The following is a 71,685-nucleotide window of genomic DNA, read 5'->3' on the forward strand; positions in this document are numbered from 1 at the left end:
ACAGAATGTATAACGGAAATCGTATATCCACCTCGTATTATACACTACAGACTACCATACGTATGTAAACCGTATGGCTTCCAGTAGTGTATAAAAATATATACAATATGAGGTGGGTATACGTTTTCCTTTCTACGTTTTGTGGAGCGGGGTCTACCGAAGCAAATGTGTCTCAGGTCCCACTCCATCCGAACTGAAATTTTTGTTTTAAAAATAACGAAAAGAGTCAACAAATTCTGGAACTTTCTTTAACAAAGATAACTTAGCATAATTCTCTGTGAAAACTTTCACGAAGGAACGACTACAATGGTATCCTAGACAGAAAAAAAATTGATACCATATTAATATTACTATCCATATTTTTAGACTTCGATTTTATTTAAGAATACCATCAGAGTCATTTCTCCCGGAAACTTTCCACAAGAGTATTACCCTAGACCGTGTTAGTTACAAACAAATTTTACATAAAATTTACTCATTTAGTTCTTTAATTGTTTTTTTCAAGTCAGGTGCATTGGCACCATGTTTCAAAGATCTGCGTCCTATATATAATGATTATCATTGTTATGGTGTTTACATTAAATGGCTCATGTTTTAGTTCCGCCCCGGTCCTCCTAAATCTCAGGACGAACCCTGGGCGGAGTGTCCCTCATCATGTATCATATCCATTTCATGCTATATTTTAGGTTAATAAAAGCATCATTTGTAATAATAAAAACAAGATAATTATCACATTCGACTAAGTCATGATAGAGATATTCTGATGTCGATGCATGCAACTAGAAAACCATATTTGTCCTTCAGATATTGCTCGTTGCCGTCACAATGCAATAGAACAGTGCCCCTAAATATAACTACAATTTACTATCTATATATAGGTCTCCAAGTGAAGATACACAGATATTTCATCAGTCCATCACCTGTCATTTCTGCAATTGATGGAGCCAGAGAATTCCTGCAAGTAAACCACTTCATATTGTCGATCGATCATGCTAGTTGCATATCTGCCCTTGCTAGTGGCGAAGATCTATACACAAGAGCAGTATACTACTGTATGCCAAGTTGCCAACCTGCTATAAATATCACAACTCTGTCGCATTGAAAAAATCATCCAACTTAGATCAAGATTAAACACAATTAAGCAAGGCACTTCAGGTTCGATCCAAGAACATACCAAGGAATTCACCCTTCAAATCCCCTTTGATTCGATAAGCCCATTTCCTCAATTTTTGTTTCTTTCGCACACAGATCTATACCACGGCTGGTGAAGCATGAAGGCGGCAACAGTCCTTGTGTTCGTCCTACTGGTGATTACATCCTCTGCTGCTGCAGCTCCGGCGAGGAAGTTGGCGGGAGATGATAGGCTGCAGACAGGCGAAATGCCGTCGGCGGTGAACGTACTCAATGGGAGGCCAGGTTCAGGTGGCTACGGTTACCACTCCTGCCCAATGAACAAAAATCCCTGCAACTGAGGTTTGTAAAAGCGTATGCTTATAATCTCAGTGGAGAATTATCTGAGCCAATGACGGATCCAGAAGTACTGCAGTGAAGGGTATACATACGAATAAACAGACCATTTGCTCTACAAGCGAAAGGTCGTCTGGCGTCTGTTTTCGTTAAACTACGACATACATGAATTATAATTGGCAGTTATATACATAGTGCCAGAAACATGGATGTGACCAGCAGGTATATGAATTACCCGTGCATCCATAAAAGCATGATCTATTACGTATACCATGGGATTGTATAAGTATTATCAATACCTTTGAACTGTATATGTGTTATTTACAAAAATAGTTGCCAATTCATAGTAGAATGATGACAAAAGGTTTTCCCCGCTTTGTATTACAAAGCAACCAGATAGAACATCCAACGGTAGGTGCTGGGACGGAAACAACACAATCATGCCCAAAAAAATGGAAAAGAAAATACAAAAGAAACAAATGCCGACACCGACAGATCGATAGAAAACACAAAAGACTCGCGACCACTATGCCCACCAAGAGTCTTCCATCAAACTCCAGGACTCCAAAGCGTTGGTACCCATCAAAACTTCCAAAAAGGAATGCGACGATGACGACGCTGCTGCTAAGGGTTTCCCCGGGAACACGATGAGGCGCGAGGAAGGGTAGCCCCGATGCCCTCCAAGAAGGTTTGACGACACCCAAAGGCATCACCGTATCAGTGTCGGCCGGGCCAACAGGGGTTTACCCCGATCCCAACCTGCACCGCGGACGCTCTGGAGCCTGCCACCAAACCGACCTACACCCTGCAACAACACGATCTTCAGGCCCGTGCGTCGTCTCACCATGACACCGTAAGGAGAGACCTACCCAGCGGGAGGGCTCAACCTCCACCGTCAACGACGGTAGCTGACCGGACGCAATAGTATGAGCATACCAGGCCCGTGGGGCCACGGGCCCAGTGGGGAGCCCCCCCCCCCCCCCCCCCCCGCGTAAAACTCCCGCCATGATCCTGCAACAGGCACGCCTTCGGCGACGCCACCCCCGTCCAAGCTGCTCCTCCTCACCACCGCGCAGAAGTCACCGCAGCCACGACAGGAGCCGGACCTCTAGGACCCATACGGGGCCCGTAGAGCCCAGGCCTGGGCCGAGGGCACGCCGCCGGCCACCCCGCACCACCATGCCGCCCTGCCGCTAAGGAGCAGCGCCGCCATCTCACCCGCCGCCAGCCACCACCAGCAGGTCGCCGGACCGCAGCCGGCCGAGCTGCACCGCCGCCGTCCCCTGCCCCGGGAAGGGGTGACGCGCGTGGGGGGAAAGGAGGGCCCGCCACCATCGGTACCACCCGGACCAGCGGTGGGGGGAGACGAAGGAGGAAGACGCCCACGGGAGAGGAGCTCGCGTGCTGCCCCAGCCTCCTCCCGGGAGGGGGCAGGAGGGGGACGGGGCGGGGGAGCCTGACCGACGGCTGGCAGCCGGCGGTGGCGGAAGGGGGAGGGGGAACCCTAGGTCGCCTGAGTTGCATGTCGCGGGAGCGGGGTCGCGTCTCCCAATTCATAGTAGAATGATAGGCCGGCTAATTTGAACTAAAATCACGACAGTTATTGTCGATGAGAGGGAGTACATGTAAGTTTTCATGGTCAATTTGCTGGGCAACTCTCTTCTACTTATACTGAATGTGAGAGCTCCTGCCCCTGATTTAGTAAAAGAAAAAATATTATCATTATAATTGTGGTATTGTGTAACTAATTTAAGTACATTTCCGAAATGTAAAAAATATGACCATTTATGTATGTAGTTATATAACAAAGAGATATTCTGTTGTGGAACAAAAAAATAATCAATATATTTTCCTAGAATTTCTTGCATGTACCTACATTAATATTCGCCAATACTTGTAATCCCGAACCAAAAAAGAAAATCCTAGCCACAAGACAACCTCTAATATAATCCTTGTCCCCGCTGATTCGGTAGTCTCCCTCGCCTCTGACAATAGGTATCGACGCCGGGAGATTGGGGGGGGGGGGGGGGGGGGGGTTGGGGGGACCCTGGATATTTGCACTTGCATAGTGTTTTTGTCTCCTTATGTCATTCGTCCAGGGGGTGGAGAGACAGCATCATACTGGAATAACTAAATATATATCTGATTATTTTGTTATCAAAGAAAAGGAACAACCAAGAGATGTCAAGTCACAAGTGGTAATAATAAGAAAGATATATTCACAATAGCTAGATGGTGGGAGTCATTTTCTCTCATATTTTCATGCACATAAACTCAAGTTCAGTAGTTCTTGATGTAAAGAAATACCCAATGTTAGCTAAAGGACAATGTAATTCCTTATTCCTTCTTTTGAAAGTCACTGTAGATCCTAGTGTCCATATTTTAACATACAGATCAATTTTGAATTTATACTCCATCCCTCTCAAAATTAGTGACTCAACTTTATAGTAAAGTTAGTATAAAGTTAAGTCATTAATTTTGGGACGGAAGGAGTACATTGGAAATGTTCAGGGAAAGTCACTGTAGATTCTTGGCAAATTCTGTCATGCTCCACTTTACCCCCCCCCCCCCCCCCCCCCCCCCCCCCCCCCTCCTCCCCGTGTCCGTCCCTTTTCTTTACATGTGAGGTAAGAAGGTAAGAATTATTCAAACCACTAATTAATGAGATCAACGATTCAGATCAATTATATGCTCTTACCTTTGATGTGAAAAGAGGGGATAACAGGGAACATGTTTAAACAGTTCTAGATTCTTTTGCTCATGGAAAGTCACTGTAGATCTTTTGTTCAGGGAAATGTGGACGGTTGGGTGTTCACCCGAAAACGAGCCAGATTATTGTAAATCTGAGTGCATTGCACGCACAATGAACAGTACGTAAAGTCTGAGTGCGATTTAAGAAATCTCAAACAACATATACATATAAAGGGAACTCCTAATTGTTATTACGACAAAGAAATCAAACTGATCAGCAATAAAAACTGTAATAACTTAAAGAAAAAGGAACAAAAATACACATATAATAGAATGAACACACGCATGCTTGGACCATTACATCTTCTAACATGTTCAAAGAAACAAAATGATATCCTTCATAGTAACTGAAGAAAGAACATCGCGACACCGTGAACCTGAAGTCCATTAGAGGCGTTCATGGCAGACCGATTTGACTCAGACCATGCTGAGAACAGATCCATGGGTATGGGTATGTACGGTCGTTGCCATCCACGTTTGATCACTCTAGTCTCTAACATGGCTTGGTGCACATGCACTTCCTCTTGAAGCCGGAGCACTTGCCGCTGGTGAAGCCCTCGGTGAGGCAAACGTTGGCGCAGTTTGTGCCAACCATGCATATCCCCTTGAACTGAGTGCTGTCCGTCTCACACACCCTCTCCGCCTGCGCCGGCGCCACCTCTGAACACAAAGAAAAGGTCAATTGCACATTATTATTTTGAAACATAAATCATTAGGTAGCATGCATGTCGATTCGCATGAGTATAGATTTTATTGATAGACACCACAAACAAACATATCAACAGATAATAAACCATAAAATGTGCCTATAGTGCTTTGGAAATATATACCACAAGGGATGCATGCATGCTTACCCATGGCTACAACCAGCAACAGGAGGACGAGGACGGCGGGGAAGAACTTCTGCGACGACGCCATTATTGATAGCTGGTAAAAAGGTTGAAGGGGGATGTGAACTACACTTTCTTCGGGTTTGTGAAAATCTGAATGACGAATTAGAAACCCAGTGCGAGCTTGAGGTTATATACGAACGCCAACAGCAGCATGCATGGAATTGCATTATTGAGCACCACAAGTCTTGTATGAGCAGAACCGCACAGCATAAACGTCATGCAAGGGAATGCGCGCATTCAGCACCAGACATATGTAACTACCTTCTATTATTAGGATTTAGGAATAAACCCAGGGCCATACTATTGCCAAATGTTCTCTATCATAAACGTATCACTTTTTGATAGAAATCCATAGTGCTGAAACCTGAAAATGAGGTTGTTTGTTATACTGGCGGAGTTCGGTGGCTACATTAAAAAGGTGCAAAATGCTTATTTTTATTTTCTTTTTTGAGGAATCACCGGTGGCTGCACCACCTATACTACTCAAGTTTTGGAATCCATTGTTTGATGATTACAAAAGGGAATTACATAAGCACATGTAAGCGTGATAAGAGGTAGGAACGCCAGCAGGAGGCGGCCTGCTTTTCTTCCAGCTTCTTCATCAGGCAAGTCTATAGCATTAGATGTTCAATGACGAGCCTGGGAGTGGTAACGCTGTGGTGGTTCTCATGCCTAATGTCATGGCATTTCGAGAAACCAAAATTTCATAGAATGATCATAAGCATTGTGTGCCATGTCCTTGGATCGACATATTCGTATAGGAAGTATATGCATTAATTTGGATTATATGGAACTGCGGAAATGATGTCACATTTAACAGATTATCAAATATAAATTTCTTGCAGGTACTCTACAGGGCATCGGCGCTGATCCGTACATGGTCGTTACTAACTCCTGCGGAGACCAGAGAGCCTTTGGTTACTGCGTCAATCCGATGGGAGATGGTAGCTCGGAATATCTACAACCAGTTTGGATGGAGGTTCTTGTAATAGGATAGATGGCTAGGCATCTAGGCCTATGTTCGCCGGTTGTGGCATATTTTTATACTACTTTTGTTTATTGTACTGCCTATTTGGAGCTTGCTTGGAACCTTTGGGCGATTGTTGGATTTCTTAAATAAATTAATTGCATGCATCGTTTTGATGCAGAGGCCCAAAGGAATCCTTCTTTTTTTTTTAAATGTCCTTGGGTCGACAGTAGTAGGAAGGTAACAGTTCCGGAGACTGTGGGTGAGTAAATTGGGTTGATGCCGATCCGTTGCCAAAAACGTTGAGCGAGCGGGCAAGAGATAAGATGTGTGCATGTCCTCTCCATCAAAACCGCATCTAGACGGCACTGGCTTGTGGCCTTGATGAAGGTGGCGGTGGGGACCCTGCGTCTGGACGGCGGCGGTTCCCGGGGCGGCGGGGATCTTGCGCCTGACGACGGCGGTTCCCGCGGCGGCGGTTCCCGGAGCGGCAGCTTCGTTCCAGGGGCGGCAGCTACCGGTGGCGGCGGGGATCTCAGGCCTGGACGGCGCCCCACGGGACGGCGGTGGCTTCGGCCGGCGGCTCCTGCTGGCGGCGGGGTTCCAGAGCCTGGACGACGACGCCCGGGGTGGCGGCGGCTTCGGCTCCCGGGGCCGGGTCGCCTGGTAATCCAGCCTGATCCACCGCGCCAGCCTGGTTCCTGGTGCCTTCTCCTGGTGCTTGCTGGCCGGATCTAATCCGGTCTTGGCGATGCCGACGGCGATGGCTTACCTGGGACCATGGTGGTGGCGGCGTCCCCTCCGCCGGGGATGACGGGTCTGATGGTGGGGAGACATGGTTGCCGGTGAAAACCGTGTCGACGGCGAACGATGGCGGCTTTCTGAGCCGTTACCTTGATGAAGGCTTCGTTCTGTAACTACTATTGATCCACTCGTCCTGCTCCGGGGGAAACCCTAGGATCTGGTTTTCCAGATCGGACGATGGCGGCATTGCGGTGTCGTTCCTCTCTAGGGAGCATCGTTTGTGGAGCAGTGCTGGAAGACGGTGGCAGGAGGTGGAGCGTCTTCGTCCTGCACGGAGCTTCAGTGGTGATGTCAGGTCATGCCTGGCCGACAGGTGCTACGCTTTGTCATGCCTGGTCGGCAGGTGCTACGCACAACAGATCTTACTCAGCCTTCGCGTTTGGATGGACGAGCGCGGGGAGGTGGTGCCGTTTGTTGGAAGACGGCGCCCACTTCCCCGTCGGGTGCCTTGCCACCCACGTCTCAAGCGTCGCACGCCACTACCGTGTCGCACACCACTCCGCCATGCTAGCTGGCCAGGAGAATAGCTCCTGGCAGTTGGCCAGATCGCATGCACTGCGGTGCCACTCCCTGTATATAAAGGCTATGCCTATCTCTGGAATAGATACAGTGAATCTCATTCATCTTCTTGGAACCAGAGCAAGTCTTTCCTCTCCTGTACCTCATGGTCGGCTCGCACGCCTCCGATGAGGGCTCCGACGCCGGCGAACAACTCCACGCCGACGCGACGCACGCCAGCCCTCCCATCCCCGGCGTCACCGCCCCACCACTCACCACTTCCGCGACACCACCCCCAGCCTCGGCACCTCTCGACCTCACTGTCACCCCTCCCGGCGCCATCACCGACGACGCCGCATCCTCCTCTGCCGCGCATCCTCCTCCCTCCATCCACACTGTCAACATCGGCGCCCACCTCGACTTCAAGTTGGACGCCGTCTGCGGCAATTATTCCAAATGGCGTCGCATCATGTCCTTCATCCTTCGCAAGTCGGGGGTGGAGAGCCATGTCCTCGTCAACGTCGACCCCCTCACCCAAACCGCGCAGTGGCGCCACGATGACCTGCAGATCCTCCTGATGATCTACGGGTCGATCACGGACGAGCTCTACGACATCCTCTCCACCCAGGACTCCACGGCCTACCACGCGTGGTTCCTCCTCAACGCGTTCTTCCGCGACAACCTCGCGGGCCGCGCCATCCACATTGGTGCTGAGTTCCGCGCCATGGTTCACGGCGATATGAAGATCGCCGACTACTGCCGTCGTCTCAAGGCACTCGCCGACTCCCTCGACGACCTCGACGAGCACATCTCCGACAAGACGCTCATCCTCCAACTCATCCGCGGCCTCTCCCCGCGGTTCAGCGTCATGGCGTCGCTCCTTCCCATGTAGGTTCCTTTTCCCACGTTCGTTCAGGCCCGCTCCCGCCTCATGTTGGAGGAGCTCAGCCAGGACGCCCGCGCTCGCATGGCCGGCGCCACCGCCCTCGTCGCCACCCACGGCGGCTCTCCTGGTTTCGGCTCCTCTGGAACCGGCGGTTCCGGCGGCGGAGGCGGCGGCTCTGCCTCCACTGGTGGCATCCTTCAACGTCAGCCTGACCATCCATCTGACCGTGGCGGCCGTGGCCGCGGCCGCGGACGCGGCGGGCACGGGCGTGGCTCCGGTGGCCGCGGCTCTACACCACCGCTCGTGTCTCCCTCCCAGCAACCCTGGATGGGGTACTTCGCCCCATGGGGCACACCCTTCCCGCCGACCGGACGCACCCCGTGGGTTCCCCCGAACGCTGCGGGCGTGCTCGGTCCCCCACCAGGGGCTCCACACCACGCCTACCCCATGGTCTACGGCGCTCCACCACCACCATACGGCGCGCCTCCACCGGCCTACGGCGCCCCACCTGCATCACCGTCTTGGGACAACGCCCACATGCTCAACGCCGTCATGGCCAACATGTCCCTCCACGCCCCGCGCGCCGGTGACTGGTACCTCGACACCGGCGCGTCCAGCCATATCACCAATGACGCAGGTAACCTGAGCTCGTCTTGTTTTTCTTCAAGGTATCCCTCTATCTTGGTTGGTGATGGCTCCCGTATGACCAAGCCCATTCTCTCTCAACCATGTTCTTTTCGCACCCTCTATTATCTGTCCGTCAATTCACCACTGACAATTCAGTTTCTATCGAGTTTGACTCTTTTGGCTTTCTTGTGAAGGATCTGGCGAGAAAGACACCACTCATGAGATCAAATAGCTCGACCGGCATGTACCCGTTCTTCGGCGAGTCGCCTACCGCTCTCACCGTCGACGTCGGCGACCTTTGGCACAGGCGTCTCGGGCACCCTAGCCGTGCCTCCCTTGCTAGGCTTACTCCCTCTCTACCCTCATGTAATAAACCCTACCCCCCCCCCCCCTCAACCACATGTGAGGCATGCCAGTTCGGACGGCAGCCAAGGCTACCCTTCCCCTCCTCTAGCTCCTTCACTACATCTCCTTTTCAACTCATTCATTGTGATTTGTGGACCTCACCAGTCCCTAGTTGTTCTGGCTATGCTTATTACTTAATAATACTCGATGACTTTAGCCACTACTCCTGGAGTTTTCCTCTGCGACATAAGTCTGAGGCCGCTGATATTCTCATACGTTTTTACGCCTATGTACTCACCCAGTTTCACCTCTGTCTCCAATGTATCTAGAGTGACAACGGTGGTGAATTCCTTAACACTCGCCTCCGCTCCTTCCTCTCGGAACACGGTATTACCCTACGCCTCTCCTGCCCTCACACCTCGCCACAGAACGGCAAGGCTGAGCGCGCCATCCACAGCACTAACGATATCATGCGCACCATGCTCCTCCAAGCTCATATGCCGCCCGAATTCTGGGTCGAAAGCCTCAACACCGCTACACATCTCCTCAATCTTCGACCTTCCCGTGCCATTGCCAACAACACCCCCTACTTCATGTTGCACGACATTGCGCCCACCTACGACCACCTTCGCACCTTCGGCTGCTTGTGCTACCCGAACCTCTACGCCACCAGTCCCCACAAACTTGCACCACGATCCCGCCGCTGTGTCCTCCTTGGCCTCCCCCACGAACACAAAGGCTACCGCTGCCTTGATCTCGACAGCCGCACGGTCATCACCTCTCGCCATGTGATTTTTGAGGAGAGCCAGTTCCCCTACACACCGGCCACACCACCTTCACGTGCCACAGAAAATCCCATGCGTATCCCACCTACCTTGTCTGCACCTACCTCGTATCCACCCCCCGGATCGCCCTCGGGAACGCCTCCCAACCACCCGACAAAAACGGTCGCCCCTTCTCCAGCTGTTGCCCACACCCACCCCGCGCCTTCCTTGGCCACTGCATCCCCGGGATCGCCGCTGGCACCCAACCAGCCAACCACCAGCCGGCCCCACTCCACCCCATCGACACCCACCACTCCGCGCTCCTCCCGCCCGAGCCTGTCGGCCACTTCCACTGCCAGCTCTGACGCGTCCCATCCCGCGTCACCCACCGGTAGGCCCCTCCCACCCCGCGACGTGCCCATCACGCCGCGCTGCAACGCCCACGCCATGCAAACCCGCGCAAAGGCTGGGTTTCTTCAACCCAAGAACCTCTTCTCTCCCAACGCTCTCGCCGCTCTACCCGACACCACCACCATCTCCCTCATTCCATCAACTTACAAACAGGCTCTCCAAGATCCCAACTGGCGCCGCGCCATGCAAGATGAGTTCGATGCTTTGTTGCAAAAAAATACGTGGTCTCTCGTGTCTCGTCCTCCAGGTGTCAACACGGTGACTGGCAAGTGGATCTTCCGCCACAAACTACATCCCGACGGCAGCCTCGCCCGGTATAAGGCGCGCTGGGTCCTCCGTGGCTTCACACAGAAGCACGACATCGACTTTGAGGAGACTTTCAGCCCGGTGGTGAAGCCAACGACCATTCGTGTCGTTCTGAGTCTTGCCGCCGCATTGGACTGGCCGATCCATCAGCTGGACGTGAAGAATGCATTTCTTCACGGTCATCTCGACACCGTCGTCTACGGCCAACAACCCGCCGGCTTCGTCGACTCGCGCTTCCCCATGCATGTCTGCCAGCTCCACCGCTCGCTCTACGGCCTGCGACAGGCGCCGCGAGCATGGTTCCAGCGCTTCACCGCCTACCTGCTCCCCTCGGCTTCGTCGCGTCTAAATGCGACACCTCGCTCTTCATTCTTCGTCGCGGATCCTCCACTGCATATCTCCTACTGTACATGGATGACATCCTCCTCACTGCCAGCTCCACCACCCTGCTCCGCTCCACCATCGACGCCCTGCACCGTGAGTTCGCCATGTCCGACCTCGGCGCACTCCACCATTTCCTCGGCATCAACGTCCACCGCACCACCAATGGTCTCTTCCTCTCACAGCATCAGTATGCACTCGAGATCCTCGAGCGCGCTGCCATGAGAAAATGCAGGCCGATCGCCACTCCCGCCGACACCAAATGCAAGCTCTCTGCGCAGGATGGGCCGCACGTCTCCGATCCCGCTCTCTACCGCAGTCTCGCCGGCGCCCTGCAGTACCTCACTCTCACTCGCCCCGACATCGCCTATGCCGTCCAGGAGCTCTGCCTCTTCATGCACGACCCGCGCGAGAGCCACTACACCTATCTCAAGCGGGTCCTGCGCTATGTTCGCGGCACTACACATCTCGGTCTTCGTCTCCGACGCTCCCGCGACACCAATCTGGTCGCCTACTCCGACTCGGACTGGGCCGGTTGCCCCGATACGCGACGCTCCACATCGGGCTTCTGCGTCTACCTCGGCGACAACCTCGTTTCCTGGTCATCCAAGCGCCAGCACACGGTCTCCTGCTCCAGCGCGGAGGCTGAGTACCGCGCCGTCGCCAATGCCGTCGCCGACACCTGCTGGCTTCGTCAGCTGCTGCACGAGCTTCATCGCCCTCCCAGCAGCGCGACGATCATCTACTGCGACAACATCAGCGCCACATACCTCTCCTCCAACCCGGTTCAGCACCAACGCACAAAACATGTGGAGATCGACCTTCACTTTGTTCGGGAACGGGTCTCCTTCGGCGACGTCCGCGTTCTCCACGTCCCTTCGTCCTCCCAGTTCGCTGACGTCTTCACGAAAGGACTGCCGACCGCCATCTTCACGGAGTTCTGATCCAGCCTCAACATCGTCGAAGACCCCGTTGCGGCTGCGGGGGGCTGTTGGAAGACGGCGCCCACTTCCCCGTCGGGTGCCTTGCCACCCACGTCTCCAGCGCCATGCAGCTCCTTGCCGCCCGCGTCTCCAGCGTCGCACGCCACTACCGCGTCGCACGCCACTCCGCCATGCTAGCTCGCCAGGAGAATAGCTCCTGGCAGTTGGCCAGATCGCATGCACTGCGGTGCCACTCCCTGTATATAAAGGCTATGCCTATCTCTGGAATAGATACAGTGAATCTCATTCATCTTCTCCGTTGGGCGCCGTGGTGGCGTCGACGGATGGCTGGACTGACAAGGATTATGCGGATCTCTCTCCTGAAGATGGTTCAACGGTTCGAGGATGATGGCGGCTTCTAAAACGTGTACATGTGATGTACGCTTTAGGTCTGCTGCACCGGCTGTGAGTTCCGATACGTTATGTGGATGGATCGGAGACGACACCGGATTTAGATATGGGAGTGAGAGCACTCCACATTATCACGGTATGTAGGTGTGAGAGGGGGCTTCGGGTGGTTTGATGCATGTATTTGTCAGACCTTTGTTGAATAAGTAATAAAGATGGCTGCATGCATCACTCGATGAAGAGGCGGGGGCTCAGCCTCCTTTTCTAAAAAATCAAAACCGCATCTGGAACAAATGTCATAAACAACAATGTGCTTGTGCAGATAGCCTTGGAGCTCAGTCGTCCTCGAAAGAGCAGCCATGCTAAGATCTTCACCCTGTTGGGCACTCAAGAGGACCATATTATCATTGCATGACGGTCCACATCCTCTTCCCTCTTGTCTAGATCGTAGGCAGCCTTGGTTAAGAAGTAAAGCCACCGAGGAGGAAGCTCATCTGGATCCTGTGACGGCTGGAAGTCCTGCAACAATGATAAAATGGAACCCAACTCGGTAGCAGCAGTAGAGGTTAGACGGTTCTGTAGGATTGATTAATAGACCAAAATTCAAAACGGTGACCACTCTAGCTTGGGGCAGTGTGGTGTGGGAGTGCAGACAGGGGAACAATACTACTAGTGGTTTATGGTGCAGCTAAGTATACACATCTGCAAAAAGGAGCGGTGTCTTGCTACACATGGATATGGATCGATCTTGTGCAGAAATATGTAAGCGAGTTGCTCCAGTACACCCCTTGACCACTAAGACAACAGCTAGATGAGATGCAAGCCAAGAATGATGCGATGCGAGTCCAAATCAAAAAAATTAAGAAGTTTCAATGCGCACTTTCAGCTTTTGTTATGACTAGCAAAATGGCCCGCGCGTTACCACGGAAAAAAACATAATCTTCAATGATGGTGACCATATTATGTTCACATATCATCGTTTGATTTAGAAAATTTATACACAAATGCAAGAAAATGTTTATTCTTTTAAATTTATTCACAAGCTGAAACAATCTTTACATTTTTTATGTTGGAGGATGTTATTTTAAATTCACAAACATTTTTTGAAACGCATGAAGTTTTTCTGAATAAACAAACATTTTTATAAATCAGTAATATATTTATTAAATTCATGGACATTGTTTTGGAATTTGCAAAAAATAAAAAATCCGGCGCTTTTTAGGATCCTATTTTTAATTCAAAATAAAAATTCTTCAGCATTTTAATTCAAAATTCCTATTTTTAAATTTGCAACAGTTTTTGTAATTCTAAATTATTTAAAATATAAATAAACAAAAATGGAACGGAAAATTTGAATAAAAAAAGAAACTATCAAAACAGGCATTAGCTATTTTTAAAATTTCAGGACATTTTTTAAATGCATTAACATATTTTGAATTAGAAAGCATTTTGTTAAATGCCTTTAGTAATTTTTAATACATGGAATTGTATTTGAGATCATGGACTTTTCTTGTTGTACAAACATTTTTCCAAAATTGCAAACATTTTATTGTATATGCGAGCATTTTTTACAAAACTCCGAGCAGTTTTTGAAGTCACAAACTTTTTAGTTTTTTAAATATGTTGATTTATAATTTCCAGTTTATTAAAATTTTAAAGATTATTTGAAGTTCTAAATTATTTAAAATAAAAAAAGAAAACGGAATTGAAAATAAATAAATAAACGGAAATAATAGCAGGCGCCTGTGCATGGGCCGGCCCATACAGTGTGCTGGATATTCTCCCAGCATGCAGAGCGTAATATAGGAGGTTTTTACATGGGCCGGCCCAGTCCAAGATTTTTTCGCTTTGTGAAACGTTTTCTATTATTTACCGGTGGCATGGTGGGTAATTTATGCAAACTTTAGGGATAATTTCTAAGATGGACGACCAGAAACCGAATTTGCTTTATTATTAGGAAGAGATTAGGCTTGTTCCCACAGTTGGATCAGTGGTAGCATTTCTTTCTATGGAAGCGATTGCGCTGATAATAATCTTAGTTTAGGAATTGATTATATTGAGTAACAGTTATATATATTGTTATAAAACAATATGTAACAGTTATATATAATTGTTACTCAATCTAATAATTGATGTTGTTCTCTTATTTATTTTCTTCAACTATTTAATTATGCATGTCTATTACACGAAATAAATATACAATAATATATATATATATAATCTAAAATTTAACTCAAAATAAATATTAAAAAATATGCACATAAAAGATAATTTAAAAACAACTCAAAAACAAAAAAAATAAAAAATAGAGCAACATGTATATAAAAATATTGAAATTAATTCAAATTAAAATGAATATAAATATTAAATAATCTACAAATTGATAAATAATCTAAAAATAAATAAATTTAAAATAAACATAAATATTAAACAGTATGTAAAAAATACTAATTGCATGGGTACCTCACAACCCTATCACCAAAACTTCCCACACGACGTTATCTCCACCTTATCCACACAGACACACACCACACACCGCGCCGCCGCCGTCTTCATAATGTGCCGCCCCGCTATCGCCTCCACCGCGTCGACCCGCACCATCCCAAAGCCTTCGCCCGCGTCATCCAACGCCGCTGACGTCATCGACGTCTCCACCACCTCGCTGCTCCTTTCCCAATTAATTCCCACCCCTCGTGAGCCATCGCCAACGGCCGGCCCTACTTTTTCGTGTGTATATGTAGTATAGATTATAGTTTTAGTTGTAGGGTAGTGTAGTCATAGATTTTAGTATGGTGTATTTGTAATTTTAGTTTAGAACTTTCTAGTTGTAGATTGTATTGTTACTGTACTTGTACATTTTTTATTGTAGAATTTTGTATTTGTACATTTTGGAGTATTACTGTAGTTGTAGAATTGTAGTGTACTGTAGTTGTAATTGTGATTTGGAATTTTATAGTTATAGATTATAGTGTTAGTGTAGCTGTAGAATTTTTTTTATAGAATTTAATAATGATAGATTATTCAGTATTAGTGTAGTTTTCGAATTTTATATTTGTACACTGAACATTATAAGTTTTGCAGGGACTCATGTCGTCAATACATTCAATTTATAGGCAAGATCATGGCGAATTATTTTGGCAACTATATATAGAATTCATGTTTTCATTAACTTGTTTAGTATTGGCACCATCACAAACGGTGTCAAAATTCCGTGGTGTGTGACAAAAGGGTTATAACCGGTATGCGACCATTAGAAAGAACAATCTGGTGCATGAGCTTGGCCACTCGGACATTCCGAAGCTACTTGCGCGCGCCTACGAGGCCGAGGTGGTTGAGTTCTTTAAGGATAAGGCGCGTGTTAATTTTCATGAGGAACGCAAGTACACATAGTTTCTCGTGCCGGAGAACATGAGGATATGCACTAAAACTGAAGAGGATGATCGAGGACCTACAGGCCGAGATGCAGCCCTTCAACCCCATGGTGAGAAATTTGCGACTGATGCTCAACTCATGGAGATCAACAAGATGATGCTCTTTTAGTTTGAATCTAGGAACAAGGCAAAGAGGGATCCCATGGACTGGGATGACCTTTTGAGGGGGGATTAGTAGGGGATCGTTCAAACTGTTAATTATTTTGCATGTTTTATGTTTGAACAATGTGCATGGTTTGTAGAACCACTTAATTCCTAGTATGTGTAAGGTATCTAATGAACCTAAGTACTTATATGTTTTTATGTTGAATTATATCTATGTGTTATGTGTTGGTCCTTTTGTTTAATGGCGTATGTTTATTTTGTCAACATGAATGCAATAAATGGGCCCATGTGTGATTTGTGATGAAGTGAGATATCAGAAGGATATGTAGTTTTTTATAGATCTTTCGGGTGACTTTCTGATTAGGACTGTATGTTTTAGTTCAACATGTTCTGATTGAGTATGCGCAAAATTTTCTAACTACTTAGGTTATCCTTTGCGGGGTAAGACGTGACTTCTTAGTTATTGAAAAAGAATGAAAACGAGTGCGGTAGCAAACAGCTCCATTTTAATCCCTACTATGGACTGATGCCTCCTGCTTCCTCTAGTAACAAAGTCATAGATGTTCAAGTAATTAGAAGAAAGAATCAACTGGTATTTAGAAAGTGAAAAGCACAGTTGTATTTTCCTTGCACCCCTGGGGTGTGTGGTGCATAATTGTTCTTCCCGAAAAGTAAAAAAGCACAACTGTTCTTCCAAAAAAAAGTGAAAAGCACAGTCGTGCTTCCAGTTTCCCCTTTTTTCTGATTTCCAGGTTTTTTGGCTTTTTGGTTTTTTTGCTGATTTCCATGTTTGCCAGTTTTCATGGTTTTTTCCTGTTTTTGCTTTTGTGGTTTTGTCAGGTTTTTCTGTGGAAAACATTTGTTCAAATCTATTAACATGGGATATAGTTTCGAATATCTCAAAGTGAGAAATTCAACAGCGACTGATTCGTGATTTGCACGCATGGTTCGAAAGAAAAAAAATTGAAAAAACAAATCTAAGATAAAAGCCCAAAACTCCCATATTGTGACAAGTTTTTGCAAAACAGTGCTTTTTACTTGCGCGCGGATTCCGAAGCTACTTGCGCGCGCCTACGATGCCGAGGTGGTTGACTTCTTAAGGATAAGGCGCGTGTTAATTTTCATGAGAAACGCAAGTACACATAGTTTCTGGTGCCGGAGAACATGAGGATATGCACCAAAACTGAAGAGGACAATCGAGGACCTACAGGCCGAGATGCAGCTCTTCAACCCCATGGTGAGAAATTTGCGATTGATGCTCAACTCATGGAGATCAACAAGATGATGCTCTTTTAGTTTGAATCTAGGAAGAAGGCAAAGAGGGATCCCATAGACTGGGATGACCTTTTGAGGGGGGATGAGCAGGGGATCGTTCAAACTGTTAAATTATTTTTGCATGTTTTATGTTTGAACAATGTGCATGGTTTGTAGAACCACTTAATTCCTAGTATGTGTAAGGTATCTAATCAACCTAAGTACTTATATGTTTTTATGTTGAATTATATCTATGTGTTATGTGTTGGTCATTTTGTTTAACACCGTATGTTTATTTTGTCAACATGAATGCAGTAAATGGGCCCATGTGTGATTTGTGATGAAGTGAGATGTGAGAAGGATAGGTAGTTTTTTATAGATCTTTCGGGTGACTTTCTGATTAGGATTGTATGTTTTAGTTCAACATGTTCTGATTGAGTATGCCCAAAATTTTCTAACTACTTAGGTTATCCTTTGCGGGGTAAGATGTGACTTCTTAGTTATTGAAAAAAAATGAAAATGAATGTGGTAGCAAACAGCTCCATTTTAATCCCTACTATGGACCGATGCCTCATGCTTCCTCTAGTAACAAATTCATAGATGTTCAAGTAATTAGAAGAAAGAATCAACTGGTTTTTAGAAAGTGAAAAGCACATTTGTGCTTCCGGTGAAAGCACAGTTGTATTTTCCGTGCGCCCGTGGGGCGTGTGGTGCAGAATTGTTCTTCCCAAAAAGTATAAAAGCAAAACTGTTCTTTCAAAAAAAAAAGTGAAAAGCACAGGTGTGCTTCCGGTTTCCCCTTTTTTCTGATTTCCAGGTTTTTTTTGCTGATTTCCATGTTTGCCAGTTTTCATGGTTTTTCCCTGTTTTCGCTTTTGTGGTTTTGTCAGGTTTTTCTGTGGAAAACATTTGTTCAAATCTATTAACATGGTATATAGTTTCGAATATCTCGAAGTGAGAAATTCAACGGTGACTGATTCGTGATTTGTACGCATGGTTCGAAAGAAAAAAAATGAAAAAACAGATCTAAGATAAAAGCCCAAAACTCCCATATTGTGACAAGTTTTTTGCAAAAACAGTGCTATTTATCACCAAGAAGTGGTACCCTCTAACTAAGAATCTCGATGTATCTTTTTATTTAGGCAAAGAATCTCGATGTATCTGACGGACATTACAACCACTAGTAAAATGCCCGTGCGTTGCTACGGGTTATTATGCATATAAATGAATCAAATCAGTGATTGAGGTCATCTTCAATGTCGAAACTCATTTTTCACTCATGCGTTTGTGTGCGTTCATAGATCAAAGGGCGCCCAACGGGCTTCCCAAAATTCAACCGTCTAGATAGTCCACGTTTCCACAAATCAACCATATATGAGGAAGAGAAAAATGCGTTTGTCTCGACTATCCGCCATGTTAACTCTGGCACATGGTCTCTACACAAAAATCCTACCCCATAATGCACCCTTTCCTTTTTTCTACAGGACCCTTCCCTTCCCACCATAGCGAAACATTCGCGATAGAGCCCGTGCTCCTGTAGGACCATCCCCTTTCCATCATAGCAAGACATTTCTCGCTGGAGGCAGCATCGTATACAAAGTGGTATGTTAATATGTAGATCATTAAAATATCAAGAACAAATTCACTTTGTTTGTTTGGGAGGTATAGAAAACAATATAGAAGGAACAACGATTCCACTCTTTTTGTTTGACCTTTACATGTATGATGTGTTAACCAACACATTTATTATTCTTTCAAAATGTGAATGCCCGTGCAATACCACAACCCTCTAGCTTTCTTTGACATTGTGTATATAAACATAAGGCACACCAAATTTCATGCTTATTTAAAAGATAGTCATTACCACTATTTTTGTGCCAAAAGTATTAGTATCATATTTTCTTAAGGAGCCCTACTCTAGCTAGAGAATAAGAGGATTGGGTTTTGGCAGGATGCAAGGTGCCAACTCATTAAGCACGAGAGTTGTAAGATAAATCCACTTCACCTGAAGTATATTTTGACAAAAATAATACTCTCTCCGTCCCAAAATCCTTGTCACCCGCCTAGTTCATTGGCAAGAAAAAAACATCGCAATTTAAAAAGTTTGTCAAACAGACCCCTCGGCCCCATTTCTTTGTGCTCGTGCGTTGCCAGGGAACAACAAAATTAATGTTCCTATCATTGTTGTTGGTTGTCAAATCCGATCCAATCTACCAGATTGTCTTGACGCTACACTTAACACCTTATCTTTTGTTGTCGTTGGTCAATGAGAGGGTCAAGAATCATCCTTTCATCGTCCTAGCTGAATGCTTGTGCGTTGTCACGGGATCAAAAAATATTTTAATTCATAAATCTATTGAACTTGTACAAACATTGTTTCAGTCATACAACGACAAGTATCCATTTCATTCCTGCCTGCTTCTTTCATAATTGCATCAAATATATCCTTATCTAATACTCCCATATGACAAGGAATGAAAAACAAATAGAATGGCACCAAACATGAGGAATACGGATATGCTTTACAGCCCCTAACAGGCCAACAATAAGCTGGAAACGAACAAATTAATAATAATATAAAATTTATATTCCAGGACATCTAGATAATAATTCATCTTGTATTGAAATACGAAAATACAAAAATAGAATTTCGAATCTGTCATGCGCTGCATACAAAGAAGGAAAAATCATGTATTGAAATAAATTTATATTATAATATTTCATATTTATGGACACTTCAAGACAAGGTTTTTAGCTATTGTTGTACTTCCAGCTACATATATATTTTCTTCTAAACTATAATACATACACAGGAGCGTGCACAAACAAATCTCCTGATGCAAAATAAAAACTGAGTAATATGCCCAAAATACACGGCAGTGTCAAATTATACAAGTACAATAATAATTTTAAGGATAGACAGACTAAGACAGACCAAGAAACTGCATGGAAACAACATTAGAATGAATGGTGTTGTGTACATAGCAGGGAAGAAACAACATTTGGGGGCTTCTGACTAAATGTCTCCCTTATTCTCTCGGAAGGTCCAAACAATTCCTTCCCAAATGACTAAACTGCAATAGTATTCGATGGAAGAACATAATCCGCTCACCATTGTGTTTGTGAAGCTCCCAAAAGATTCGCCTTCCTGGTCCCAAGACGACCATTATCAATGTGCACTCCATAGAATAATTTACCATCACCCTGCAATAAAGAATAAAGATAAAAATAATTGAAAAGCCGAATTTCAAGAAATAACCAATTGATATATAAAAATGTTGTGAACGAACAAACATGCAAGAGATATGCCAGGATTTATCAAACGGTCTTATGCAGACTACATCAAGAGAATAAATAAATGTGCAAGCCAAGTCAAAATTGGAAACACCGAGGAAGTAAACTAAATTAAAAATGACGAACAACAGAAATTTTGTATGAAAATATTAGCAACCTTCCCTAAACACAGTAAATAATTTCTTCCAATTTTTTTTTGCCACATCTTGACCAAGATAATTATGATGGAGAAATATACCTGCTCTTGCCACCCAAGGTAGTTGTTGAACTGCCATTCTGGCAATGGACGGAAATCTTCAAATTTCTTTCCATAATATTTTTCAGCTTCAGCCCAGAACTTGTCAATTCCCCAGCTGTCAAGCAGATACTTCAGTCTGCTATACCTGCGGTTATCTCTTCTTTCATTTTCCCTCTGTGTAACAACTATTGCCTTTATAGCATATAATATATCCTCCTTAGGAACATAACCAAGTGGATTAGCCAGCCGAGGGAATGTGGTTTCTATTCTGTGTGTCCTTCCCATGCCACCTCCAACCTGAAAAAATTGGATAAATAAAAAAAGGTAAGCATTGCTAAATGCAGTACAAGATGGAGCAGAATTTTCTTTGGCACTTACATAGAGGTTAAAGCCAACAGGCTCCCCTGCACTATCGGAAACTACAACAACACCGATGTCATTCGTCAGAATATCAACAGAGTTATAACCAGCAACTGTGACCGCAATCTTGAACTTCGTGGGCAGATACTGGGTCCCGTAGATTGGCTCAGGAGAATCAGGAAAGTTTGTTCCATGTGAGTTGTCATCTCGCGCTTTGGTGACCTCAGGAGGTTCTTCCGCTGACATTATCTTCTCTTCATCCACCCACAGGTCATAATAAGCCCCTGACTGTGGCGCGAGAAGTGCTGCAATATTCTCTGCTGTTTCTTGAGCAAAAAGAATATCTTTTATCACATATGGTGCGGTAGGTGCAAGCACATTCCTATTGAGATCTCCACAAGCACCTAAGGTTGATCCCATATTCTTAATCACAGTGCTGATGACATGCTTCAAGTTCTTCTTAAGAACGCCGTGCAGCTGAAATGTTTTCTTGGTTGTCAGACGGAGCGTTCCAATCCCAAACTCATCAGACAGTGTATCCATAGCCAAGTAAAGCTGGTTTAGAACTTTTCCGGAAGGATTCTTTATCCGGAGCATAAATGAGTAATTCTTCCGGCCACTGACTTCTCGGTCGCTCTGCTGATAGCTTCCATGGAACTTAATCAGCTCGACAGCAGTTTCGTTGACGTTGGGAGCCTCTGAGACCAGCTCCTCATTCAAAGGGTAGCGAATAAAATTGCTCTTCTCCTTGATTATCTCGACCTTGGTTCGCTTAACTTGCGATGCATCCTTCTTCAGGGGCTGCAAGAATGGCAAAAGGTTTCAGAATTCAGAGTATCGGATAGCAGCAGTCGTGCATCATTGCATAGTGTTTTTTTCCTATTGAACGACCATCGGTATAATAATACTCTAAAACCAACTTTCCAATAAACATTTCAGGGGTAAGCAACTAAGTAAGATAATTTTGATCGTGTACTACTGTATTTAAAATGGATTCAGTTCCTAGCAGCGACAGAGGCAGTCAGTGAGTGTTGGCCTGGGCGATGGGGATTTCGAAATCAACGATGGACTTATCTGGTTTCACACAAGTGGTACAACCCAGAATTCTGCCATAACCTACCCAAAATTCGTCATGGTACTGCTGGGCATTGCCATGGAGATGCTCCCGGCAGCCGTCGCCAAGTCCTCCTCCGCCAACGCCGCGACCACGGAGATGCTCGAGCTATCCCGGGACTTCTCCGACTACTCCAGCTTCAACTCCGACATCTCCAGGGAGCTCGAGCGACTGGTCGCCGCGGCCGCCACACCCGGATCCGACGCGCCGGACCTCGCCGCCGTGGATCTGAACAATCTCGGGTCCATGGATCTGTTGGCAAACGCGGCGCTGCTCGAGCGCGTGGAGCCGTTCGTGCCGGAGTGCATGCAGGCGTTGGGGCCGACGCGCGGCGCGCGGCGACGGACAGGATAAGGCTGCTGGCCAAGCACCGCTCGGACATCCGCTGGGTGACGGCGCGATCTGCGGGTGCCTTCGCTCCATGTGACGCAGTCCCCGTCATCTCCATGAGCCGATGCCTCCCGAACTCCCCCGCGCGTTTCTCCTCGTCCGCCGGCACCACCAGCCACTCCTGGCTCGCCGCCGCCGCGGCCTTCCGCCGCAACACCGACGGCGACGGCGCGATCTGCGGGTGCCTCCGCTCCATGTGACGCAGTCCAGTCGGTGCTCCGGCCGTTGGTGAGTCACCTAGACCTCCTCGGCCGCCGCCGCCCTCGCCCTTCTCATCCAACCCCGGGGCACGCACGCACGCGCCACGCAGTCCCGGAGCGGCCTCTGCGGGCTCGGCGAGGCGGGGGCGCGAGGGGGCCGGCCGAAGGAGGCGGCGGCGGCCATTTGGGAGCCGGGGGAGAGCAGAGCAGCGGCAGCCGCGGGATGAGACGTGGGGAGGTAGGTCGTGGAGGGGTGGAGCCGGGGGTTTGCACGAGTACGAGGAGGGTGGGGGAGGAGCGAACGAGGGGTCGATTTTTTCTTTACGTGGGAGGTGGGATCGCTTGCCGATTTTTTCTTTACGTGGGAGGTGGGATCGCTGGGAGGTCGAACCATCCAGCTGGTTGAACCATCACGACGTTCGATCCTGCTTTAATAGTAGAGATGCCTCCTTATTACAGCCCATCAAAACTCATTTTCATGCCCTTTGAATCTTCTTCATTGGCCTATTCACAGCCCATTTCGTTCGTAGGCCTGTCCGGCCGTGCTTGGGCTAAAACTTCTCAATTATTGGCTTGATTGGTTAGACAGTTGTACTAGAAATCTGATTCCCCTAAAAAGAAACAAGAAATCTAATGGTTCAACTACGGCCAGATCTATCTCAAAAATAAGGCCAGATGGAGCAATCAAACTGCTAGTCCCAGCAACTTCTATATATATAATAAACAAGAGAAAGATACAAAAGCATTAAAAAATGGGAGATACATGTGATCCCATGAACACTCTCATGGGCCACAGATTTTCGTTGCTTAAAGAAACAAAACATTTTCCTTCATTCGAACTCAAGGAAAACGTCACAGAGAACCTGTAATTTTATCAGATGTACGAGAAAGATAATTCAAACCATGCAAAGAATGGGTGCATAATTGTCGCCATCCATCCACGCAAGTATGTATATCGTGATATTGTCTAGCACTGCTTGGTGCACATGCAGCTCCTCTTCAAGCCAGAGCACTTGCCGCCGGTGAACCCCTCCGCACCGCACACACCGGCGCAGTTTGCGGAAACGAAGCACAGCCCGTTGAACCGCTCGCTCTCTACCTCACACTCTCGCGCCTGCGCTGGCGCCACCTCTGTAGACAAACATGTGTAGTCGCACATGGTTAGTTTTCCAAACATTGTTCAACAATAAACCAACCCAGAGAATTGGATGACACTTATATATAGCATATGCATGTTTACATGATGTTGTTCAGCCAACACGAGCAAAACAGCACTTAATTACCGGTGGCGACAACGAGGAGGAGGAGGATGGCAACGGCTGAGAAAAGCTTGTGTGATGACTCCATTCTTCCTTGTTGGTATGTGCTAAAACGAGCCCTGTAAAATGTACACTTTCTGGGATTGTAGATCTCAATGACAAGTTAGGATCGATGCTTCTGCCAAGTTAGGATCGATGCTTCTGTCATGCTTATATACGCGCCCAGCGGCAATGACAAGTTCATGGCGATGCATAATTCTGCACCACAGGAACATCTCCGATCAATATATGGAATGTACTAATAACAGGCTTGTATGTGTGCACGACCGCACAATGCTGATGGCATGCAAGCACATGCATAACTCAGCACCACATGAGCATCTCACACCTATATGTGCAACTACCTAATAATTAATAGCTGTGCACCAGGAGCAGCCACGGGCCCCTGCCGTCGCCACATCTTCTCATCATGAAACTACAATTTTTAGGTTAACAGACTACTAATGATGGGCCTGATTGCTAGGATGAACTTTTTTTGTGGGTGTCTGATTTGTGGATGGTCGTGCAGGGGAGGGGCATGGTCAGTTGGTGCACCCACAACCTCCGTCCTGGAAAACAAGTATACATTTCTGTAATATATATGTACATATAGTAGAAACCAGCTTAACGACCAGAAAAAATAGCTTGAGCCACTATATAGATATAATTATAATTTATACTTAAATAGTGGGCAATACCATGGACCGTGGGCATGTTTATTCTGCAGCGTAGTACAATAGTATGTGTACAATAATTAGTACAGCTATAAATAGCTTGATAGTCCAACACACCATCAAATTCTTATAGCATACCAGTTCTATATAACATTACACACAAATATAATAACAGAAAAACCACATCTTAGTGTAGAAATCGCCAACTTGATAATTAGTCCATCCATGGATATATATCATGTTGGTGCATGCCCATGGTTCTTCGATTTTATATTAGTTCATCATTATGGTTTCTTGACCTGGTGGTTGTGGATGATGATACCACGGAACTGTTCCCATGAGACGTCGCGGTGGGACTCTGTGGCAGATGTAGTTTCGACGTTTGATATTTCAGCCTTATTGCTTGCACCTCCTGCATTGGTCGCGCCGGAAACCAGCCCGCCAAGCGATGGACTCATTCCAGTAAAGGATACTTTCTGTTCTGCTTTCAGCTCTTTGCGAGAGAATGCCACTTGGTTCTGGTATGCACCACACTTCAGGACATTGCAGGAGAATATAATTGCAAAGACAAGTAGTAGTAGAACGGCGTGTCTCTTCGTCATTTTCTTCGCTGAATGAATTTACACAGATTTTTAAGAATATAATATATGTAAATTTAACTAAGCTAGAATTCAAGGAGAAATTTAAACTATATAATAGCTTTGCTACAAGAATATCGACAAAGATAGTCAAACTAGATAGTAGAGGTGAAGATCACAAGCATTTGTAGACCTTCACAATCAGATTATATGTGTGTTCATAGAGGTGTAAAAGATTGCATATTCGACAAAAAGATTAATACGAGTGCAGACAGATGAATTGCTTAGTTATTGTTAAATAACATTTATTCTGGACAATCGATTCAACTTCTAAGAGTAATCCGAGCAACATTGTCGATTTATCAAAAACCAAGAAATCACACCAAGCAACTGACGCCCGAGATTTGTTAACGAGTTTCATTGAACTTGGCAATGTATCTGGGGCGGACTATGGATGCTCCTCCCCGTGACACCATTAGAATACCGCAAACTAGCCATCCGAGCACCGGCACATGCTGCCAGCTCCCCATTTGTGCCTATGGTATTATGTTGTCACATATTACATCGTCTGCCTAACTCCACATTATATAGTAGGCATAGGCTACCAGTTGTCCTACTCGAACACGACTTTGTACTCTGTCTACACATAGTATGACTCGAAATCCACTTGTAACATTACTGGTACAAAATATTCAATACAATTCTAACAAGGTCTTCAGTTATTTCTTGAAATGTTTTGTTCAGATCTAGCACCTAGTGGAAAACTTAGACATATTTCTAGGGAAGTAAAAAGTGAAATTGATCTCATAAAACACCCTATCAGATCTAACAAACGAAATTGTGAGCATTGGTTGGCAATAAATCGCACACATCAAAATGGTGCGCTACATATTACTCTAAAACAATAGGTTACACATTTGCGAACGTGGCAACTATTTGACATAAGGTGCTAGTGGGAATATTGTTAATCAATGCTGTCTACTCAGACTCCCATGTGGCCATGTGGTGACACACAGTTAAGTAGAATACATTTCAATTTGCAAACATATTACCTTGCCACTCCTTCACAAGTTGTCGCTCCTCACAATTTTATGCAAGATCACAAATACTTCTCGAAGAGTTTATTTGACCAGACATACATTAGTTGTTCCTAAACCGGCAACATAATTATTTTTGCCTCACTTAACGGTTTTGATAATAACAACAATCTATATATTTTTTTAAAGGAATTCCCATATCCTAACATACTAAGAACGAACTATAAGGGACTATACTACACCATTTTAGAGAGAACATGCATTTATATGAAATATGGGAAGAGTATTTGTAAAGAGAAAGTCCCATGTCCTGACATACTAAGAATGAATTACAAAGGTTTATACCACACCACTTTTATTTGAGAACATGCATTTGTATGAAATATGGGAAGAATATCATGAAAACTTACATGTTTTAAGCATCTGCCTCTTGGAAAGTATGTAATGCTCAAAGCGGTTAACATACCTATATATAGGAGAAACACTCAAGGGTAACCATCTCTCCCACGCGATAGTGGATGCCGGGCATGCGTAACTTTTACATGAATAATAATCATTAACACCAGTTGTGTCATTTCTGATATGTTCAATAAAAGCTGAAGTGGAAAGCATAATTTATAGCCGATCTAACAACAAAGTTATGTAGTGGTGCCCCTGACCGAAGAACCACTTCGGTTTGTCGGGGTTATCCCAAGATAGTTTTTAGTCTTCGTATGGTTTTACATTTCCATGCACACATATATATTTGAAAAGTAAATTGCGTTTTACTTTAACCCATATAAGTTTGGTTAACCAAGTCTATCCAAAGGGATGAAGAAATGATTATCATGTCCTTAGCACACTTAGGTACACTTATTTTCCATCACTCAAAAGGCAAAAGGATTTGTTATTATTTTGAATGACTTCCAACAAAATAGGTAGCCTCATCTACACCACTAGATATGGAATATATCCCGGTTTGCTAAGATTGTCTAGTTTGTTGTAATATATCTTCCTCGGTCCTAGATGTTTATATCATTTTACACCGTGATCTCTAAATTTAATGTTTCCTCATCCCACAAACTAAAACATACTTGAACACCACACTAGATTATAACCTTGTACTATTATTACTATTTCAGTTACTTGTGTGTGTAAATGCGACCTTGCAACACACACACACACACACACACACACACACAAACTATGTTGCATCCAGTGACAACGAGTAGATGCTACTCCCTCTTTATCAGTCTATTAGGCTCGTCTAAAAAACAAAAAATTTGTTTCGAAGGCCCCATGCTATGGGAATAGGCACCTTGTTTTAAAAAATATATAGCCGAAGAGAATTGACCACTGAATTTAAGGAAAGCGGGGTGAAAACCATGGCCCCTTTCCTTTTTACTCTTCGCATGGAACTAATAAATGTTGAATATGAGAGATACATGCATGCTCCATCAATATGTGGTCTACCTCTTAACTAAGTCCTCCTTAGTAAAAGTTATTTTTTATATGTGTCAAATAAACCAAAAGGGAGGAGTACAAATTTATTGAATATTTACCATATACATACCATAAAACCCTACCTGCTACTGGCTAGCAGATCTGTCTCATGAAATTTTCATTCGGACAGTCTCAGTGGTCTACCTTGGACTATATCTTACTTATGACCCCTAAGCAAAATGCTTACGTGGCACCTATTTAATGAGCAAAAAGATAGTTATCATATATCTTAATCTAGATATAGTTCTTAGCCTTGAAACCAAGACAATATAGTTTTTAGAACCAAAAATAAGAAAACCCTTCTTTGTTCTCTTGCAAAACACACTAAAGGAGAGCTCTTTTAGATGCAATAATAAGATACAATGTGCATATCTATGAGCATCTACGCCTATATTGTGTTAAAAAACAATAAGATAAAATGCATTGGAGGGGTTATATCTAAGTGCATATTAAATGCATATGATATAGTCTAAGATTGAATACATTGGGAGTGCCCTTTTGTGCGTAGATAAATTGCCATAGGCAGTTCATTACAATCCGTATGGGACAATGTACTGCATTAGATAGTTCAAAAATTAATAAATGTGTGTGTTATATACATTGAGAAACCGTCTTTATATTTAGTAGATCCAGTTCAGTTTATGGAGAATGTTGATCAGCACAGCCAGTTCATGATACAAAGACGACACATTAATTTAGCACGGCCGTACCTAAGATGGACTATTTTGTATTGAAACTATTAGTTTTTAAGGTGGACGAAAATCATTTTCCTTGGTATTGCTTTGTTCATCTTGTTGAAGTATATGTACAACCAGGCTGAGTTTTCACCTACCATGAAGGTACGAAACAGCACCAACTATATGCTTGTCAGCTTGTGATGTTCCCTTCCTACTTGGTTTGGATTAAGGTACGCACGTCCCTAATTATATTTCTGAAGATAGCTAGCCACTGATTATTCCTGTCACAGCTAGGAACATCATGCTGATGTGACAAAATCATCTCTTGAATATCTGATTAACAGTAATTAAATATCATATATTAGTGACAGAAAAAACTTCAGCCACCATATATTAATTTTTCTAATAGTGCTTGAAAGCTGATCTTGTAAAACCACAGAGAATCACATGGAACATATAAACTGTGGCCATTACCATGGACCCTGGGCATGATTTATTCTGCAATCTAGTAGAATAATACCTTGTACAATATTAGTAGAGCAGTAAATAGCTTGACACTCTAACACACCATCCAGGTCTTACAACCAGTTACATTACACACATAGATAACGGAGAGCTACATCTTAGTGTAGAAATCGCGAACTTGATAATTAGTTCATCAAGGTATATCATGTTGGAGCCCGTGGTCCATTGCCTTAGTTCGTCATTATGGCATGTTATAAGTTGGTGGTTTGCGACTAATCGCATGGAAATCTCGCACAGAGACATCATGATGGGACTCTGTAGTAGTGGTAGTTTCAACATTTGCTATTTCGGCGGTATTGCTCACAGCTGCATTGGGCGCACCAGAAACCTGCCCGCTAAGGGATGAACTCATCCCGCTAAAGGATGCTTTGCGCTCTACATTCATCACTTTGCCAGAGAATGCAACTTGGCTTTGGTGTGCACCGGCCCCCAAGGCATTGTAGGATAATATAATTGCAAGAACAAGTGGTAGGACAAGAATGTTTCTCTTCGCCATTTTCCTGCTGGATGAGTTGGCACATTTTTTGTCAGAATTATCTGATATGTGCGTGTAATTAAGCAAGAAATCAACGGAAGTAATTTCATGAATATGAGCTATACTAGCAATATGCTACAGCGATATTGACAAAAGAAAGTCAAACGAGCAAGGGTTGAAGACCACGAGTATTTGTACGTAGACCTATAAGTTGAGATTATATATATGTATGTATAGAGGTGTAAGAAACAACAACAAAGGTATTATTAAGAGCGTACATTAATGAATTTCTTAGTTATTGGTCAACCATGCATCAATCTGGAGATTATAGTGATATATAATGAAGAGCTTTTCAAAATTATCTATTGAAATATTTATGACCCAATTCTAGAACCTAACTAAGGGAGTAAAAACCCTATACGATCTAACGAGATAAATTTCAAGCATGTTGGTTGGCAGTAGATTGTGCTAGTTTAAATTAATGTCTTGTCTACTACTAAAAAACAATAGTTCAAGCATTTTTTTTTTTGCGAATCAATAGTTCAAGCATTTGCATACAATGAAAAATACTGAACCTAAGGTGCTAATGAAAATATTGTTAACTGATTCTGTTTATTAAAACACCCTACGACAACAAACAGTTAGGTAAAACTCATAGCCAATTTTCAAAGGTATTACTCTAGCCATTGGTCATAATTATAAGCAAAAATGGCTCTTGCAACTACTTAGTTTTTGTGAGCACCCATGTGTTATAGGTTGTTTCTAATCAGACAACGTATTCTTTTCTCACTGCATGGTGTTGATAATCATGAGATTCTGATATTGGAGCTTACTAAATAAAATGTAAGTTATTCTATTACACAACTACCATAGAGTACATGCATTAAATCAAATATGGTAAAGTATTATGACAACTTACATGTTTCAAGCAACTCCCTGCTGGTAAGCATGTAACACTCGCAGCAGTTAACATACCTATATATAGGAGAAAGACTCAAGGTATAACTTGAAAATAAAGATAACCATCTCTTCGATAGGATAGTGGATGTCGGGCACGCGCAACTTCTACATGAATAATAATCATGGACATAAACCAAATTATCTTCGACATGTTCAGAGGAAGCTGAAGTGGAACGCATAATTTGTAATCAATATTATGACAAAGTTATAGAACTGCGCTCTTACCGAACAACCACTTCGGTTTGTCGGCGTTATCTGAAGATATTGTTTATTCCTTGTATATCTTTCGTTTTCCTACGCATAGGATTGAAGAAAAAACTAAATTGTCTTTTAATGTTAAACCATATATGGTTGGTCAGTTAAGTCTGTTTTTCAAACGGATGGGCAACCCATCATCATGGTTTTAGCACACCTAGATATAGTTATTCGCTATTACTCAGAAGGCAAAAGTATTTGTTATTGTCTTGGAAAGCTTTCAGAAAATAAGTAGCATCATTCTACACCATTGGATATGGTGTATATCATGATTTGCTAACATAGTCTAGGTACGGGAATATATCACCATTGGTTGTAGGTCTTTACTTTCCCCTGACCAGAATATAGCATATGTAACATCATGATCCCTAAATTTAATGTTTTTGCATCCCGCAAAGTTACATGAACGCTACTTTTTTTGCATGTACATTAACCTTTCCAATCATTGAAAGGACAAAAAAATACAACTTTCCATGAATGCACATATTGTGTGGCATCCTGTATGAAGAATAAACATGGCTAGCTTGCAGTGATGAATGTTTACCCTACATCCTAAAACCCTACACGAGGTGAGCTAGCAGATCTATCTCTTGAACTGTCATCATATATCTAGCTAATTTTACCATAGACAGTTCATTTGCTAACAGCATGGGACCATATATATACAGACTGATCAAAGTTCAAAAATAAATAGATGTCTAACATATATACAATGATAACACGTCTTTAACATTTAGTGCATCTGGTTCAGTTTACGGAGATTGTTGATCATCACAAGTGGTTCATGATGCGATGATGACATATTTTAGCACAACCGACTGTGCTGGCGTTTACCAGCGAGGGGTTTACTGAATACAGTCTAAAATGGGTTGCCTAGGATGGTTTCTCCATCAGTAGTGTTAGCTGCAGAGATAGACGGGGTAGTTTCCCTAGCTACATATCACTTTGTTTATCTTGTTGTTGTTGAAGTACTACCAGGTCAGAGTTTCATCAACCATGAAGGTAGCAAACAACATCAGCTATGCTTGTCACCTAGTGAAGTCTCTTTTTCTGCGAATACGCAAAGCTTGTGTAGCATTCCATTCATCCATTGATAGAAGTAAAAGAATGAGTACAGTGAGGGGTACAACACATCACACGAATGCAGGCAGGCGTGAACATGATGCCTGGAGCAGAGAGACAAGGGATGCTCAACACGGACAGAGGATACACCACAACTAAACCTACCAAGCGCAAACTAAGAGTGGCAATGCCGAACCAACAAGAATTCCAACATCGCCTGAACCAAAACTGAAGACACCGCGAGCGAGCAAGATAGCGCCTTCAAGAAGGAAGACGACACCGAGATGTCGTCGCCATCCGGTCCGGAGGAACCGAACATAGGGTTTTTGCTAAGCTATAAGAAGGGCACAACTGAAGGCCATGGCAATGCCTCCAAGAAGGAAACGACACCCGTGGGCTCCGTTCTTGCCAGTACCGGCAAGCCGAGTAGGGATCTCTCTCTGGCCTGAAGCTGAGCAATCCCATAACTGTCGAATCTGGAATCGAAGATGAGCAAGCCTAAGTTGATCGGTAGCACCATGCCGGTAGGGGATTGCGGGAGCTGCACCTGCCGTCGAAGGGTGACACTGTGTCCAGATCCACGAACATTGGATATGGAAAAACAGAAGACTTTGATGCATCAGGTAGGGCAGGCGATGAAGCAAAACCACGCGGAGGGTTGGGGCAACGGCGTCTAGCAACATCGGCAAGCTAGGACTAGAGGGAGGCAGATCTGAGTTGTTGTGGTCTTAGTTGTTAAGACATCGGCGAGCCAGGAGCGCTTGAAGAGACACATCCACTCGGTGTTGAGGCCAGAGCTGGACGGCAGAGGACGCCAGCGACGGGAAACACCATACGTACGAGGGACGGTGTCCGCGTGGAACCAGTCGCATGCCCCACATCCCACTAACAACCGGCAGGAGCAAAACCATGTGGGGCATGCGACTGGTTGAGGGGGTGGGGTGGGGGGGGGGGGTGAAGGTCGCGAGGAACCAGATTTGCCCCGCTGTCACCTTCCTTGGGCCTAGTGCGGCTTCACCGGCTGGCCCTCCTGCGACGGCGATGCAGGGGGGGGGGGGGGGGGGGGGGGGGGGGGGACGGAGGTGATCGCTAGCGGCGGCAGCTACAGTTCCCCTGCTTCCTCAGAGGGCGACGTGGAAGGGGGAGGGGTAAGGGTGTGCTGTAAGGGTCGTCCTTTTTCCTCTTCTACAAATTCGCTTGTGAAGTCTCCTAGCTAATTGGTTTGGATGAAGGTGGCAAACAGCATCAACTATGCTTGTCAGCTTGTGCACTCTCCTAGCTAATTGGTTGGGATGAAGGCACGCACATCACTAATTCTAGCTAGCTAGCCACTAATTCCTGACAGCTAGAAAGGTCATATAGCTGATGGGACAAAATCATCTCTCCAATAACGCTATCCCCAGACTATAACATTTCTTTCAGTATAGCAATTGCCATTATGCTTCATAGCCATGTAGACCTTATCATTCAGTATATGTTGGCTGGCACTTAGTGCTCATGTTTTCCAGCGAACACTATCTTATATTGCAAGAAATATGTTGGTGTGCATGTGATTTCCACAAACATACCTAGCCCATTGCTGTGCCGCTACCAAAAAGTAATCATTTCTTAATGGAAATATTCCTCCTGAAGAAAGGTTAGCCGCTTCTCTAGCCCATCTAGTCCACTAAGTATGAGATCATGATGTGCTAGCATATCTAGAACGATCGTGATCCCTCCATGAACATAATTAATATCCCTTGTAGTGTACTTTGCTTCCAAAGCATCTTCTGTTGGCACTGCTCGTGATTTTGTAGGAAAACTATTAGTGTATGCATTAATAAATATCATCATTTATCTAGATAAGCGTATAAAAAAGATAGTTTAGAGAACCTCATGTTACGATTGAATTTTTATTTTTTGTGTGAGTAGGTTGCTATTGATATCAATGCAAAGCAGGCTAATTGGTAAGTTTGATTCAAAAGAACGATTGAGCAACTCTTATGGCAACTACTCTTATCTAATTCACACAAGTCATTTTTATCTTAATTATGTTCTCTCATTCATATTTTTTCATTCACATAGTTCAATCCATCATATATCAAGTGAATCATTTTAACTAGTTATTTAAATTTAATAAATGTCTCTTTTTAGAATTAAACTTTTTCAGAGTAATTCCGAGAAGAAGTACCTGCTTTAATGGGCCCTGCCAATTGCGCAACTTTGAGGTTAATATGTCACCTAGCCAGTAAGTGGCTGGCATAGGTGCAACGCGGAATCCTATTTCAAGCATAGAATGTGTGGTAGCGAGCAAACATGTAACACACCCCCCCCTCCCCCCCCCCCCCCCCACACACACACACCCCACATGTCCTGGCACCGTCGAGGGTCCACCCAACGGTCGTTCTTTCATGTTTTTATTTCCTTTGCTCCCAATTTTTCCCTTTGGTTTCACTTCGTTTTTTGTTCAGGTTTTCTGGTTTTTCATTTCATATATCTGTTCAATTTTTATGTTTTTTTCTTTTGAAATGAGGACCCATATTTTTGTGCCTGTATTTTTTATGTTTGTGTGGTTATTTTTTGTATTATGGAAAATAAAGTATACCTTAAAAATGATGATTTTTTAATCCCATAGGATTTTTGTAATTTACAAAAATATTGATCATCTTTTAAAATTTATGTTTTTTTTTCAAAATTCTTTAACATTTTCTAAATTCCTGAAAACAATTTATCATTCTATGCACACCATTTAAATTTGGTGAACCATTTATAACTTGGTTAATATTTTTTATAATTCATGACTACTTATTTTGTATCAATTTTTAAATTTGGATGTTTGTCTTCATTCCTGAACGTTGATGAATCTGTGGAACAAACTCAATTCACGAATTTTTTCTAAAAATCGTAAAAACAAATCATGAAGAGTTTATAAATTTGCCGGATTTTTATAAATTTGAGAACATTTCCTAAAATGTATGAACTTTCTAAATTTCAGACTTTTTATAAAAATGTGACACATTTTTACAATATCTGAAATATAAATTTTATTTCCGAGCACTATTTCTAAATTCATGAATCATTTTATAAAATTTATGATGTTGATAAAATCTCCTCGATCTCTGTAAAAACCAGCTCGAAAACTGAACATGGTGCAGTTTCTGCAGTCTACTATTTTGATACGTAGACTATAGTTAGCCCGTACAATCACTCTCATGCGTTGTCAATTGGCACGTTCTTAGTCGTCGTCATGTGTCGTGCTCGGAGCATTTTCTCTAGATTTTTTTTATTTTTTCGGCCACATTTTCACCTTTTTAGATTGTTTTTCTGTTTTATTTTGTGTTTCGGTTTTTCATCGGTCTTTCTTAGTTTTTTCCAAAAAATGTTTTTGCACGAAAAAAATGTGTTTTCTGTTTTTTTAGAGGCACGGTTTTGCTTCTGCGAAAAGCATAGTTTTGCTTGGAAGCGAAGAAATCCGTTTTTTGTGCGAGAGGCACGGTTTTGCTTCGCTGAGAGGCATAGTTTTGCTTGTGCGAGAGGCACAACCATACCTCTCGGAAACGAATAAAAGAGTCTTCTGTTTTTTTTCTTGCGAGAGGCATGGTATTGCTTCCACGAGACAAACGGTTTTGCCTTTGAGAGAGGCATGGCCGTGCCTCTCCGAAATGAAAAAACACGTTTGCTGTTTTTTCTATCGCGAGAGACACAGTTTTTCAGTCAGATTTTTTTCGTTCTAGTTTTTTTGTGAAAAAAAAGTTCGTCAAAACCTATCAACATGGGATCTAATTTTGAAGATTTCGACGTGAAGAATCCAACGGAGAAAACGGTTCAAGATTTGAACGCACGTTTAAGAGATTAACCATTTTAAAAATACGGATCTATAAAAAAAAGAAAAAACTCTGAGGTTATGACAAGTAGCACACATATAGTGCGCTACTTGTCCCAACATAAGTAGTTGGGTGTGATATTTGAATTAGAGATTTCGAAAAACCAAAGATTGCATTGGTGCATAGCCTTGAAGCATTTGCACGCGGGAGCTTCTATTCGGCGTTGCAGGCGCCCGTTTGGAGAAGGGCGCCTAGAGCGACCGCCAGTGCGCCCCAGCCCATTAAAGATTGTATTGACGATTTTTAATATATTTTTCAACAAACAAATCACTGGTTTATTAAGAAATGTTCATGGGTTTAAACAGGTCATAAAACCTGAAAACAATAGAGCTAATAAATAAGTGCAGCGAATTTCAAAAGACAATCATCCAATTTTAACATTTTCAAAAAGTTCTGAAAGGACGTGGATGTCGCCTAGAGGGGGGGTGAATAGGCGCTTTAAAATAATTAAGGTTTAGGCTTGAACAAATGCGGAATAAAACTAAGTTTAATATGTCAAGCACAAAACCTCAAACAACTAGGCTCACCTATGTGCACCAACAACTTATGCTAAGCAAGATAAACAACTAAGTGATAGCAAGATATATGACAAGAGACAATATGGCTATCACAAAGTAAAGTGCATAAGTAAAGGGTTCGGGTAAGAGATAACCGAGGCACGCGGAGACGATGATGTATCCCGAAGTTCACACCCTTGCGGATGCTAATCTCCGTTGGAGCGGTGTGGAGGCACAATGCTCCCCAAGATGCCACTAAGGTCACCGTAATCTCCTCACGCCCTCGCACAATGCAAGATGCCGTGATTCCACTAAGGGACCCTTGAGGGCGGTCACCGAACCCGTACAAATGGCAACCCTTGGGGGCGGTCACCGAACCCGTACACGTGGCAACCCTTGGGGGCGGTTACCGGTACCCGTACAAATTGCTCGGGGCAATCTCCACAACCTAATTGGAGACCCCGACGCTTGCCCGGAGCTTTACACCACAATGCTTGAGCTCCAAGACACCACCAAGCTTCTAGGATGCCAAAGCATCCACGAAGAACAATATCTAGGGTACTAAGTACCAAAGGTAATAAGCTTCTCAAACTTCACTTCCACGTATCACCGTGGAGAACTTAAACCGATGCAACCAATGCAATGGCAAGAACACACGAAGTGATCAAGTCCCTCACACTCAAATCCCTCCACAACAACGAAAGCTATGGAGAAATATGAGAGGAAGAACAAGGAGCTCACAAAGAACTCCAAGATCTAGATCCAAGGGGTTCCCCTCACATAGAGGAGAAAGTGATTGGTGGAGATGTGGATCTAGATCTCCTCTCTCTTTTCCCTCAAGAACAAGCAAGAATCATTGGAGGGATTGAGAGTAAGCAAGCTCTAAGAATGTCAACAATGGAGGTAGAACAAGAGCTCAACGGATGGATAAGACCAAGGGGGAAGAAGACCCCCTTTATATAGTGGGGGAAGGAATCAGGCCGTTACCCCCACTTACAGCCCGAGCCGAGCGGTACTACCGCTGGCTCCAGCGGTACTACCGCTGACCCTCCGGCGGTACTACCACTGACTGCAGCGGTACTACCGCTGAGCCCATGGTAGCGCAAAGATACTACCGGGCCAACCACCGCCAAGAAAGTCTTTGCAAAAATGTCCGACGCAGTACAACCACAAAGATGACGGTACTGAAATCTTGGAGCGGTACTACCGCTGACCAGGGGCGGTACTACCGCTGGGACAACGGTACTACCGCCAGCTCTAGCGGTACTACCGCTAGGGCCAGCGGTACTACCACGAGGGCCAGCGGTACTACCGCCAACTCTAGCGGTACTACCGCTCGCCACTGAAACAACCATAACTTTCGCATACGAGCTCCGAATCGAGCAAACCCAAGCTTGTTGGAAATCTTAAGACCATGCAGATATGAAAATGCCAATGATATAGAGATGTGAGTCCTCTATGAATGAAGAACCGGCCAAAACTCCAACATCAAAAACATCATAGTAGATGCATATGGACTCCGTTTTCGATGAACTCGAGCTTGTCACGAAGATGACCATAAGATCTAAAACTCACAAAGAGAAACACCAAACAAGAACCAAGAAGTATGATGCAAGGATGCAAATGGTTTGAGCTCTCAACAAACGATACGATCAAGCTACTCACTAGAGAGCCCCCCTTGATAGTACATCAATCTATCCTAAATAGAAAACCTATCAAGGGCAAACCTATACCTTGCACCTCGTCCTCTTGAGCTAGATGATGATGATCTTGGCTTCCTCAAGATGGACCACCTTTCTTGATTGCGTTGGCTTGATGAAGACTAGTTGATTGCCCCCCCATACTTACTATGGGTGAGCCACTCTTCAGCATATCTTCACAAGTCCATTGCCACCACAATGGACGGCAAGCTTCAAGCACGATATATTCGTGCTGATCCTCTTGAACTTGCACACCGCAATCTTGATGAGATCACCACTTGACGTCATCCTTCATGGGTTGTATGAGATCTTCCTCTAGACGCAAGCCCATGGAAACACACCTAACCCCCACATAGAACTCTCACAAAGACCATGGGTTAGTACACAAATACGTACTGGACACTGCTTACCATACCATGTGATCACTTGATCCCTCTCGGTACATCTTGTACGCTTTGTGTGTTGATCATCTTGTTTTACTCTTTGTGTGATGATCTTGATCAACCTTGTGTCTCTATGACCATTCTTTAGATAATACCTTAAATACCACCTTGGTCATCATATAAACTCCTTGAACCCAACAGATGAACTTTAAGAAGTGCCTATGGACAAATCCTATAAATATAACTTAAGGCAACCATTAGTCCGTAGGAATTGTCATCAATTACCAAAACCACATATGAAGATATATGCTCTAACAAGTTCACTGAACTGATTTTTTTTACAAATCTTGAAAAAGTTCGTCATTTTTAAAAATGTTCATCAATTTTCATAGAAAAGTTCATAAACCGTAAAAAGTGTTCAACAAAATTCGAAATTGTTAATGTAACTCCAAAAAAGTTCAAAATCTTAAAAAAATCGTCGATTTTCAGAGAAAATTCTATCATTTTTTTAAAAAAATACATCGAAATTTTAAAAAGTTCATTGATATTTAAAAAAGTTCACAGAATTCTCAAAAAGAGTTCGTAAAAAATTGAAAAAAGGTTATTAATTTAAAATAAATTTTGTTTTAAAAAAGTTTCATCCAAATTTAAAAAAGTTGTGCTTTTTCTTAAAAATAAAAAAAAAGATAAAAAAAGAAATGGAAAACAAAAAGGGAAAAGAGTAAAAAAAAGAAAGATAAAGAGCAAACAAAATACAGTCCGGAAAAAACCTAAATAAAAAACCAGCTAGGAAGCTTCCAGAAGCTTCACAAAACTGAAGAAAGCTAACTCATGCTGGAACCTAGATGGATCGACCCATTTACGAACGCTGCGGGCGCCGGGTAACAAAATGCACGTTAACCGGCCCCTGCAGTATGAAATTAGAAATGCCTCTTCACGCTATCCCGTCCGTAGAGCTCATGCCCAACACAAAGGAAGGTCCATCAAAGTGCACAAAGTTGCTTAATATTTGGGCTAAAGATAAAGTCGCCCGTTAATTTTAGTTGAAATTTACAAAACATTATTACGGTATAAAGGTAAAGTCGCAAGCACAGGATTTCAAATCACTAAACCAAAATCTAACCACTTTTCCATAAAAAAAATACGGTATTCACTTTCTTTTTTGGAGGAAAAATCCAACAAAATATGGAGATTCCGAGACCCAGCGTTTGGAAGGCCCAATGGGCAAATGGGCCAGTATCTCGGTGAGACTTACACCGGCCCGGAGAAAGCCCCTCTTTCATTCCCCTTTGTTCCAGTTTACAATTGTCCGACCATCCGTCCTTCGCCGTCGCCGACGTGGTCTCCGGTGCCGGCGGGGGACGCCGGCATCTTAGGGCGCCACTCTCATCAATGTAAGTGTCCCGTCTACATCGTCGGTCTCAGGTCTCCTCGTCCTGTAATCCAGTGATGAAATGCTGTTGGTTGCCACCGATTTATCCTCGCTTGAGTGCAACCATGGTTCCCTACGACTAACTGAGCTCATGTTTTCTGCCCCCGTTCTGGTTCCCGGGCGAGCTGAATCCTTCCTTTTTAACTGCGCCCGCGCTTTCCAAATTATAATAGTGCCTGGGGAATTGATTCGGATCTGGATTCAGGGGCTGCGATACAGTGACAGTGCAGTCTGTGGACTCAAGATTTGGAGCCCACACATAATTTGTCTTCTGTGATGGGACGAGTAGTGCTTACTGCCACCACAGTTTGTTGCTCAGCTGGACAAAATTGTAGAACCCTAGCTCAGTTTTGCGTGAGATAATAATGGTAAACAGAGTCTACGGTAATCTCTGAATTATTGTGACAGTGCAGCAGCTTGTCATAGGCTTGTAGCCATGCCCAACTACAGATTATTTGAATGATTGCTTCAACACTGTTCTGAAATATGCCAAGACACTTGTTGTGTCATTCGCTCTGGGTGGGGCGAATGAATGTGCCATGTCAAATCATCAGATTATGGTCAATACTGGGAGTGGTTCCCCATTAGATGAGTGCGTGGGGATGTAATTATACAGGTAGCATGCCGAGTTTCTTTTTTGACCATCTAATTTGATTTCTGAAAATAAGATAAGGATGCCATTCGCCTATCATATCTTTATTTCTCGTATACAAAATAATGCTTAGAATAGTAAGGTATTGTAAATTGGAGTGTTACTTAACTAATGTTCATGTGGGATTGCAAAATTCTACTTGTTTTTTTTTACCATAATATGCATAAGCCCAAGCGTCTAATTTTGTTTAGTAGGAGCAAAGAATCACAAAAAAGTCTTTAGGCGCTGTGAGCAAGAACAGCATATTAAGTTATTAACAAAATAACAAGAAGCCTGATTATTAACCTTCTGCCTAAGTAAGACCCAAGCAAAATAGCTATATCTTCCTGGAACAACGATCTACTGCACCCCTCAAATCATCCTCCAGAACAATAGAGCCGCAAATTACTGATTTATAACAGCCACTACAGTTCTGATTATGTCCAGTAGAGCCGCAAATTAGGGTGAGCCTCCTGAACAATGCGCCTGTTCTTGATTCAGTCATCACAATGGATAAGAGAGTTGGAGCAGGCTGCTGAACCGGGCACTTGTTCAGCCATTTATCCTCTAGAAGAGGAACCTTCTGCACTTCCGAGCTGCAAAGAAACCGAAGCATTGAAAAAAGCATGAATATCTTGTTTGACGTTGACCTTCTAGAATAGCAAGCCACATAGTTAATTATTTTTTATTTCCATTTATCTTGTTAATTGATTGGATAAGGTTGAATTATATGTTTCTTCAATTCATATTGATGAAAAAGAAAGAGAACATGTTCGGCATGCTTACAGTTTTTCTATTGTGATGATGTCCTTCTTCTTTTTATTGCATTGCCAACAATGGGTTCCCTCACGATAACCTGCTGTATCGTGTTGGTGCTGCTTAAGTTGATCTCAGAGCAGAGCTGACTAAATGTTTTGCTGCATCTTATGACACTGAGTTTCTTCAGGGAAAGAGGTAAGCCTATCTGCGGAAGCGACTCAAGTTTTGGACATTCCTCCATGCACAGAGACTCGAGGGATGTGAGATGAATCATGTTGGATGGCAGTGATGTCAATTTTAGGCAGCCAGTCAAGCGAATTTCCTTCACTGAGGTGAGTTGTTGCAGCCATTCCTCCTGATCAGTGTTAAAAGCTTCCAAGTAGTCGGATGAGATATCCAGCATATGAACGGTGGCTAGGCTGCTTGTTTGCAGATAGCTAAAGAGAAATCCCAAGCGGTCCAGGGAGAGCTGAACACCGAGGGACATGTTGCCATCAGCTCTATCTTCAGGTTCACGACTGTTTAGCTTCTCAGAGGTTGAGTCACATACTGAAATTTTGATTGCGTTGAATGATGGTGGGAGCGGCAAAGGTCCCACTAACTCATTGCATTTCTTGATACGGATGTCACGCAAGCGAGAAAATGCATGCTGGTTGTTCTCAACGCCTGACCATCCTTTCCACTGAGTCATGCCTTCAAATAGAAGCTCTTCTAGTGATGGGAATGCCTCTGCAGCACCGCCATAGAATCCAGAATCAATATTTTCCAGTTTCTTCAGATGCATTATCTTTAAAATCCTCAGGAAGGGTAAGCTCCCCAAAGGTGGAAGGGTCTCCCAGTGATGGCAGGAGAGCAGTTCAATGTAGTGAATGTTGGATAAGAATTCAGAGGATAGCCAAACAGGAGACTTGATTCCCATGTAACGTATGACACAAAGTTCTCTCAAGTTGCGGTTTGGTCGTAATCCTTCAAACACTCCATCATGGTCACTGTTGGTGATGCTTTGTTTGAGATGATTCCAGCGGAGTGTTAGCTTGTTCAGGTTCTTCTTATCAAATAATTTTGCCTCATGTGCTTCTTCCCTGCATCTTACATTCTGAAGATTTGTTATGGTTAGCTTCCCTCGAAGTTCATTCAACTCTCCCAGTTGGCATATGTTGCGCTTCATGTTACTGTCCACATTGTACTCCTCTAATTCCGGGAGGGATCTTAACCTGCCAATTGATTCTATGCCTGAAATTATTTTATTCGGAGCCTTCAAGTATCTTAACTGGGTCAACCTAGTTAAGCCCTCTTGGAGTGCCTTTTCCATGATCCAGTCTTGATGAGTTTGCAGACTCAATCCATGTAAATGGTAGAGCTTGAATAATGACTTGGGGACACTGGTAAAGCTCATACTTTCATGAATATTTAGATACCTAAGATGTTTCAAATGATCGATTTTGTCTGGGAGAATACCATCAGGATTGTGCAATACGAGGACCCTTAAGCTTCTTAGATCTTGGAGTGTCTGATCAAGAATATGGTTGAAGTTTGACGAGGCGATCCTTTTGCAGGGAAAACCTTCTTGTGCGTTGCTTATTATTAAGCTTCTCAGATTCTTTTTTGATTCTTTCAATTCTTCCGAACTCATGCACAAGATATTGCTTGCATTGACATATAAGTGGCGAACATTTCTTGGAATACATACATTGAAGTCATCTTCTATTCTGAAGTGTTCTCCATTGGAGACCGACTCTGCAACATCATGCAGCAAGTCGTGAACTACATAATGGTCCTCTTGGTTGGGTACCTTCTCAATGAATGAAAGCTGCAACAGGTCGTTGATATAACGATATGCAATTTCATCTGGTGCTTGTGTGTTAAGGAAACCATGAGCTCTCCACATCTGTATTAGCTCATCTCCTCGAAGGTGGCATTTCTTAGGAAACAATGCAAAGTAAACAAAGCATTGCTTCAAATGGTCAGGAAGATGCTCATAACTCAGTCGCAATACTGATATGATATCATCCTCCTTTTGCTCTATTTGCCACAATTTCCTTCCACAGATAGCACTCCAATGTTTTTCTTCTAGCTCTGCTTTCAATGAACCCCCAATTGTCTTTGCTGCTAAAGGTGATCCTGCCAACTTGCTCACCACTTCTCGGCCAATTTTTTTCAGTTGCGAAAAATCTGAAGGATTTGCATCACCGAATGCACATTGTGAAAAGAAACCCCAGTAATCTTCATCTTCTAAGCCATGTAAGTGCATGATCTCTGTTGGTGCATTCATATTCGCAACATTTTTGCTTCGAGTCGTAACTATTACTTTGCTGCCATTACTAACAAACTGCAGGGGTTTGAACAGGTTCTCCAATTGGCTCCTCAATACGTTCCATACATCATCAAGGACTATCAAAGCCCTTTTCCCATTCAGCGTATCCCGAAGTATGCTCTGAGCTTGATCTAAACTACTGATGCTGTTCAAGTCAGCAAATATGCTGAGATTTGACTGTGCCATCTCTTTTGTTAGACGCCCAACATCAAATTTATCTGAGACATGGAGCCATACTGTGAGATCAAAGTGATGTTTGACATAACGGTGGTTATACAATCTCTGTACTAAAGCAGTCTTACCAACACCACCAATACCAACAACTGATATAACATCATATGGCTGGCTGGATTGTTCATTGATCTGAACAAGTAATTTCTTCAGATGGTTTTCTTCATTAACCCGACCGAAGAAATTCCCTGAGCCTGGCATAGAGGTTGTTGTGCGCCACTGAACTACTTGTTCTGGTTTGCTGTCCTCTATGTTCACAAACTCCAGAAATCTTTGCAACTCACTATCAATCTCAACAAACTTATCGACTACAGATATTAACTCATCTATATCTTCATCAGATAAAAGGAAGCGTTTGAGAAGACGAACCGACTGATTTACTGTTGAGCTGCTGCTACTGCTAGTGGTGGTAGAGGCAGTGGTGATGGTGCTTGCGGGTGAAGAAGATGAGCCAGCTGCAGCTGAAGCAACTTTGTTAATCATGCCATTGTCTTCAACTTGTGCTTGTTGAACGCGATAGTCAAACAAATCGAGAACATCCTCAGCTTGACAGGCAGCATCTTTGATTCTCCCTAGCCAACTTCCCATGGCTGTGTTCTTTGCCTGCACTCTCTCAGCTACATGTATCACTGTTTGGATCGATGATAGATTCCTCTCTAGGATTCTCAGTTTCTCCTTTGTATCTTTCCGTTGGTATTCATACTGGTCTCCAGCATAGGAGCACGCTTTCTCAACTAGCTTGGCGATGAAAGCTGAGGCTACCCATCCTCCTACTGCTGAAGCAGCCATTGCAGCTCAGATGCTGCAACTCGAAGGAGTTGTCAAATACTGGTTTCAAGTGGCCGCATAAAGGAAAACGAATGTTGATTTGAAGAGAGTTGGCATCTGAATGCAGCCAAGAGAGAATCGTGAGTATAAAACTAATGCTTTCCTTAGAAACTTCCCCGAGTTGCATCGTCTTGTTTTGTTAGCCCATATTCTAGTGAAACGTTAGTAAACGTCTCTTCAACTTTGTTTTTGCCATTTTCCTTTGTCAGTTTGTGTAACATAATTTACCTGAAGGTGTTTCTAAGTAAAAGACTAATATTATCATCGTATAATGACTTTTTGTTTGTTGGACAACACTAAGACTGAAACTGGAACCTTTTGCACTTACTTTTAGAAAGAATCGTGAGTCTCATTTCAGCACCTTGTTTCGGGTAACTGTATTTAGCCTCTGTTTGGTAATAGTTCTACCCAGTCCAGTCGATCCCTAGTTAGTTAGTAAAATTTGATCTTTTCGGTGTCCGTGCTATATCATGATTTGTAACCCTCTGGATTGTATATTGTTAAGCAATGCATTAGTATCTCTGTTTTTAATTTCATTGTGATCATTGTTCTTGTTCCCAACTTCCCATGTGACTCGGCTATGTGTTAACCTATTCAGCATCTGGCCTGTGCACATATGTTAAGTTATTAATTCTTGGAGGGCTTAAACTTCTATACCACTTCATTTTTGTATGTACTAGATCTGAAAACCTACAAAATTTGGACGGTGTGCTCCAATTGGGCTTGAGACATCGAGTTGTGGTCCAGATACGGATATTTTAACTTAATCCCAGTTCAGAAAATTGCGTGGAACTTTCCCAAGGCTAGAATATAACAATGATCAGGACCAAGAACGTCCAAGACTATTCGTTTACTATCATATATTTTACTGCTAGATTGTTATTAGCAGAAGCAGAAGCCAACTAGTGGCGGGCTTGTTTCTTGTTGTTTCTTGTTGTTTCTTGTTGTTATAGCTGTTGTTTCATCTCCTTGTCCATTCCTACATCGCCTTGAGCCTGTGCTCCATCGGAAACGCCCCATCCACGTCAGCTTGGCATTGCAAAAGGCTATAATACTTCATGTTTTCTTGTACTCAGCACGCCTTGGTAATAACCAATTTTTTTAAGCATTATTGTAATGTGCTTTCAGATAAGTGCCAAAAATAACCACATTTGTAGTTTCTGTGAGCCTTTGTCTGGAGAGCAACAGAAATACGTGTCCGGTCGATGAATTTCAGGTTCCATTCTGGCAGTTATGTGGTATGCGCAGTTTCCCCCCACTCTCCTGGAGTCGACCGCTCAACCTTGGGAAGACAATGTTCATAAACTACATGGGAAATATTTATTGTTCTCTTCTTTGTAGTCTTGCTGCTTTAACTGAATAATGTTGGCCATTGTAGGTTCCATTGTAGTCCATTTCAGGTTCTATGGACTGTTTGGCCATTGTAGTTATTGATACTCATGTTTTTTGAGGAGGGTTATTGATACTCATGTTATAGCTATTGTTTTATCTCCTTGTCCATTCATACATCACCTCGAGCCTGTGCTCTATAGGAAACACCCCATCCACGGTAGCTTAGAATTGCAAAGGGCTAGCTATAATACTTCATGTTTTCTTGTACTCAGCACGCCTTGGTAATAACCAATTTTTTTAAGCATTATTGTAGTGTGCTTTCAGATAAGTGCCAAAAATAACCACATTTGTAGGTTCTGTGAGCCTTTGTGTGGAGAGCAACAGAAATACGTGTCTGGTTGATGAATTTCAGGTTCCATTCTGGCAGTTATGTGGTATTTTTTTTAAAGGAGGAAACGAGCCCCCGGCCTCTGCATCAATCGAAGCATGCATCCATATTATTAAAAATCCAAAGTAACATCATAGTTGTAGATAAGTCTGTAACTCGGAAATTAAATGGATCTAAAAATACTGAAACTCTTAAGAACTTGCCACATCTGGCATAACCAATATCGGACTACGATGCATGTACACCTAGTCTATTACTAGCACGCCACCCAAACCTGTTGAAGATAACCCGTGTGGCCATTTCCCATCGGTTGCACCCAGTATCCAAAAACTCCATGTTGTCTGCATGACTGAGTAATGACCACGTACGGATCCAGGAGGTTGCTCTGAATATGACCTGCAAAAAATTGTTGAGTTTCTTACCATTAAAGATTATGTCATTCCTGATATTCCATATAGCCCAAAATAAAGCACATATCCCAATTCTAATAAGTTTAGATATTTTAACGTCCATTCCATTGAGCCACGTTGTAAATATCGAATTGATGCATGTAGTTGGGATCGCATTAAAGGCTATATGAATAGTGCGCCAAAGTAGTTATGTGGTATGCGCAGTTTCTCCCCATTCCCGTGGAGACAACCGCTCAACCTTGGGAAGACAATGTTCATAAGCTACATGGGAAATATTTATTGTTCTCTTCTTTGTAGTCTTGCTGCTTTAACTGAATAATATTGGCCATTGTAGGTTCCATTGTAGTCCATTTCAGGTTCTATGGACTGTTTGGCCATTGTAGTTATTGATACTCATGTTTTTTGAGGAGGGTTATTGATGCTCATGTTTGTTTGCCCTCACAGTATCAGGGCTCAGGGCTCGGATTTCCTTGCAAGAAGGCCAAGACAGTTGGGCTTGAAGCGAGAATTTTTCCTTTCTTCTCTTTCTTGGTTTTCCTTTTCTTTTTCTGTGTTTTCTGTTTCCTTTTCTTTTGCTTTTCAGTTTCTCCTTTTCCTTTCCTTTCCCTTTTCTATATTTACTCTAGTTTTTTGTTTTCTTTTTTTCTTTTTTTGCAATTCCCCAATTTCTTTTATTTAAATTATTTATACTGCCTTATATTTAGATTTTTTCCCTTTTATTTTCGTATTTTATTATTATTGTAAATGCATGAACATTTTTTAAGTACGTGAACATTTTTTGAGTCACAAACATTTATTCTCGTACATATAGACTTGTTGTTTAATGATACATAAATATTCCCTTTTGAGATTTGTGAACTTTTTTATATAGTCAGAAGCAATTCTTTTGGAATACGTGATCATTTTTAAATAGGAATAAAAGTGGTACATCTGATCTAACACAAAATAATTTTTTTTATTTTATGAAATATTTTTCATTACTAGTGTGAAGATTTTAGTTAGTATTCATGAACAACTCTTACAACTGTATGAACAAAATTTAAAGTTACACGGAATGTTTTTTCTTGAGTCAGCCTTGATCTTCTCTTCCGTAATGGGCGTAAGTTCTTTTGGGTTTGTTGTCTTATCCATGCACTCAGTAGTACGACACGAGAACTGTACCTCTCTTACAGTGAGAGTATCAACAGTCTCGCCTGAAGCGCTCCCTATGTTCTATTTTCGATGTTTGTGGTCTTTAGTAGATCGGCATGACAAGTTTATAAGAGTAGTAGTCACACTTTGTGCAATACGTTATGCGCGAAGGAAGTTAATTAATTCACGAAGGAATCAATCAAAGTCCGTTGTCTACTCACCTTTTTATCACTCATTTCATTTCGGAGCTAGGAGACGTAAATGCTATGTTTGGAACCCATGATGGTCATTCAGCAAGACCACATGAGGCTCGGAGGTGGATCCCTCTCCTGGCAAATGGAGGCGAAGATAAACGTCGATGCAAGAATATTGCATGGCAGTAGCTCAATATATGTTGTCTGCATGGATCACCTAGGCACTTATATTGGATCGTATGTGTTTGCTATAAGGGGCTTGACAGACCCACCAAGTGTGGAAGCAATTGCTTGCCATGAGGCTTTGCCCTTAGCTGAAGATCTGGGTCTCAAAATCTTTTGATTGCATCGGACTGCTTGACGGTAGTGAAGCATATCAATGAAACATCCGGAGAAAAATATAGAGTAGTACAAGAAATTAGGTCTTGGAAGAGTTTGTTTAATTCTAGTACTTTTACTCATGAATCTAGGAGCTCAAACTGTGAGCCTGATATTCTAGCTATGCATGCACTTTTATTGGATCAGGGATGCCATCTTTGGATGCGGTAGCCTCATGATACAATGTAATACATGTACACATACCACACGATGAGTAAAGCCTAGCAGATTCCTTAAACAAAAAAACTAGTTCGCTTTGTTTTTTTTTTTTGGTTTTCTCTATTTTTTCTATGCTTTTCTTCGGTTTTCTGTTTTTTCTTTATTTCTTTTTTGATTCTAATATTTTTCAATTTTCTGTTTCTTAACTGGCTTACACTCGTTTTTTTCTTTGTTTTTTATTCATTTTTCTTTTCCTTTCCTTGTTGCTTCATATATTTTTTCATTTTTTACACATGTTTTTTTTTTCTTTTTTTCTTTGTTATACTCTAGTTTCCTCTAGTTTTTTCTCGGGTTTCTTTGCCTTTTTATGTTTCTTTTCCGCTTCTCAAGGCATTGTGTACATTTTTGGTATACACATGAAACATTTTTTGATACACGTTCTACATTTTCCGATTACATGATGTATATTATTCTGTAAAAATGTGTTACGAACACATTTTTGAATACATGGTCAGTATTTTAGTAATACACTCTGATTTTTTTGTAATAGACATTTCTGTAAATAGTGTGAAGATTTTGTTAATACATGATTAAATCAAATTTCCACATATGTTTTTTATTTCTACTTTTTCTATACAGATTAGTAAATTTTTCGTATACACCAGAAACATATTTTGTATGCACATTTAACATTTTACAAATACGTGATAAACATTTTTGATAACATAAATGTTTTAATCACATTTCTGACAACATAAATTTTCAATCACATTGTACAAAAAATAATACACATGGAACAGTTATTATATAAACGTTTAGATTTTGGAAATACATGATGTACATTTTTTTAAACAATTTTTTTCATGTCTATATTTTCCATAATCATTGTATATTTTCTGTATACATCATGAGAATTTTATATATACATGTTTAGCATTTTCCAAATATATGATTAACATGTGTTTATACATATTTTTCTGTATTTACTTGTTCCATACACATTATACATTTTTTTTATATATCATAAACATTTTTATATACACATTTAACATTTTTTGAAACCTGTATCTTTCATGTCTACTTTTTTCTACACGCATTGTACAGTTTTCTATACATTTTTCATATACATCAGATTTTTTTTCAAATACACGTTTACCATTTTTACATGCATGATTGAACTTTCCTAATAAAATTGAAAACTTATACTCTTTATTCTTACTTTTCTATACACATTTAATATCTTTAAAATGCATGATTAATATTTTTCTAATTTTGTATATAAAGTGTTTTTTATAATAAATATATTCAGGATATTTTGAATGCGAAATTTGAAAAAGAGGAAGAAAAAAATAAGGAAGGCGCTGGACCGCCCTAATCGGGTGGCTGCCTCACAATTATTTTCGAAGGAAATGGGAGATAGGCTGAAGGGACTTACCTTATACAACAATATACTCCGGATGGGTTGTTGATATGAGACCTCACGATTGATCTGATAGTAAGAAAGGTGGTACAGTACGAAAGCACCCAGTGGCCGGCTGGAGCCACTGTTGTTTTCTTACTGATTTTTACCGATTCTCCATCTCATGAACCAACGGTTATACATACACACACACACTCACACATAAGTTTATATCAATCAAACACACACATGCATGGCTAGATATCGACGAGAAGATTACATAATAGCTACAGCTCATATTATCCAAGCATTTATTGAAAAATATAATATGTATGTGAGATCATCACCTCATATATTGTTTTCTTGAGAAAAGGTTCATATATTACCGCGATAAAAAATGGTTCATACATAATTCACATAAAGTAAAGTTAAGGTCTCTTTAAGACTAATTGGGAGGGTATACGCATCTTCACGCTTGTACATAAAGTCCATTGTCCGGGCAAGATCGGTTGCCTTCTCAAGAAGCGCCATTGGTTGTTTTGTGTGGAGGCATTCGTCGACTATGTCCATCCATGCTTCTTCAATTATCACCTTGAGCTTCTCATTGGCGTCCATTGTCGTTATCCCGTGCTCCTTTTTGCAAGTTTGTACCGTGGATACCACATGTTGTGATATTTGTTCACGCTACAAAAAACATCATTAATAATTAGATGAGGTTTCATCATTTGCATTCATGAATGTATAGATATATATATAAAAGTTTTTGTATATATGGATTATGTTACTCTCCCAACTCTCTAGTGCTTCTCATGCACGGGCGACCCGAGAGGTGAAAATTACCACACATGTTGGTTCACGACCTTCGCGCTCCCTCATTACTGCCGCCATTGGTGGTTTATGTGAAGTCCCCCTAGTTTTGGCTCCTAGACAAAAGTGGCTCGTGTCCTAGCATCATGGGAGTTTCTCAGTGATGGGAGGTGACTGGTCGCGCGGTGGTCATCCAGACTAACACCTTGATTGTGTGTCTGGTAAAAACCCACAATGGTTGCTTGGTTGGACGGCTCAACTGCCACTTGTAGTGCGGATCTTGCACAACATCATTGATATTGCATGTTGCGGAGTGGGACAGTCGCCTCCTTTTGACTTGGGATTGTGGGAGGCATGGTGTTGGGCAAGGCATAGAGTCGTATGGTTTTGGCGATGGCTAGAACCTTCTTCGGAACCTAGTCTGCTGGAATCAGGGCTAATCCAAAATTTGGACCATGTTCCAGAGTGAGTTTTGGCATAAACCAACAGACTCAAGTGGGTTTGTGCTAATGAGGAACTCATCGCGAAACCTCATTCGGAATCTGGGCAGGTCGTAACCTATTCCAGAACTTCTGGAGTGAGTACGGGTTGTTGAAGTGAGCTCCCAATGTAGAAAATTGGGTGGGATATATAAGTCCACCCATTCTTTCGGAAAGGTGTATCCCTTCCCCCACACTTTGGGTTGAGATGTTTTCTCTCTCTTCCTCCATTTTGAAAGCACAAAAGCTCCATTTACTTATCATCCCTCTACCCCAATCGCTCCACTCATCTGAGGGAAAATAGAGAGGGTCATCTCCGATCTATACTTTCGCCAAACCAATTTGTGTTCCTCGTTGATTTCATTGATACATTGGTAGAGCTTAGGTCTTAGGCGGTCAAATGTTCAATTCCTTCGGAAACTTCCTTGCTTGTGGTGTGCTCCAGAGACGTATGTAAAAGTGTGGTGGTCACCTTCAAAACCAACCCCAAGTGATTCAAGGCTCATCCATTGGGGGTGAATCGAGGAGAACACGGAGAGCCATGTGTGGCAGAGCCTTGGTACCAACACCGCTCCAACAGAGATTAACACTTCCCCAAGGAAGTGTTAACTTTAGATAAAATCTGTTTCCCCGACTAACTTGTGGTTAATCCTTTCCTGCACTTTACTTTGCTTTGTATGCTTGCTAATTATATTGTTGCCTAGCTTACATCGCTTCGATCTTGCTTGCCACATGGGTTGTGTTCACCTAGTTGCATATATAGAGAACCTGATTTATCCGCATATCCCTAAAATTGGTAACTAAACTTAAAATATGTAATCTACTATTCGCCCTCCCTCTAGTCGAATGTATCGATCCTTTCACGATTGCTTCTAATGGATGTCCATATTATGTCCTCGGTGTGCTTATTTCATTGCTTGTCACTTTAGGCCTAGTTTAGTGAGATGCTTCCGGATATGTAGGTTTTGCACAGTTGTCGTTGAGTCAATCATGCTCTGTAACGTTTTCAATCTAATTTCCCCAATAAACTTGGCCAATCTTTATTTGTTTATAGTTCATGAATACCCTTCCCTTTAGCGAGGTTCCGTAAGAAAAATATTATAATTATATATTAGTTCACAAGTGTTGGATTAAGTGGATACTGGATAACTTTAACTAGGACTGTCATTGGTCAGAAAATAACATCAAAATTTTAATGGGGAAAGTTTGTACCTCATGTGACACCATGTCATTACCAAGGCGCCCAACAATGCATACAGATCTGATAATTTTTGGATAGGTTAAAACCCACTCAAGAATCTCTCTTGTAGTCACATCACCTAATGAAATGAATACAAAGCTTGTTATTTGCATACAAGCACTGCTGCGCACTGAAATTTGTAGATGTTCTTCAACACTAGTTGGTACATAGTGTTCGTCACGCCATTTCACCTCGGCGTGATAGCATTTGGCCACGTGGATAACCTAAACAACATGAAAGTTAAAGATTAAGTATGGCGATATATAAATGCATGACCAATGTTTGCTTTCAAGGTGGATTTATACTTGCGGTCAATTGGGTAATAAGGAAGCATAAATAATTTCCTTTTGAAACATAATCATATTGAGTAACAAATGCAACATCAAGCAAATTTTAACACATAAACCGACTTAAAAGGATAAAAAAATATTGAACTACACAATACATGCATGAAAGGATAGATATTTAACATGCAATGGATTATACGATATGTTTTGTCTAAGAGAAAAACTGAAAAATGATTGGTTTTCACATTTTCCTCCAAACCTGCTACCATTTTCCCAAGTTAATCAATTTGCTAATGCCACCATCAGTTTCCGTTTGTAAACCACCAACCAATATAATAATATTATTCAATTATTGGAGACATAAGCTCGAACAACTTACATTTGGATTACCTTGTCCCACCTCCACAAGAATCTCATAACTATCACACCGATACTCTTGTATATTACTTAGATACAAACTGGTATATTACTCTATTCACAAAATAGATGTATATGATACAAAATCCCCAAATACTGCTATATTTACTTTTATGGCATACATCAAAATTCTTTTTTTGGCTAATTTGGTACAATCTTGAAAAGCACTTACCAATTCTTTTACCAATTCGGCATTCTTATTTTTCTGACGCTTCAAGTCTTCCTCGATATCGTTTGTAGTGTTAAGTATGTTGATGTATAATGCCTTCAAGTTTGCTGGTAAATTCTCCGCGGCTTGTCCACCCCACCTATAGTTTAGAAAAATGTGAGCTTAATATAAAATATTGTATGATGCTTAACTAAATGTTGCATATAAATTCTAATGACAAATATTTACATGTCAACAAGGTTATGCAAATTCTGCGGTTGATGAAACTTAATTCATTTTGGGACCCACACGTTTAGATGGATAACTTGTAAACCTTGTTATATGTGCAACTTTTGACAATATGTTGTTTCCTTGACGCACTACATATGAGCCAAAACTTAATGCAGAAGAGTTGGATAACTAAATATTTTTCAATTATGATTGTAAATTTGGATAGATGTGAAGTAAAGATCAGGAACTGTGGCACCAAATTATTTTTGTCGGAAACTCTTGAGTAAAACAAAATTATGGCTATATCATGAGTGTTTACAAAATCATGGGAGTCATAAATGTGTAGTTAAATCATAATCTGTGGATGATAAGAAGTATTTAGTGGTGGCATGTAATAAATTCGAGCCAAGGAAAATGGTAAGAGTCTTTAATGGCTTATAGGAGTTCGTTATGGTAGGACACTGCTTCTTTTATCATAAGAATCCATATCATATATTGACAAATTTGGCATATGTCCATTGTTTGGTAGTAAATGAGTAATCTGACTAGGAGTCTAATATTTCTAGCGACAATATATAATACACATTTTTGGCAGAAAAATGCTACTAACCAGTTAATTCTGAAAGAGAAATATGTGTGTTCTACACATTTATAGTTATATATACCAAGTTGGTGGAAAACAATTACATATAGGATAATTTTGGCTAAAGCATTTTACAATCACAATTTTTGTACGGAATCATGCTAATTTCCCTGCTTTTTATCGTTAACGTGAGTATGTACCAAGAATACACTTTAGCGGCCAACTTAATCAATACTTATTAACTTACCAAAGAAAAGATGATTTTTTTTATGCAAGCAAAGACATGGGGCGGTTGAGGTGGTTCTAATAAAAACAGATGGGAACATCAGTAAAATGGAAAAGGGAGGTGGGGTAGGGAGAGGCGGCACAAGAGGCGAACCTTTCATCTTAGGTATTTTTAAGTATTCTACCATTGTTCGGCCCAAACATAGCCAATATTAATTTGAGTATGATCCCTGCTATATATATCCATGCAAGTCAAACATTATTTTCGGAGAGCTGTGCATAAGGAAAAGAGTTTCGTAGCTACAGTTGTGTAGTTTCGCTTCAAAACTACAGGGTATGCGATACCACTATCACCTAGCGGCCTATGTATGCTGGGAACAAAGTGGAGAGATTTCATCATCGGCGGCGCTGGGGGTATTCCTGCGACTTCCCTGGAATACCCAAGATTTTCTCTCATTTTTTAATAGGCATACTAATCGAGCCAGACCAACTGCCCGAGACGCCGAAACGATCCGTCGATCCCTCCCCTGCTCCACTCCCCTCCCCGGTCCCTCTCCCAACCCTAACCTACCTGTCCGCCCTCTCCCTCTCCGCTCCCCCTCTCCTCCAATTCGATCGGCCGCTCGGCGCCCGGCCCTGTCCGGCTCTCCTTCTCGCCCCTCCGGCCTCCGCCAGACCGCCTGCCGGCGACCCCCGGTCGGCCACTCCCCTGCTGACTGCTGTCGCTGGCACTGTTGCGGTGCTGCCACTGGCCTGGCGGCTAGCGCCCTCCACGGCTCCACCGGACCACCACCAGGCCAGTCCACCTCCTCCACCGCTCCAGTCCACCTCCACCACCTCTCCAGCAAGGTTTTTTTGCCCTCTGTTTATTTAAGAAATCTGAAGATTTCTTAGAAACGCCACTGCCTATGATTGCTATAAGGAGTAGAAGCCATTCACATTGCCACTGCCAATAATTTTTATTTCTTTCAATGGATCTGTGATGTAGATGAAGAAGAAGGATGTTAGCCTATTTGAATTGTGGAATAAATCTTCAAAGGCAAGGCAATTAATTTCTACATCCACACCAAGTCCTCTTTCCGTTGAGGTTGAGAGCAATCTGCAGCTAGCACTAGTGCAAATACATGATAAAGCTCCACAACTGGAGAGGGAGAGATGCTCCCCGACCCCTATTGTAGAAGATGATGAAGCAGTTGATGAAGATATTGGCAGCTCTGGATTGTGATCCTGGCAAGCGTGTTCCCATATCTCCGTATCATGTTAATGACTAGGATAGAGTTAGAAGGAGATACATTGACTTGGGAGCTTGTCAGCCAAAGGATCATAAGTTTGAGATCAAAGATTTTAGTGGACATCCCCGTCGCTTTTGCCCTACTTGGTTTAAGGATCATAGTGTGCAAGAAGAGGCTGCTTTTTTGCTTTGTTTGCTACTTGTTCAAGGATAAAACAAAAAATCCCGGAGGAGATGCATTTGTGAATGGCGGGTTTAATAATTGGAACATGAAAGCAAGATTGAAGAGGCATATTGGGAACCAATGCTGGATGGGATGATTTTCTCACAAAGGTCGCATCTTTTTGTACAAAGCATAAGATCACGAGTTGTTGATATGGAGGGTCCTAGAAGGGGTTTATTCAATGGTGCGATCAATTACCACCGCTTCAAGGTTGATATGTTTGTGGGTGTCATTGATAGGCAAATCAGTGAGCTGAATGATAGATTTGATGAGATAAACACAGCGCTATTTTCTTGCATGGCAGCATTCTGTCCACTTCATCTGTTTGCTGCTTATGACCAAGAGAAGTTGGTTAGGCTTGCTACAAAGTTTTATCGCTTCTGATTTTACAAGTGATGAACTGGCAAGACTTCCATGGCAACTAAACATGTATGTTACCAATGTGCGTAGAGATGAAAGGTTTCAAAACCTGAAAATCTGTGTCAGCTTTCAGTTATGCTTGTTGACACAAACAAGCATGAATAATATCATATTGTTTACAAGCTTCTTAAGTTGGTATTGATTCTGCCAGTAGCTACTGCTAGTGTTGAAAGGGTATTCTCTTCAATAAGCTACATGAAGAATAAGCTAAGGAACAAAATGGGTGATGAATATTTGAACAATTGTTTGGTCACATTTGTTGAGAGAGAATTTTTCAATCAAGTGAAGGATGAAGATGTCACCAATATCTTTCAAAAAGGCGACCGCAGATTTATATTATAAGAAGGATATCATCACTTTATCAATCAAAAGGTACTTATGTATTCATGTCGTTATGGTCTAATACATTGAAATATTTTTATTGCCATTATGCTAGTATTGTTTTGTTCATATATTGCTAGTGTTGTGTTGTTTGGTTCATATACTACATTTAGAGCAAAAAAAAATGGATGAATACCCAGCCTTCTTTTCCTGGCGCCGCCACTGGATTTCATGTATGATAAATATTTTGCATTTCATTATCTTTGTGAAAGGTCGATAAAGACTACCCGGAAAAAGAAGATGTGAACGTACCTTTCCATGGCTGTGGTGAAGATGTTGCTTTCTTCCGTGGTGCTATAGTTGTCATAGAAGTCGTCAAATAACGACACAAATATGATCAGTTTTGTGAGCATTACACGTGAATAGGAATATTGCGGCTCATAGACAACTCCAAGTATCCAAAAGTGTAGCTCCACCATTCTATCCCGTGCAAATTTTAGATCCGTTTGTGATTTGAAGTCTTTCCACCAGCTGTAAGTTAATAGTTAAATATGTATTAGCGCAAGTCATACTGTGTAAATAGAAATTATCATGATCATTTTTCTATTTCAATTTTAGTTAGTCTTCTTACATAGTAAGAGCTTTCAACTCCTCGCAATAGAGTGTTTGCAAAATGTTGAAGTCAATCTTAGCAAACTCCAATATGTCTTCATCTCGTGTTGTCTTCTTTTCATACACCGGGATGTACCGCCTAGTTTCCACTCTCTCGACTCTCCTGAAACTAGGTGTCTCGAGTGTACACCGGACCTCTTCTGCAAACCATGGTTCTAGATGTTCTAGCATGCATTGTAAACGACTCTTGGCAAAAACAATGGCATCATCCAACACATCTTCCCCACGAGTCCTAAGATATGCCGCATTGTATAGTGCCAACAACGATTTCACATCATTGCTTGCAAAGTTTCCTCGGTCATCTCTGAACTTCAGAAACACATCTGCAATAAGTAAGTATGGCATATATCATGGCTTATATCTACGCAATATAATATTTCAATTGAATAATGTAGTTGTACGTATATCCAGTAAATAACCATTGTGATGATAATTATACCAGGAGAGACGTGGTACCCATGCTTCCTCAACAAGTAGAACCACGACGCGGTTATGTGGAGGTCGTCACCAAAGCCTTGTTCATCACCTTGCATGCCACATAGTAACTCTTGGATCTCTTTGCCAAAGTGATAGGCCACACCGGTCCGTTGCAGTGTGTCGACGAGCTCTAGCTTCGTAGGTAAATCAGAAGAAGATATAGTAGCCAAGATGATCTTTCTCACCCGCTCCTTCTTGATACTCGCCATGTCCTTCATAGCCGAATACTGCAGAAGGAAAACTTATATCAACTTGGAAATTTGTGAGAGCTAACAGCTAAGAGTGCATGCTCGGGCTCAACGAGAGTGTTTAAAAAAACTGAAAACATTCATACATGAACACATGGAAAATAATATATATGCCATCAAAAATAAGTCGAAGCTTCTACATATCTTGTGCACGTGCATTCGATAATATGGCACCGCGACACAAAGTAAAGAAACTTCCTTTATTTGAAAAAATAAAACATATCATAAATAAACCTGTGATGGAGTGCATGGGTTGTGGTTTAGGAAGAAGTGGCCCCAGAGGCTGGGGGTGTAAGGCCGGGGCTTGTGCAGGTCAGCAATAACAGGAGCAGCCATATGATGAACTGCTAGCTGGGGAGGGATTGCTGATGATGTGTGGATCAGTGTGGTGCTCAAGTAAGGCCTGATGCACTGCAAGAGCAGTAAGCTTGCTTTGCTTGAAGAAGTGCAGTGCTACTACCTTGCATATATATAGAGGTATGTAGGATCTACGCCACCAGAAAAGACATATAACAATAAGTCAATAACCGACACAGTATGTACGACTCTCACTGATTGGAGCAGGTGCGTTGCATATGTACTCCCTCTGTCCCATGGTGTAAAACGTTATTTGGGATGGAGGAAGTACAATGGAACGCATGATATTGGGATGTTAAATATGTAGTTTGATGTGGGGACAAAGATATAGACACGATAACCAACAAGAAAGATTCAATCACGGCACTATTGGCTTGACAAGTCTCAAGAGCACGCAAGTCACAAAACTATTTCTCTTTTCTATGGAGAAGTGCATGTCTGCACCGGGCAGCTTCCATTGGTCCACGCGGATGTAGGACCCATGATAGCACCAGATTTGTTTTCCAACGATAGAAACGAGAGGAATAAAGACTGGGCGGATTCGTGCGTCTATCTCCTATCGTGTGGCTCAATATGGCGGCGACTGCTTCTGATATCCCTTTTGTTTTGATGTATAAGGAACGAGTTTAGCAAGTTCTTCTCGATCTCTTTGATTGAGTTTCGTACCGTCAATTCATTTACGATATCTGGGCTAATGAACCCAACGTCGAAGATTTTATCTTTCTTTAATTCGATGATCTTCAGTCTGTATAATATATATAGTGAGGATAATTATATATACATGCAATGAACGAGCTGAGCTACAGACTTAACTATAGAAGTAATACCTACAGACAGTAGGAAGACATGAGTTGTTTGCCGAGGGCTGAGCTACATACTTAACTATATACCATCTTTTTTTAATTGTATAACTGAAATAACTCCTCAAGTTAAATAGGAATCACAGGAAGTCCAATGAATTCGTGTTCTGGTTTCACTGCCACAAACATAGCGTCTTTCCCACACTCCATGCAGGTTTTCATTTATCATTCATGCAATTTGTGCATCATCGTTGTGAGAGGAGGATGACCAGGTTTGACGAGAGGCTTCCCGTGCACGTATTTATATTGTTCTTTTGTTACCTCCGCCGTTTAAAAAATTACATCATCCCCCAAGTAATCATCAGGATTGGTACCGGGCACCATCCCTGGATGATTAACGACGACGATATCGCTAGACACCTTGAGCGGGGGGCACGATTGCTTCTCCCGTTGGCCGAGCTGGGGAATTATTTTCCCACTTCTTCGTTCTGCTAAGTACCTTGCATCACTGAAAGTAGTTCCCGACCGCCGCGCTTGTGCATATGTCTTTTTAATAATGCAGTCATAGTTGGAATCCGACGGAGGCGGTGGTGGTCGCTTCAGTTGATTGATAGTGTGCTCCACTTTCACCGGATCTAGCTTCTCCTTCTAAGGTGGAGTTTTCTTTGCAAAATGGGCCCTCAATTCGGCACGACATATGTCCTTATTTTCCTGCTTGGTCCTCTCATATGGTAACTTTTCCAGAGGCTTGAGAGATGGACAGTATCTGAATTGCCTCCCGCCTTTGCTTGTACTACTAGCCGCCAGAGAGAAGGAGGCGTCTCTCTTCCGCTCGAGAGAAGGAGGCAGACTTCTCTGACGCGCCGGAGGAGCCGGAGCGGCGGCGTTTGTCTTCTGACGTTGCCAACGAGGCGAAGTAGGAGGCGGACTGCTCTGACGCGCTGGAGTAGGCGAAGGAGGAGGCGAAGTGCCCTCACACGTTGGAGGAGCCAGAGAAGGAGGCAGAGTGCCCTGATCACTCGCCGAAGGAGGAGGAGGAGGAGGAGGAGGAGGGGGAGGAGGCGGAGTGCCCTGACTCGTCGTCGTCGTCGTCGTCGGAGGAGGCGTCCAGTTTGGAAGCTTGATGAACTCCTTCTTCCATATATATGTACTCCTAAGAGCACGAACCAGCTGGTTCTCCCCTTCACCTATAGGTTGGTCAAGCTCGAGCTCCTCAAATCCCTCCATTACTTGATTCACCATCACAACAGCATAGCCATGTGGAATCGGAAGGCAGTGAAAAGTTCCGTTGGGTTGAGGAGGTGCAACAGAGCCGACAACCGCCTTGAAATTGAGGTTCCGACATTTCATCATAAGCTCACAATGTTGAGCCTCCGTGATAGTATCCACAGAGTAGCTGGGAGCCGTGAAGTCATGCTGAACGGGCTCTATGGAAACCACGCTGCTTCTCCGCTGAGATGCGGGGTAGCTTCTGGGGTAGCTTCGTGACCCTGAGATGGTTGACCGGCAGCTCGGTTGCTCTCATGTTCCTCAAGATTTAGTAGTCTTGCATTGATCTTTTGCATGTCGCTCAACTCTGCTACGATGACAGAGATCTTCTGTCGTCTCTTGAGCTTGCGTTGGTTTTTGTCTCGAAGAGGAAAGGGCGATGCAGCACAGGAGCAGTAAGTATTTCCCTCAGTTTGAGAACCAAGGTATCAATCCAGTAGGAGAATCTCGTCAAGTCCAAAGTACCTGCACAAACACAAAAGAGCTTGCACCCAACGCTATAAAGGGGCTGTCAATCCCTTCAAGATTGATTGCAAAGTGAGATCTGAAGGCGGAAAGTGCAATGTACTAGAAGAGTAAGGCTGAAAATATGGTGTAGAGTAGACCCGGGGGCCATAGTGTTCACTAGAGGCTGCTCTCAAAATAACAAATATTACGGTGGGTGAACAAATTACTGTCGAGCAATTGATAGAACCGCGCAAAGTCATGACGATATCTAAGGCAATGATCATACATATAGGCATCACGTCCGAGACAAGTAGTCCGATACTTTCTGCATGTACTACTATTACTCCATACGTCGACCGCTATCCAGCATGCATCTAGTGTATTGAGTTCATGACGAACAGAGTAACGCCTTAAGCAAGATGAGATGATGTAGAGGGATATTCTCAAACCAATGATGAAAATCCCATCTTTTTACCATTGATGGCAACAACACGATGCGTGCCTCGCTACCCCTTCTGTCACTGGGTGAGGTCACCGCACGGTATGAACCCAAAACCAAGCACTTCTCCCATTGCAAGAATCATAGATCTAGTTGGCCAAACAAAACCCACAACTCAAAGAGAATTACAAGGATATGAAATCATGCATAAGAGAGATCAGAATAAACTCAAATAAGATTCATAGATAATCTGATCATAAATCCACAATTCATCGGATCTCGACAAACCCACCGCAAAAGAAGATTACATCGGATAGATCTCCATGAAGATCATGGAGAACTTTGTATTGAAGATCCAAGAGAGAGAAGAAGCCATCTAGCTACTAGCTATGGACCCGTAGGTCTATGGTGAACTACTCACGCATCATCGGAGAGGTCATGGTGTTGATGAAGAAGCCCTCCGTATCCGAATCCCCCCTCCGGTAGGGCACCAGAACGTGCCCCAGATGGGATCTTGCGGAGACAGAAGCTTGCGGCGGCGGAAAAGTACTTTCGATGATCTCCTGATTTTTTCTGGGATTTTAGGGAATTTATAGGCGAAAGACCTAGGGCAGAGGAGGCCCAGGGAGCCCACAAGCCTGGGAGGCACGACCCCCCTGGCCGCGGCTAGGGGGCTTGTGGGGTCCCTGGTGACCTCTTGCCCTGATTCTCAAGCTTCCCGGTCTTTTTCCGTTTCGGAAAAAATCTTTTTGGTAGTTTCGTTCCGTTTGGACTCCGTTCAAAATCCTCCTCTGAAAGGGGTCAAAAACATGAAAAAAACAGGAATTGTCACTTGGCACTGAGTTAATAAGTTAGTCCCAAAAAATATATATATAAGGCATACAAAACATCCAAAGTTTGACAAGATAATAGCATGAAACCATCAAAAATTATAGATATGTTGGAGACGTATCAAGCATCCCCAAGCTTAACTCCTGCTCGTTCTCGAGTAGGGAAGTGATAAAGAATGAATTTTTGATGTGGAATGCTACCTAGCGTAGTTGTCCTTTGCAACTTCTTTCATGTGACATGAATGTTCAGATCCGTAAGATTCAAAACAATAGTTTGCTATTGACATGAAAACAATAATGCTCCAGGCAAACTAGCAAGGTAATCATGAACTTTCAAAATAACAAGGCCAAAGAAAGTTATCCCTACAAAATCATATAGTCTGGCTATGCTCCATCATCCTCACACAACTAATGTAAATTATGCACAACCACGGTATTGGCCAAGTATTTGTTTTCGCACTCTTACTTTCTCAAACTTTTTATAACTATCACGCAATACATGAGCGTGCGCCATGGATATAGCACTATAAGTGGAATAGAGTGTCGTGGTGGTTGTGAGACAAAAAGGAGGAGATGGTCACATTGACTTGGCATATCAAAAGGCTATGGAGATGCCCATTAATAGATATCAATGTGAATGAGTAGGGATTGCCATACAAAGGATGCACTAGAGCTATAAGTATGTGAAAGCTCAAAAGGTAAACTAGTGGGTGTGCATCCAACTTGCTTGCTCACGAAGACCCAGGGCAATTTTGAACAAGCCCATCATTGGAATATACAAGCCAAGTTATATAATGAAGATTCCCACTAGCATATGGTGGTGACGAAACGAGAGGCTCTCAATCATGAAGAACATGATGCTATTATGAAGCACAAGTGTGGAAAAAGATAGTATCATTGTCCCTTCTCTCTTTTTCTCTTTTTTTTATTTGGGCTCTTAGGCCTCTCTTTTTTCTCTTTTTTTTATTTGGGCTCTTTGGCCTCTTTTTTTTTCTCACATGGGACAATGCTCTAATAATGATGATCATCACACTTTTATTTACTCACAGCTCAAAGCTTAGAAATGGCTCTATAGGAAATGCCTCCGGCAGTGTACCGGGATGTGCAACGATCTAGCTTGGCGTATGACGTTGAAATATCTCGCTAGCTATCTTACGATCATGCAATGGCAATATGAGAGTGAAGGCTCAAGTCATGAGACGGAACGGTGGGAATTGCATGGCAATATATCTCGGAATGGCTATAAAAATGCCATAGTAGGTAGATATGGTGGCTGTTTTGAGGAAGACATTTGGTGGGTTTGTGTACCAGCGAGAATTGTGCGGCACTAGAGAAGCTAGCAATGGTGGAAGGTGAAAGTGCTTCTATACCATGGACTCACATTAGTCATGAAGAACTCACATACTTGTTGCGAAAGTTTTTATTAGTAATCGAAACAAAGTGCTAAACGCATACTCCTAGGGGAAGGGTTGGTAGGTGTTAACCATCGCGCGATCCCGACCTCAACACAAAGGATGACAATCAATAGATCAATTATGCTCCGACTTACTAACATAGCGGTTCACCATACGTGCATGGTACGGGAATCACTAACTTCAACATAAGTATTTCTAGATTCACAACACCCTACTAACATAACTCTTAGTATTACCAAATCCACGTTTCAAAACTAATTGAGAGGAATCAAGACTTCTCTTTCTACTCAATGCACATGAAGATGGAGGTTTTTGTATCCTCTTTGGGTACCTATCACCTTTGGGACTACTTTCATAGCATAATCCAACTACCAAGTCACGCACCGCCGTCCTCTAAAAGATCTAAGTGAAGCACATAGAGCAAAATTATCTAGCTCAAAAGATATAAGTGAAGCACAAGGAGCATTCTAGCAAAATCACGATGAGTGCATGTCTCTCTCTAAAGGTGTGCAGCAAGGATGATTGTGACACAAAAAAATACTCCTAAGATACAAGACGCTCCAAGCAAAACACTTATCGTGTGGTGAATAAAAATATAGCTCCAAATAATGTTACCGATGGATTGAAGACGAAAGAGGGGATGCCTTCCCGGGGCATCCCCAAGCTTAGGCTCTTTGGTGTCCTTGAATTTGGCTTGGGATGCCTTGGGCATCCCCAAGCTTGAGCTCTTTCGACTCCTTATCTCTTTGTCCATGAGAACATCATCCAAAACTTGAAAACTTCACAACACAAAACTTAAACAGAAACTCGTGATATCATTAGCACAATAAAACAAACTACCACCCCTTTAGGTACTGTAGCAATCTTGATTTCTATTTATATTGGTGTTGGGATACCATATTCTCACTTTTCCATGGCTAGTACCCCCCGATACTAACCATAGTTTCATCAAAACAAGCAACCAACTCAACAAAAACAAAATCTGTGAAAAACAGACCAGTCTGTAGCAATCTGTATACTTCGTATAGTTCTGGTACCTCAACAATTCTGAAAACTTATGACTGCCTGGGAAAAAGGCATATAAACCAGCAGCAAAAAAAATCAACTCAAAATCTCTTTCTGAATAAAAATGAAAAATCATCTCGTGAGCGAAAAGTTTCTGTTTTTTTCCAGCAGGATCAAACAACCATTACCAAGACTAGTCATAAAGGTTTTGCTTGGCTCAAACACAAAAAGAAACACAAAAGACACAATCATAACATAATTATGATAGTGTGGATGCAACAAAACAGAAATAAAAATAAATAAATTCATTGGGTTGCCTCCCAACAAGCGCTATTGTTTAACGCCCCTAGCTAGGCATAAGGCGATAAAATCACGTATCGTCGTCTTTGGTTCTCAAACCATAAGTGGCCCTCATCATGGATTCATAAGACAATATTATTTTCTTTCTAGGAAAGTTATCCATGCCCTTCTTTAAAGGAAATTGAAATCTAATATTCCCTTCCTTCATATCGATGATGGCACCGGTAGTCCTTAGGAAAGGTCTACCAAGAATAATAGGGCATGTAGGATTGCAATCAATGTCAAGCACAATGAAATCCACGGGTATATAGTTCCTATTTGCAACAATAAGGACATCATTGATCCTTCCCATGGGTTTCTTGACAGTAGAATCCGCAAGATGCAAATTAAGAGAACACTCTTCAATCTCATTAAAACCGAGAACATCACATAAAGACTTTGGAATCGCGGAAACACTAGCACCCAAATCACACAAAGTGTTGCATTCATAGTTTTTGATTTTGATTTTGATAGTAGGTTCCCACTCATGATGAAGCTTTCTAGGGATAGAGACTTCCAATTCAAGTTTCTCTTCAAGAGATTTTATCATAGCTTCGACGATATGATCGGTAAAGACCTTGTTTTGGCTATAAGCGTGTGGAGAGTTTAGCATGGATTGCATCAAGGAAATGCATTCAATCAAGGAGAAATTATCATAATTGAATTCCTTAAAATCCAAAGTAGTAATTTCATTACTACTCAAAGTTTTAATATCCTCTACTCCACTTTCAATGTTTTTAGCATCAAGATAGATGGACTCCGAATCATTGGGGCGTTTTTCAACCAAGGTGGATTCATATCCAGCCCCATCATCATTAGGTTTGACACAAGAAAACAAGGATTCAATGGGAGTCACACCAAGCACTTTAAGATCTTCGTGATTCTTATCACGAGAACACGCCTTTTTAAGCCATTCATGTCTAGCACGAATTTGGGCGGTTCTTTCTTTGCTCTCAATCATGGAAACATGCATAGCTTTCAAAGTTTCACCCATATTGATCTTGGGAGGAGCACATCTAACTTTCAAAGCATCAATATCACTAGACATTCTATCAACGCTCTTAGCCAAATCGTCAATTTTGAGTAGTTTTTCCTCTATGGACGCATTGAATTTTTTTGTGAGTTGATAAACTCTTTGATATTACTCTCTAGATCAGAGGGAAACCTATTGTAATTTCCATGAGTATTGTTGTAGGAGTTGCCAAAGTTATTAGAGGGGTTGCTAGGAAAAGGCCTAGGAACATAGTTTCCTCTAAAAGCATTGTTTTTGCCAAAATTATTCCTACCAACAAAATTAACGTCCAAGCTAGCATTGCTACTCTCAATCAAAGAAGACAAGGGCATATCATTAGGATCTAAAGGAGCACTTCTACTAGAAACCAAATTCGTTAACTCATCCATCTTAGCACTCAACGAGTTAATTTCTTTTATAGCGTGTACCTTCTTACTAGTAGGTGACCTTTCAGTGTGCCACTGAGGTTAGTTCGTCATGATATTGTCTAGGAGTTTCGTGGCTTCTCTTAACGTGATTTCCATGAACGTTCCACCTGAGGCGGAGTCCAAGATATTTCTAGAAGCAAAATTCAAGCCAGCGTAGAAGATTTGTATAATCATCCAAAGACTCAAGCCATGAGCGGGACAATTTCTAATCATCAATTTCATTCTCTCCCAAGATTGTGCAACGTGTTCATGATCAAGTTGCTTATAATTCATGATATAATTACAGAGAGAGATAATCTTAGCCGGCGGAAAATACTTGGAAATATAAGCATCTTTGCACTTATCCCAAGAATCGATACTATTTTTGGGCAAAGGCGAAAACCAAGTTTTTGCTCGATCTCGCAACGAGAAAGAAAAAAGCTTCAATTTAATCACATCATTATCCACATCTTTCTTCTTTTGCATATCACAAAGCTCAATGAAGGTATTGAGATGCGATGCGGCATCTTCACTAGGAAGGCCGGAGAATTGCTCTTTCATAACAAGATTCAGCAAAGCGGCATTGATTTCGTATGACTCCGCAGCACTAGTGGTGGGAGCAATCGGAGTACTAATAAAATCATTATTATTAGTATTCGAGAAGTCACAAAGTTTGGTGTTTTCAGTCATGGTGACTTCGGCAAGCAAGAAAGCACACAAGCGAACAAAGAGCAAGCGAGAAAAAGGGCGAACAAAAAGGCGAAGAAAAAGGCAAACGAAAAAGGCAAATTGGTGAAGTGGGGGAGAGGAAAACGAGAGGCAACTGGCAAACAAAGTAAATGCAAGACATGAGTTTGCGACACTTACTTGGATGAGTTCTTGACTTGATCCTCCCCGGCAACGGCGCCAGAAATTCTTCTGCTACGGCGACAGAGATCTTCTGTCATCTCTTGAGCTTGCGTTGGTTTTTTCCCTTGAAGAGGAAATGGCGATGCAGCACAGGAGCAGTAAGTATTTCCCTCAGTTTGACAACCAAGGTATCAATCCAGTAGGAGAATCTCGTCAAGTCCAGAGTACCTGCACAAACACAAAAGAGTTTGCACCCAACGCTATAAAGGGGTTGTCAATCCCTTCAAGATTGATTGCAAAGTGAGATCTGAAGGCGGAAAGTGCAACGAACTAGAAGAGTAAGGCTGAAAATATGGTGTGGAGTAGACCCGGGGGCCATAGTGTTCACTAGAGGCTTCTCACAAAATAGCAAATATTACGGTGGGTGAACAATTTACTGTCGAGCAATTGACAGAACCGCGCAAAGTCATGACGATATCTAAGGCAATGATCATACATATAGGCATCACGTACGAGACAAGTAGACCGATACTTTCTGCATCTACTACTATTACTCCACACATCGACCGCTATCCAGCATGCATCTAGTGTATTGAGTTCATGACGAACAGAGTAACGCCTTAAGCAAGATGAGATGATGTAGAGGGATAATCTCAAACCAATGATGAAAACTCCATCTTTTTACCCTTGATGGCAACAACACGATGTGTGCCTCGCTACCCCTTCTGTCATTGGGTGAGGTCACCGCACGGTATGAACCCAAAACCAAGCACTTCTCCCATTGCAAGAATCATAGATCTAGTTGGCCAAACAAAACCCACAACTCGAAGAGAATTGCAAGGATATGAAATCATGCATAAGAGAGATCAGAAGAAACTCAAATAAGATTCATAGATAATTTGATCATAAATACACAATTCACGGATCTCGACAAACACACCGCAAAAGAAGATTACATCGGATAGATCTCCATGAAGATCATGGAGAACTTTGTATTGAAGATCCAAGAGAGAGAAGAAGCCATCTAGCTACTAGCTATGGACCCGTAGGTCTATGATGAACTACTCACGCATCATCGGAGAGGTCATGGTGTTGATGAAGAAGCCCTCTGTATCCGAATCGCCCCTCCGGCAGGGCACCAGAACGTGCCCCAGATGGGATCTTGCGGAGACAGAAGCTTGCGGCGGCGAAAAAGTACTTTCGATGATCTCCTGATTTTTTCTGGAATTTTAGGGAATTTATAGGCGAAAGACCTAGGGCAGAGGAGGCCCAGTGAGCCCACAAGCCTGGGAGGCATGGCCCCCCTGGCCGCGGCTAGGGGGCTTGTGGGGTCCCTGGTGACCTCCTGCCCTCATTCTCAAGCTTCCCGATCTTTTTCTTTTTCGGAAAAAATCTTTTTGGCAGTTTCGTCCCGTTTGGACTCCGTTCAAAATCCTCCTCTGAAAGGGGTCAAAAACATGGAAAAATAGGAACTGGCACTTGGCACTGAGTTAATAAGTTAGTCCCAAATATATATATATAAGGCATACAAAACATCCAAAGTTTGACAAGATAATAGCATGAAACCATCAAAAATTATAGATAAGTTGGAGACGTATCAAGCTCCGCTTCCCTCTTTCTCTCCCAGCTTCTGTAACCGCGTGCGTTGGGAAACCCAACCTTCCACGGAACGGAGCCTGGTGTGCCTCGTGTTCGTCGAGGGTGCTCAGCATTCCCTAGGGCCTCAGTCAGCTCGTCCTTGTCTCTGTCGAGAATGAACGTCCCTTCTTGCACTGCGGTGATATACTTCTGAAGCTTGTTGATGGGTATTGCAAGTTTCTCGTCCGTCCAACGACACTTCCCTGTTTCAGGGTCCAAAGTTCCCCCAACCCCGAAGAACCAAGTCCTTGAACGGTCTGGCCAGTTCAATGTGTGTGGTTCGACCCCTTTAGCAATTAGGTCATTCTCATCTTTGTCCCACAACGGCCGGGCTTTGAGGTAGCCACCTGACCCCGTGTGATGGTGATATGGTTTCTCTGCGGCATTATTCTTGTTTGTCTTTGACATTTTCTTACTCTTGTCCGATGTCTTGTAGGCCACTAATGCGGGCCATGATACGTCCCAAACGTATCTATAATTTTTGCTTGCTCCATGCAAGTTTTGGGTGATATTGCTATGTGTTTTGTACAGTTTCATACCTTTTTCAACATATTTGGACTAACCTACTAACTCAATGGACCCAGTGCCAGTTTCTGTCTACTGATGTCTGTGAATTGCAGGTTTATTATACTCATATTTACGGTGTCCAAAAAAATCCACAAAAAATATAAAAAAAATCAGCGTCCGAGAAGACTCCAGACGGCCGAAGGAGGGCCATAGGGGGGCCACCAGGCCTCCAGGCGACCTGGTGGCATGGCCTGCCCCCTGGCCGCGCGAGGAGGCTGCCTGGGTGAGGCCCACCCCCTCTGGTGCCCTACCTTGGCTTCTATTTTTACCCCCGTGGAGGAAATCCTGATTCGGGAACCCTTTTCTCCAGAAGCAATTCCGATCTCCGACGCCATCGCCAACAATTTTCGAGGGACCAGAATTCCTGTGTTGGCACCCTGCCGGGACGGGGAAGTGCCCCCGGATTCATCTCCATCGACCTTGCTTCCTCCCTCCATGAAGCGGGAGTAGTTCCTCCTCGGAGCTGAGGCCTTCTACAGTAGCTATGTGGTTAATTCTCTCTCCCATGATGTGATCTTGATTGTGATCATGGGCTATGTTAATCTAGGGTGATCCCATGGTGTTTCCCCTTCCTCTATGTATTGGATTGATGTACTCACTTGATCTTATCTAGTATAATCCCCGAGACCATGGTGATAGCGGTCTACTGGACATGGATTAGAAGAATATTTTCATGAGTGGTTTCCTCTTCTGTGAATTGATTGAAGATTGAGAGTCTCTTGGTGCTTGTCTTTGACTATCCTTGAGATACATTGTGGTGATTGTGGTACTCTCTTTGGATGGCCGCGGTGACGTTGGGAAATCCATAGATGAGAACTACAAACTCTGAGGTGTGCTTTGGTAGCCTATATAATTCCCGTCCTCTCTTGATCACAAAGGAATGACCTCCGGGTACATCTCCATTGCATGTTTTAGTCGAAATATCATGTGATTAGACTATGTTAATGTTGTTGGGAGTTGCCACTAGTGAAAGTATGAAGCCTAGGCCCTGTTTCTCACCATTGTTACACCGTTTATGCTCACTTTTGTCACTTGCTACCTTGCTGCCATTTTTACTTCAGATTTACAATACCTTGTTTTACCATCCATATCACTTGCCTTGTAACATCTCTTCACCGAACTAGTGCACCTATACAACTGACAATTGTATTAGGTGTGTTGGGGGCACAAGAGACTTCTTGTATCTTAATTGCAGGGTTGCTTGAGAGAGACTATCTTCAACTTCTACTTCCCTGAGTTCGATAAACCTTAGGTTATCCACTTGAGGGAAATTGTTGCCGTCCTACAAACCTCTGCGTTTGGAGGCCCAACATAGTCTACAAGAATAGAAGCGTGCGTAGACATCAGCCAGTGATCTCTATCTTCTCAAATCGGCCTATGAATTTTGGAGTCTTCCCTTTGTCGACAAATATTGATTTCAAATCATTCTTCCACCTCCTGTAGATGTGCCATCTTCTTAAGAGCACACGCCTTGACCAGTGGCTGTATAACTCGCTTATTCGGATCCTCCTCCCACGGTAGGGTGAAATTTGCCTTCAGCGCAGTCCAAAGATCATCTTTCTGCCTATCGGTGACATAATCACCTTCAGGGACGTCGTCGCCCTTAGGCTTATTCCATTCCTTGATGCTGATCGGGATGATGTCCCTAACAATATGTGACGCCCTCGATTTAATCATACGCTAATCATACACGCAAATGCGTACGATCAAACCCAAGAACTCACGGGAAGATATCACAACACAACTCTAGACACAAATAAAATAACATCAGCTTCATATTACAAGCCAGGGGCCTCGAGGGCTAGAATACGAAAGCTCGAAAAACACATGAGTCAGTGGAAGCAACAAATATCTGAGTACAAACATAAAACATGGGGTGCCTTAGAGAAGGCTAGCACAAAAGATACAACGTTCGAACGAGGCGAGGCCTCCCGCCTGGGAACCTCCTAACTACTCCTGATCATCAGCGGCCTCCACGTAGTAGTAGGCACCGTCGGGGTAGCAGTCGTCGGTGGCGGGGACCTCCATCTCCTGGGCTCCATCATCTGGTCGCAGCAAGCGGATCAAGAGGACAAGGGGGGAGCAAAGCAGCGGTGAGTACTCATCCAAAGTACTCGCAAGTCTTACATCAGAACTATTCTAATTATGCATCAGTATCAAAGAAGGGGGGTTTATATGTGGACCGACTACAGCAATGCGAGAATAGAGAGAGAAGGCCTAGTCCTATCGAAGACTAGCATCTTCAGGGTCTTGCAGCAATAGACGAGAGTAGAACACGGGGTAAAACATTAATAGTCATATTGTTGCAGCAGTATTAAAGTGAGGTCACGCCTAAAGATCCTCCCTCGACTCCCTGCGAGGAAGCAATCCCGAGGCAAACTAATTCCAGTTAAGTAACAATTGTAGTTGTAAAAGATCGGGGCACAACTCTAA

At 42.8% G+C, this 71,685-nt stretch overlaps 6 protein-coding genes across 6 annotated transcripts; all 6 read right to left on the reverse strand.

The window, feature by feature from the left end:
• Positions 1-4,367: 4,367 nt before the first annotated feature.
• LOC123429184 (defensin Tk-AMP-D1.1-like) lies at positions 4,368-5,204 on the reverse strand. The gene is made up of 2 exons (XM_045113245.1): positions 5,073-5,204; positions 4,368-4,878 (listed from the first exon to the last, which is right to left on the reverse strand). The coding sequence occupies exons 1-2, from the start codon at positions 5,134-5,136 to the stop codon at positions 4,712-4,714; spliced, it is 231 nt and encodes a 76-aa protein (XP_044969180.1). The 5' UTR covers positions 5,137-5,204; the 3' UTR covers positions 4,368-4,711.
• A 15,019-nt stretch (positions 5,205-20,223) lies between these two features.
• Positions 20,224-22,226, reverse strand: LOC123424979 (sulfite reductase [ferredoxin], chloroplastic-like). Its single transcript, XM_045108657.1, has 4 exons — positions 22,212-22,226; positions 21,132-21,914; positions 20,754-21,050; positions 20,224-20,425 (listed from the first exon to the last, which is right to left on the reverse strand). Exons 1-4 carry the CDS (start codon positions 22,224-22,226, stop codon positions 20,330-20,332), a joined length of 1,191 nt encoding a protein of 396 aa, XP_044964592.1. The 3' UTR covers positions 20,224-20,329.
• Positions 22,227-23,501: 1,275 nt separating this feature from the next.
• LOC123429185 (defensin Tk-AMP-D1.1-like) lies at positions 23,502-24,329 on the reverse strand. The gene is made up of 2 exons (XM_045113246.1): positions 24,101-24,329; positions 23,502-23,948 (listed from the first exon to the last, which is right to left on the reverse strand). The coding sequence occupies exons 1-2, from the start codon at positions 24,162-24,164 to the stop codon at positions 23,785-23,787; spliced, it is 228 nt and encodes a 75-aa protein (XP_044969181.1). The 5' UTR covers positions 24,165-24,329; the 3' UTR covers positions 23,502-23,784.
• Positions 24,330-24,773: 444 nt separating this feature from the next.
• Positions 24,774-26,874, reverse strand: LOC123429186. Its single transcript, XM_045113247.1, has 2 exons — positions 26,815-26,874; positions 24,774-25,399 (listed from the first exon to the last, which is right to left on the reverse strand). The coding sequence occupies exons 1-2, from the start codon at positions 26,825-26,827 to the stop codon at positions 25,074-25,076; spliced, it is 339 nt and encodes a 112-aa protein (XP_044969182.1). The 5' UTR covers positions 26,828-26,874; the 3' UTR covers positions 24,774-25,073.
• Positions 26,875-39,683: 12,809 nt separating this feature from the next.
• On the reverse strand, positions 39,684-46,053 carry LOC123424466 (putative disease resistance protein RGA1). The gene has a single exon (XM_045108085.1). It carries the CDS (start codon positions 44,437-44,439, stop codon positions 41,140-41,142), a length of 3,300 nt encoding a protein of 1,099 aa, XP_044964020.1. The 5' UTR covers positions 44,440-46,053; the 3' UTR covers positions 39,684-41,139.
• Positions 46,054-50,207: 4,154 nt separating this feature from the next.
• On the reverse strand, positions 50,208-58,311 carry LOC123429187 ((E)-beta-caryophyllene synthase-like). Its single transcript, XM_045113248.1, has 7 exons — positions 58,113-58,311; positions 57,593-57,857; positions 57,113-57,476; positions 56,794-57,012; positions 53,272-53,407; positions 52,368-52,619; positions 50,208-50,553 (listed from the first exon to the last, which is right to left on the reverse strand). The coding sequence occupies exons 1-7, from the start codon at positions 58,212-58,214 to the stop codon at positions 50,272-50,274; spliced, it is 1,620 nt and encodes a 539-aa protein (XP_044969183.1). The 5' UTR covers positions 58,215-58,311; the 3' UTR covers positions 50,208-50,271.
• Positions 58,312-71,685: the final 13,374 nt, after the last annotated feature.

Source organism: Hordeum vulgare, chromosome 2H (assembly GCF_904849725.1).
Source record: "Hordeum vulgare subsp. vulgare chromosome 2H, MorexV3_pseudomolecules_assembly, whole genome shotgun sequence".
In the NCBI taxonomy this organism is placed as follows: domain Eukaryota; kingdom Viridiplantae; phylum Streptophyta; class Magnoliopsida; order Poales; family Poaceae; genus Hordeum; species Hordeum vulgare.

Excerpts from the sequence above, each read along its gene's own strand:
- LOC123429184 (XM_045113245.1), bottom strand. The coding sequence starts at position 5,136 with ATGGCGTCGTCGCAGAAGTTCTTCCCCGCCGTCCTCGTCCTCCTGTTG. Across the intron at positions 4,879-5,072 it reads GTTGCTGGTTGTAGCCATGG|AGGTGGCGCCGGCGCAGGCG; the intron begins GTAAGCATGCAT and ends CTTTGTGTTCAG.
- LOC123424979 (XM_045108657.1), bottom strand. Across the intron at positions 21,051-21,131 it reads CTGTTGGCTTTAACCTCTAT|GTTGGAGGTGGCATGGGAAG; the intron begins GTAAGTGCCAAA and ends CAATTTTTTCAG. Across the intron at positions 20,426-20,753 it reads ACCTTGGGTGGCAAGAGCAG|GGTGATGGTAAATTATTCTA; the intron begins GTATATTTCTCC and ends TCTTTATTGCAG.
- LOC123429185 (XM_045113246.1), bottom strand. The coding sequence starts at position 24,164 with ATGGAGTCATCACACAAGCTTTTCTCAGCCGTTGCCATCCTCCTCCTC. Across the intron at positions 23,949-24,100 it reads CCTCCTCGTTGTCGCCACCG|AGGTGGCGCCAGCGCAGGCG; the intron begins GTAATTAAGTGC and ends GTTTGTCTACAG.
- LOC123424466 (XM_045108085.1), bottom strand. The coding sequence starts at position 44,439 with ATGGCTGCTTCAGCAGTAGGAGGATGGGTAGCCTCAGCTTTCATCGCC.
- LOC123429187 (XM_045113248.1), bottom strand. The coding sequence starts at position 58,214 with ATGGCTGCTCCTGTTATTGCTGACCTGCACAAGCCCCGGCCTTACACC. Across the intron at positions 57,477-57,592 it reads TGGGTACCACGTCTCTCCTG|ATGTGTTTCTGAAGTTCAGA; the intron begins GTATAATTATCA and ends TACTTATTGCAG. Across the intron at positions 52,620-53,271 it reads CCGAATTGGTAAAAGAATTG|GTTATCCACGTGGCCAAATG; the intron begins GTAAGTGCTTTT and ends CATGTTGTTTAG.